We start from the raw sequence: 72,089 nt of genomic DNA on the forward strand, positions 1-72,089 counted from the left end.
TAATTTAATGTTCAGAAATATTCCTCTGATACAGAATTCTAAAATGGTGCCAATTAACGCGAATCAATTCATTCAGTGTATTGTTAGAAGAATGCAAATGAGACTTTGCTCTAATGCCGATAGCCCGACACTGACAATGGTCAGCTACTGCTTGATAACTTGCAACCTGAAAAAATGATTGAAGGAAATTTGCGTCATGGAGAAGCAGAGGTGAGAAGAATTCGTAAACGCTTTGACATTGATGAAATACAGTCAATCCAAGGATTAAGAAACTTTATTGAAAAAGTTGAAATTGTACCCAATAATTTGAAGTCTTTCTTGACAGCTATTTCAACTTTACCTTGTTTGACAGCAGAATGTGAAAGTGGGTTTAGCTTAATGAACAATATTATCACAGATTTAAGAGTATCTTTGCTCATTGATAATGTGAGCTGTTTGATGTTTATTAATAGCAATGGAGCCCCTGTAGCTCAATTTACCGCTAAAAATATGTAAGATCGTGGCTGCTAAAGATACTAGATCTCAAATTTGTAACGAGGATAAAGATGTAGATTCCTCTCGGCAGGCTGTTTGGAATGTATTCATAGAAAAATTAACAATTTGGTACCTCTCGTCCAATTTTGATGTTGATAATTCATGTTTTATGGTAGAATAAAGATTAGTATTTTGCAAGTTGTGTATTATTTATCATTTTGACAAATTTGACAGTATACTCTGCGTTTTTTTACGAATACAGCACTGTGCAAGGGGCTTGAGGAGCAATCGCCCCCCCACAAATGTTATCTTGTCTCCATAAGAAAATATGTTTTCAATGCTATTGCAACGTTTTAGTGACATTGCAGAACATGTTGAATGACGTTTCATTAATGTTTGGCTGCATTCAGTAGCTAGATTTTTAAGAAAAGTTTTTATTTTAAACATTACCATATTTGCCACCTCCCAATAGCTTCTTGTCCCCTTTAAAATTGTTTGTTTAGTTACGTCACTGTATAGAAATTGTCATTGTTTCCCAGCACTGGAAACTCTAGCCATTCCACTGATCTCAAGTGGTCAGAAAAGTAACATCTATCCGACAGTAGGCCTATTTTCCCCATAAATGTTTCACTCAGAGGCTATAAATAGCTACGAACTCACCCCAGACAACAAAATATGTCATTTTTACATTGATTCAACATCTTCAGACGTTGAATTCATGTAAAAACGATGAATTTTCTTGTCTACAAATCTTGTCAAAACTTGACAGAAAAGTTGACCTTGATTCAAGATCTTTAGACGTTGAATCAACTTCACAACGTCACCTTTGCTCAGATGGGAATGCAAAGTTTCTCATTTGGACTATTCCCAAAAATATGCGCTAAAATTACTTCGTGCATTTGCATTAAACCAACGTAAGCCGCCACTATTGCTGCACAAATCTGAAGTGGTAATTTGCCTATACTTACTCACTAATGACCTTCCAGCAGTGGTCATAGGCTGCGATTGCATCTTCAGGGTCATTTTAGTGCCATCGTAGAGAAAATATTTATCTTGAAGTCACAAGCAATGCTAGTTGTTGCTTCGTCCAGACTAAAGAACGCATTTTTCAAGATATTTTTGTGTATTTGTTGTAACGGGAGACAAGAAACATCTGGCTCATTAAACTCCAAACGTTGGACAATTAACTATTTTGGCCGCAAGCGTAATGAGGCCTTACGATGGTGACTCTTTTGTCGCTTCACTCGGACAAACATCCTAAAAATAACACTGACACATCCCACTGGTTTATTCTTCGAGAAAGCCACAAAGTCACATTTTAAATCCCAAGAAAATCTAAACAGACTTTTGATGAAGTAATCGTGTAATTTAGTCATGTAAGCTTTTGTGGGCGGAATATTTTGAAGTTGTTGCGACGTGTTCTACGTCTTTGTTCACTCTTTATATCAGAGAAAATTTGAAGTTTATAACCAAATAGGTCCACTCATATCACGAAATTATAAAAACAAAAAACCAAAGGAAAAAAATACTTGCTGTAGTTCCTGTTTCTTTCTCATCTTAGTGTAACGAAAGCGTTTCTTTTTTGTCGGGTCATTGACGTTTGTAAAACAAATTTTAAGCTGCTGCTTTAGTTGAGAAGAAAAGCATTTAAACTTGAATTTTTGTTTAATCAGAAGACATATGCAACCACCATTTTTAGCAAATTATTCCACCTCTTGAGTCTACCCTATATACGCCACTAGGTGTAAACTTTTTCCACATTTAAAGTGAGAGTTAGAGTTTCCTCCTTACGTCCTCTGATTTCAAAACGGATTATGATTGTTCTAACTCTGATTTTTTTTTCTTAAATTTTATTTAAAAACTACTTTTGGAATAGTGCTTTGTCATAGGCGGCAAAATTTGTTATGAAGTTTCAGCTTTTTGTGCATTGCGATTGTTGTTTTTCTTGTGTTTTTCTTATGCAATCCGTTCTTATGCAAACAGTTCAGTTGTTTCTCAAAAGCTAAAGCTAAAATTTTCTCTAAAATGCGAATAGTAGTTCAAGTGATTATCGTTAGTTCAAAAAGTCAACCACTCTAACTTCAAACTTACTGTTTTTCACAAATGCAGTTGTATTGAAATAGAAACAGAACATTCTGATTTGATGTGAATTAAATAACTTTTGAAAAGGAAGATATTCAGCAGATTGCCAAAAACGTTTTTTGCAGTTACCGTATAATACTTCTATAACGTTTTTCAAAAACTGCAATTGACTAATTACTTTTGAGTGCAATGGATTTGGGAAAAAAGTATTGATGCGAAAATCTTTCGAAAAAAACATCGCTGGCTAAATTTTGATCGATGTTGATAAATCAGTTTTCATTTTTTCAAAGATCCCAAATGTAGCCTACTTTTCAGAATATTTTTGCAATTTGTGTTGTAAAATCTTGATTATCAGATTCTTACCACTAGAAGGAAAAGCCCAGACAACAAAATCAACGTTTGCAGACGTTGAATCAATTAAAACAATTACGGGTTTTGCTGTCTGGGGGTCGTTTGAGATTATGGAAGCTCAGCTGATACTGACACTCACTGGTGAGGTGCCAGCTTTCAAACGTAGTATTCTGACTGAACATCGGAGACAAGAATGTTGCGGTTAATGGGGTATTGTTACAGTATGTTACGTTTTCTTCAATGAAACTATTTCCATACTGCATTTTAAGTGTTTGTCTGGACGCTTAGAGATTTCATTTCACATAAAACCAATCAAAACTATACTTTAATTCTAGTAAAGACTTAATTGAGGCTTTGAAGTGTTTGCTTTTGTAAGCTGGAGAAAGTAGAGACTAAATGAAGAAGGGCAATGCAAAAGGAGAAAAACTCTATTCTTTTCTTTGATTCACTGAGTAGTCTGTGCCCTAATTTACAGGCAATCTGGTGGCATTGACACTGGTATGCGTTAAATGAGAGAGCTTGTAAAATATGACTGAGTGAAAGCAATAAAATCTTAATAGAGAGATCTAATTTTATGAGCTACAATTTGTGTCCAATTAGCTTGTTTATATCGTCCGTTTTGCCCTGTTCTGATTCGTTTAACTACGTCAGAAAATTAACAATAGGTCTATTGCGTGGTATCAACAACTGTTTACGTTGCGGTTGCGAAAGAGTGTAAAACAGTTTTATATAAATACCCTGCATGGTAGAGAAGGTCATTTTGTTTCGTTAAATGTAAGAATCTATTGTCGTTTTCCGTTGGTTTAAATGCGTTTTTGTTTTAGAATTGACGATTCGGCAATTTTCCTGCCAACCTGGAGATGCTTGACAATCTTTTTTTTACCCCGTTTGACAATCAAAACTTTGGGTTTGGTAAATTTTTAGCATATTTTTAGAAATTTGACTCGCAAAATTTCTGGGTAAAGCGATATTTTTGGGCATTGCGTGTTCTATGAAAAATCCGCTTCTTTTGTTCCCAAAATGGTTTAGAAACATTAATTGAAAAGAAACTATGTTTGTATCTGGCAACTTTGTTTTAGTTAAGGTAGCGTTCGCATCTGTTGAAACGTTGAGTCAGTTCGTAATAGATTTATTGTCCCTTGCGGATCACCAGGAAAGAAGTTATTAAATTGTGGGAAGTTATGGCTCGCAATCCAACTAATAAATCGGTACATTTTTACATTAATTTAACGTCTGCAGACGTTAAATCAATGTAAAAAAGCCCTGATTTCCTGGCTGGGAGATGTTTATTTTTGTTAGCTCTTTTCCGTTTTAATTTTTATTTTCTATCTGATTTATGTCAAATCATATCTATTTGCTACAGAATCATAATTGCTAAAACGATCTTATGTTGTTGCCATGCTAACAATATCCATTGCATGTGAAGGTGGTATTCTTCACTGAGTTGACGCATGGCCACGGTTGACGTTTTAAACCCATTACGTGGGTCGTCACCTAACTGTTAGCAATTGATGGTCTGACCTATTGACTTCACTTAACAAGCAAAATACGTCTTTTTACATTGATCACATCGTCTAAAGACGTTGAAATAAAAGAAATACATTTTGCCAGTTGAGAAACTAAAAGAAAGCCACAAACAATGCCATAAAACAATTGAAAGCAAGCAAGATTTCACAAACAGTTTTGTTTGAAATAAAGACCAGGCAAGTTCTATCTGTAAAAACAAGACTGTTTTCAGTAAAGCAGTTTTAGTTGCATTTACAATAATGTCCACTTTTATTTTGTCAGTGAAGTGTTAGAGCAAGATTGCAATGTAACAATAGTAGAATGAAGCAAAAGTTTAGATTTTCTTCTTTAGCAGACAGAAACACTTGCAAAAACCGCACTGCTGCATCGCTTTTTTTCTTCAATTGTTGACGTCTCTATAAAAGATGACACTCAACATTGAACGGTCAGAGAGCAGAGTTCAGACTTGGGAGTCAGTGCTCGTAGATATTACGCTTTGACTTGATAGATATCGTCAGTGGCGAAGTAGCACCTTCAGGTCTTGTTTTGATTCAAACAAAATGCACTGTTTTTAAAAGCATGGTACTGTAATTTGTTTCTGCAATTTACTTGATGGGTGGTATCAGATAGAGTTGGTGAGACGTTATACCTGAGGTCTACTGTAAAATCGTGGAAGCAAACGCACTACATTTCAAAGCATTTTTTTCTATCTAGCGTTTTCTGATACAACAGATAGGCTACTAGTCTTTATTGTTCTGATCTGATATTTTGAAACGAAATGTAACAGTACCACAAAATACTTGGTACCCGGTCAGTTGGTCGACAGGACAATTGGTCGACAGACATTTGGTCGACAGGACGTTTGGTCGACAGGACGTTAGGTCGACAGAACGATTCATTTTAGGGTTAGGGTTAGTTAACTAACCTAAACCCTAACTCTAACCCTAAAATGAATCGTTCTGTCGACCTAACGTCCTGTCGACCAAATGTCTTGTCGACCAACTGTCTGTCGACCAATCGACCGTACACCAAATACTTCACTTCGAAAGACAATCTTGACGGCACTAATGCATACCCCTTTACATTCACCTGTTGCTAGTAGAGGTGTTTGTAAGATGGTGGTAGTTTTAACATATGTATGTTTTTTGAGCTTTGGTCGTGGCAGTGTATCTTCTTAAACAAACTCATGCTTTAACTATTATAAACATAAGCATTACTAAAACAGGACCAGCCACTGATGCGTAATGCAATAGCTGCATTGAAATCTCGAATGGCCGCCATACTACACGCTCCGTCGACGATATTCAAATAGAATGTGTTCTCGGCAGGCGAGTGTAGCAAGAATTGACAGCGATAACCATGTGTTTTGGGTGCACGGTCGATTGATCGACAGACATTTGGTCGACAGGACAATTGGTCGACAAGACAGTTGGTCGACAGGACGTTAGGTCGACGACGATTAATTTTAGGGTTAGGGTTAGGGTTAGAGTTAGAGTTAGGTTAGGGTTAAGGTTAGTTAACTAACCCTAACCCTAAAATGAATCGTTCTGTCGACGTAACGTCCTGTCGACCAACTGTCTTGTCGACCAATTGTCTGTCGACCAATTGTCCTGTCGACCAACTGACCGGGTACCGTGTTTTGCCTATGAGGCTGGGCTTATCAGTATCGCACCCCTAATTCATGTCACATAGTTCTCAACTGCTGCTTTTGTCAGTCCATTGAATCCTTACGTTTGTGAAAAGAAAACAACTAAATTAACAATGCTCGCTTTTCAATAGTGAGTAGTTAGGTAGTGCTGACGCCAGGAAGATCGCTCCTTCTCAATAGAATGTTTTCGTCGCTTGAATTTCATGAGTAAATGCAAATGTGATTTTCTGCCAAATTTCTGCCAAAAATCTAACGGAGTGGTGGTTTCTGTGAATGCAGTTTCAATCTGAATATTTTAATTTATTAAAGCAAATTAAATTTTGTAGCCTACAGTATATGCTACACATGCAGAACATTGAAAAGGTGAAAATTATTATTCTAATTCAGTTTTACACCAAAGGCGTTCTAACATTGCATCATGCGTCAAACACATGATAGAAAAGATATCAACAAAACTCCCAGTTTGATCGCTGCGTCATCTATACTTAAAATAAACATTCTACAAAAACTTCGTTGATGTGCAAAGGGATTATCTCATCGTTGTTATACTGTTGTGTGATGTTAGTTTTACTTCCAAGGAATTGGTGGTTAAAGCAAACTAATTAAAGAGACCCAAAAGCAAATCGACGTCTGCACACGTTAAAGTAATGTAAAAAGCGGTTGATTTGCTATCTTGGGACGCAGTTTTTGGTCTATGAAGGCGTCAACTAATCCTATATCAAAAGTACGACTTCATATGAACTGTGTTTCGTGTTAAACCGATTTCCTCTTCTATTCAGCTTATACCCCGCCTATTCAATAAGCAGGGTCGATTGAATCGTCTGTTTTGACTTTAATAGTTTTGAGGCTGTCAATCGATTTCCTTTTATATCTTTGACTTTTAACAACTGACGATCAACTCTATAAACCTGCTTTCAGTAAGATTTAAATAGAAATCGAAGCAAGCAAATAATTTTTATTGAGTAGCATGCACTGTTTAGCTTGTGGTCTTGGCTGGTGCTGGCTAGTTAAATTGATTTGTCAGAGGAGGCTTTAAAACACAGAAAAAATACTTCAAAAAAGGAAAATCCTCCAGAAAAGAGATAGCCTAGTTTTTCTCCAAGGAGCAGTGGTTGTTTCCAAAAAGCATGAATTGGATGCAAATGGCTATAGCAAAGAAATACATGGTGTTTTCATAGAGTTGACGAACTCCTAAATAACTTTTTGCCGATAAATTCATCTCGTTTCTAAGTCCAACGAACCCCTTGAGTCTGGACCCCTGTCAATGCTACTAAAATAACTTTTTTTCTTAACCTGGGTTCCATAAACTCCTTAAAGGTTTTAAGAGGGTACTTGAATGCATTAATTTTAAACAGTACTGATACTTAAGCATTAAAGTTTATAAATCAATATATTTTTTTGAAAAAATCTTACTCAGGTTTAGGCTATTCCTCCGGTTCGTAGCCTAAGCATGATAATTCTTAGAATGAGGTCTTTAAATGCATAAAACTTCGGAAACCATTTGCCCAAGTAGTAGCCTACACACTCTAATATAGTGACGAACTTTGTATACACGGTTGCTAATTGGTGTTTCGTAGAATAAATATCAAAAATAGATCCATCCATTTCTAAACAATTTTAAGATAAAGGTAGCCTATATTTTCAACTGATCAGTATCCTTGTTTCACAGGTTTTGATTTGGTAAATGATTTCTTTTCAATCAAGATACTTTGATTAGACAATTATAGGCAACATTTGATGAAAATATAGGCTATAGAAATCAAGTTGGCATCACTGGCTCTGGAAGCATGACACAGTAAGTTACAAATAATTGCAACATTTTCTATTTTGACTGGGGTAAGGTCGTAACTCGTAAGGATGCTCAGTCCAAAGCGCACTGCTAGGAAAGTAGCCTACAATCTTTCTACATTGGTTCAACGTCTGTAAACAGAACCATTTTTTTAGTTAGGGTATAAAAATCAGGCTAACTTAAGTGTGGACTACAACACTACATTTTTGTTATCATACAAATAAAGCGCGTGTTTAGACTGTGTTGCACAAATATGTGTTCATAATTTGCAGTGTTAGTGTATCAAATTGAAATGCTGGTCCGAATGGATACAAAAGCAGGTTACTGAATTGTGAGGGCTTCTTAGCATATTAGAGAGATAGAGAGAGAGAACGTTTATTTTGTTAAATTTCATCGCCAAAGGTTTTTATAATGTTTCCAGACTCACCTAGTCACATAAAAAATACACGCAAATTGGCGCACATTAAAAATTGTTTCAGCTGAGGCAATTTTCACTCTTGTGCGCAAACAATACTCATTATTACATTTTTTGTACTGAATCGGGTTTTCTTCTGTGTCGGGTCTTAGAATTAGTGGGGTTTTGTGAAAATATGTTTGTCTTGTGGAAACGGCTGATAAGGTTTTGTGTTCATTTGTTTTATACAAAAAGGGCAGCAAAATAAGTGTTAGTTTCTGTTCTATGATGCAGTGGTTTTATTGGTAGTTTAGGATTTACTGTGAAAGTTTGTTAGTGTCCTATGAAGCCACTACTGGCACAATTGATACCAGAAGCTTGTGAAGTAAGTATGAGTTTTCCTAGCAGTCAGGACTAAAAATGAAGTTTGGAAGACAAGAAATTGTTTAAAGCCTTACAATGGTAACCCCTATAATCACACTGTTGCTTCTTGTAGTCGTTAAAACAGGATATTGTTTTAACCTAGTCCAGTTACAAGTAGCTTATCTACAGCAATTTTCGATTCTAGACTGGCCAGGAAGGATTGAATGATAAAAATTACTGTTAAGTTTTCAGTGGTGTTTTCATGAATATTTTGTCAACACTAAGCGAAAAAATGTCTAATTCTATGAAAAGCGATTCAAAATTAAACTGAATTTCTCACAGAAATATCGCAACAAAATTAGGGCAAAAAGCCAAAAACTTCTGTATCGAAATGTGTTTCAGCACTCGTTACAAGTCAATTTTCTAATGTCTTTATGTCTTCAAAGAACATTTTTCCACAATTTTTTTTATTGTAAAAATGGATCGGCTTCCAACAGTCTGGTCATTTTTTTGTAACTCAAATAAATGTGAATTTTTCTTTCAGTTTAACGTATGAGGATGAATCGTTCTACCCGCTCCAGTCTTCCCGCATCTTATCAAGCAAAGGTCGTGAATTTTGCGAGATTGACTGCAGTTCTGTTCACGTAAACAACAACAATTCTCGACGTCAGAGCTGGTTTTCTCTACTGAATGAAAAGAAGAAGCAACTTTGGAAGAAATCCGACATTGAACGTGAATACAGTATGAACAGCACAGCTGAAATAATGTGAGTCATTAATATTGCTTTTGTCATTACGATTTTGTCTGCTTATCAGCCAGAACGAAGCCAGCAAAATGCCTTCATGTTTTGTGTGTTGGACCTTAATTTTTATCGTTGCATCTGGTTAACATTGGAATTCTCGAGCGAAGAGTTCAATCCCTTACATAGCACAACCCAAAAGAATTCCGACAGTTGGCTGAAAATCGCTAATTATGGAAACTTTATATTGACGCTCTTTTGCACCCAACGGGTGTGAAATAAATTATTATTAACATTGGAAAGTGTTTTGTTGTTCAGGCAACGAGATGCGTGCGATCAAACCTGCTCTGACTGGTCGTCTGGCGACCCACAAAAGAGAGGCACCTGCGGTCCACTGTCATGGTCAGTTCTGCCCATTGTCTTGAGCATCACTTCCGTTGCAGGCTTTATGACAACGTAAGGACTAATTCATCCAGCAAGTCAGTCTGTTTATTGAAAATTGAATGAGGCTGTTCACCAGGCATTAAATTAAATGATATAAGATGTTCTACTGGTGCAAATTAAGCTAAACTATCACACTATGTATACAGTGACAATCTGCTTTTATTCCGACGTTTCGTCAATCAGACACGACTGACTTCTTCAGGGGGCTAGACCAGGTAGTGACTACCAGTCTAGCATGGCAAAACACAGGACATATTGCTGAAAACAACTAAACATGCAAAATGAAAATTGCAACGTCGGAATAAAAGCAGATTGTCACTGTATACATCTTGTGATAGTTTAGCTTAATTTGCACCAGTAGAACATCTCATATCAGTCTGTTTATGTTGAATCAACGTGAAACAGACTGAATTGCAGGAGGCTGATGTGAATAATTGAAACTTGTATTAAATTTTTAAAATTTGTGGTGTATTTTTAAAAGTTTTTTTAGCGGAGAAAAGTGTTTTCAATGAAATTATAGGCCTATGAGTATGAAAGACATCTGCACACGTTTTTGACTAGGAAGGATCACAGGGAAGGATAGAGGAGATGATTTTAATGCCTAAAATTTAACGTTTGCCTACAAGTGTGGCAATCTTCTCAAAGATAAAAAGCGTGTATATTGTATACAGTAGTATTTGAAATGCTTTCGCAATGTGTATCTCATTTTAAAAAGTTTATAGGTTACATTTGTGGGTGTTTAAATTCTAATTACACGATTTTCCAACCAGGTTGTTTGTACTTCCTGGCGAGTAGTTATGATTGGTTATTGATTGAAAATGTAAAAATGAGTTCTCTCAATCAGCTTCACTTCATGAATTGCTTTTAATTGAAGTCAATCTATTTTTCAGTTATCTATTTGCCAAAAGTAACTGCCATATTGAGAAATGGATTTTACCATACCTCAGGTAAGTTTGTCTGAGCTCTCAAAAGATTGATTACTTTTAAATTTGCAGCAACTCAAGCTAAATTGTTGCTTGATGAATCCACACAGCTAATAACATTAGTATTCGAGACTGCATTTGTATTCAAGGCGGGTTATTTTGTAACAACAATGCATATGTAACAATGCTTATTGCTTAGAAAAAAAATTTAATCCTAGTGTTAGCAAAAGTTGCCGTTTTTGCATCTTTTCAACGTTTGACGACGTTGCTACGATGTCAAAAATAAACGCCAGCTTTTGCTGGTTAAAGCTGGGTAAGATCCAGTAGTTCTTGTCTAAAAGAACAGTTCTATCCTGGTTTTTTTTTTCAGTCATTTATCGGTCATTGAGCAATTTTTTAGCAAAATGTCCGAAAAAAAATAGTCAATTCGGTCAAAAAGGAAATACTTTCGTCAGAAAAAATGACCGAAATAAATAAAAAATGACCGAATTTTTTCAAGTCATTTCGGACAAATGACCGAAAAGTCTCAGCGAAAAAAAAACCCAGGTTCTATCTACACAAAGCTCGTTTACATGTAAAAGAATTTAATCTGACTTTGTTTCTGAACTTTGATTAATTTGTGTCTAACAGCTACACCGGAACGGAATACCCTGAATCTATGGTCTTTGGAATGATTTTGAATACGGAGGGCTTTCTTGGTAAGAGAGTGTTTAATTAACAAGAAAAATCATAACATTTTAGGAATTTTGATTAATTGTATTCAAACTTGTGTTTAAATTTACACACGTACTAAGTCTGTTTTTTTTTTGTTAAAAATCGTAATTTTTTAATTGAAGAAAAAAAAACATAGTTTTCATAGCTTCACCTGTGTGAGTCATTTCAGTAAAACTTTTCTCCATGACTTTTTGACCCAGTTTGAATCTCAGTTGTCACTGGCGATCATCCATCAAGCAAGCTGTACTTTTCTAGAAAATGTTTTTTCAGTCACCATAATCAATCTCGGTTTATTTCCCACAAGTCCAATTTTTTTCCATGCATGAACCATCTTTGGCTTTATAGTAGAGCAGTTTACGCCAAATGCAATAATTATAACAAAAAATAGTTGGGCAGATGTTTTTGCTGTATACTATTGCTGATAGTTATACCTTGACCCGGGGCTTAAATTGTGCATGCATCACTTATGGAGTGCTAATCAGCTGTCAATCCAATGTTTTTATATAAGTTTTATCTCCTGGTTTTACCTAGGGAATCATAGTTTTACTGAAATGATTCATAGAATCTTCGAATCCCTGGTTATACCAACTGAATGCAATTTTTTGTAAGTTAAAAATAGAATAAGTTGAGAATCAGCCGTTCGCTCAAAAGTTTTGTTCCTTTGCGACACCGCGTTGCAAAATCAAAAGGATGTAATAACTATCATAACTTTTAAATTCAAAACATCAGTTCCGAAATGCGAATTTGAAAACACCAGACCCTTGCCGCAATTAATATTGTTGCTTTATTAGACACAAATTCTTTTATTTATTTGCGAACTTTTGGTTCTAATACCTTATTAATGTAGAAATCATTTTACAGCCATATAAAACTGGTTCAAAGTGAATTTCTGTTTTGTCTTTCATAGTTTTCCTTTATTTTTTAGGTCTAACGGTTGTATTCCTGGCCTGGAGATACTACCAACACATGGGGCAACGTGGGTGTCTTAACCACTTCACTCTGCTACTAGGAGGGTTAAGCTGCTTCGGTGTAATTATGGTTGGCAATTTTCAGGTTTGTTTAGTTTTGTTTATATTAAGGAAACACAATTTTAAAAATGTGAGTTGAGTTATCAATTAATTGCTAAAGTACCGATTTGTAGGTCCGCAAAGGTTTCCTTTATTAAGCAAAACATTGCCTTACTTTAGCGCAAATAATTGCTTAACACTTTGAAAAGCCGATATTTCACGCTGACTATATTTTGCCATGAGTGAGGAATTCCATCCCGTACTTCAAATCTAACAAAAAGTTTTCTTTTAGGTTACAAAGGCGAGAGTTCCCCACTACATCGGGGCAGGACTAGCGTTCATTATCGGAACAAGTTATTCAATCTGCACAAGTTTACTGAGCAGGCGAGCTTACAGAGTTGCCAATCCTCCTTTGCGCTTTGGAACCTGCATGTCTGTCACCAGGACTGTCATAGCTTTGATCATGGCAGTGGCGCTTACTTGCTGTAAGTTTCATTCTTTTTCTTTGGTGGTTGAACAGCTTAGATGGCAAGGTCCTTAGAACTCAGTTTGCTATTATGGACAGTCATAGCTGTTGTAATATAACTTAATAAACGTAATCTCGAAATTATCTGTTCATCTTTTCAAAGCTGTAGGCTATCAGCACCGCTTTTCGAATAATAGTCTAAAACTTTATTTTGTGAAGAAGGGGCGTTCTTCGGGGCTATCAGCACAAGGTTAAGCACTCACTAGTAGCCTACAGGGAGCAGTTGCGATTTGCTAACCATAATGGTGTAGCTTCCGCATTAGCCATTTAAACCAGGGATATCTAGAGAAGGGGATATGAAGGCTCGCAGCCATAGCCGTACGAGCCAGGGGGGCAGCTTCCCCCCTGTGGTTTCAAAACGTCGCGAATTCGGGCAAAATCTTGCAATTATTAGGGCAATAATTGCTATATGAAAAGCTACAAAATTGCATGAATTAATAAAAACTATAAATTAATATCTTTTACCTATCAAGCTAAGTAGGCTGCAGCCTCTTATTTGCACAAGATATGTGCCGCAAAATTTTCATTTGGAACAACTCGTATTGATGTATTGTATTGCATGGTGATCAAACTGTAGTACGAAATGCATTTAACCAACTAGGCCTACATCATGCTAATTTGGGCAGTCACCAAAATATGTCTCTAATATTTTTGTGAAACTGCCCAAATAAAAACGCAAAATTTGCTATATAGCTGATTTTATTAATTTTCACAAATGCATCGTGTTGATTTGGGCAGCTGACAGCATGAAATTATCTGATGAAACTGATTAGTCTGTTTATGCTACTGCCCAAATTAGCGTGAGCCAGTTTCCCCAAAATGAACAAATTCATTAATTTTTCCCATTTACATCACTGCATCGTTTAGATTTGGGCAACAAGAAAATATGAAATTATCTGATCATAGTCTATTGATAAAACTGCCCAAATTGGCATGATGCAGTTGCCTCGGCATCAGAATTTACAAAGTCTTTAATTTTTTTCATAATATCCATAAATGCATCATCTTGATTTGGGCAACTACAAAATATGAATTTATATAAATCTGGTGAATACTTTTATAAAACAATTACAGTACTTTTTAAACAATAAACGAACATAGCTAAGCAACACCACAACATTTAACAAAAAATGATATACGTGTTAAATGTAATGTTAATGTTGTGGTGTTGCTTAGCTTTGTTTGGTTACTTTTATAAAACTACCCAAATTAAAATGATGCAGTTGCGCCCCAAAATGAAAAAATATATTTAGTTTGTTTATGCAACTGTGTCATGTTAATTTCACCAACATTTAAAATGCTACTGCTGAAATATATAATCTCAAACCAATCATAATACGGTATATTATTTTATTTCAAAGCTTTCTAAACTCAAAACCTGCCATGCAAGCTGGCAAAATATTTGCTTTGCATGATCTTGTGTGAAACATGGCAGCTCCACTTTTTTTCATTAATATCTTGACTTCTGTTCTGCGGAGACAGATTCAGTTGTTTGCATTAACTCGACCTGCTTTTTCTGCTTGCAAAAAAAATGTTGGCAAGCTGCATGCATAGAAAGTGTTTCTTGTTTTCTTACTATGTAATATATTTCCTGTTGCTGATAATCATATAACTGCAGACAGGCTCCATTGTTTCAACTTCAAGGTCAATTAATCAGTGCACTTGGTCTATATAGGTGTAATTTTAACCAGTACCTTATACTTTTTGTACAGAATATTTAAGTGGGGTTGTTTTTAATTGTGGTGTGTAAAACAATATTTGGTACTCCTACCTACCATGCCAAAGTGCAGAAGCATCGAGCAATGCACAAGCAAGGTATCTTCAAAGATGAATTGTTGTTTCTAGCTAGCTGGTGATCGTGTTATGTTAGTTTTTCACTGTTATCATGCACCGCATACATTATATTTGGGCAATTTCTATAAAAGCGTGCAGATTTGGGCAAATTTACGTTTTGTCCCCCCCAAAATGGTTTGGTCTCGTACGGCTATGCTCGCAGCGATTGCCTTATTCTCATGACACTACCAGGGCGGTAGTTTGTAGCACGTTAAAAATGCGGTTCTTTTTGGAATTGCTGAAAGTTTTGTAGTGCAGCTGGTACAATGAGCTACAGAAGACAGTTAGCAAATGTTACGTAGAGCATATTTAAAGAATACTTGTTTACAAGACAGTTGAAAAGTTACCAGTAAGCTGTTTTTTATAACAAAGCCTTTGCAGGAGGTTAGATGTAAAGCAAGTATATGGGTAGTTGAATTAACAAGCAACCATGAGCATGCTGTGAATATCCAGGCCTGATTCTAATAGCGCAATGCAAGTTATCATAACAAAATTTATTAAACAACTATCGGTGCCAATTGTCCTTTTACGATAAACAGAGATTATTTACGAAAAACAAAAGCCCTTCTATTGTCAGACGTAATAAAAGCCTTCGTATCCCCTTCTTTAGATATCCCTGATCTAAACCAAGCACTATTATGTTTCTCGGCAGCAGATTGCAGCAAGAATTGACAGCGATAGACACCGTGTTTCCCCCGTTACTCATGTGTACGAAACACGGTGTCTATCGCTGTCAAATCTTCTACAATCAGCTGCCGAGAAACTTTATTTTGTTAACTTATCTTCAAATCAACAATGTAAATTTCATAATAACTAACATAACTAACTAAATTTCATAGCGGATTTCATAATAACGTTAAACTTAACCCTAACTTTTTGCAAAACTGACAATCAAATGAAGTTTAAGCAATCGTAAAAAGGATCAACTGCAACTCTCAAGATTGATTTGTTTTTGCTACGAATCATGTTTCGTAACAAAAACAAATCATTTAAGATACGTTTATTTATTAAATATTTATTATTAATATTAATATTTTTTATTAAATATTTATTTATTAATTATTTATTATACATTTATCATTTAAAATACGAATCATTTTTGTTGAAGTTCAACGAGGCTAATCATGCGCTTCTTATTTTGAGCAGTGTCTGGAGTTGGAGTATACAAGAAGAACAGTGGCCGCAACAAGTCCCAGGTAACTCGTCTTAACATCTTGAACATGTGCTATGTTTAGCAGAACGATCTATGAAACTAATTGCATGGCTGCGGAAGCTCAATCTCACACAACACATGAAAAAATGCAAAAAACAAAAATTCATATTTTGTGTGGTGCATTTGAGGAACGCTTGCTATTCAACTAACTGATATTCAAACCACTGATAACGTGTTACATAACATTGTCATAAAGCCAAAGAGATTCTTTCCCACTAGAAAATATTTTTTTTTACATTAATGCAACCTTTGCAAACGTTAAATCAATGCAAAAAAGGGCTCATTTGATTGATAGGTCGTAGCCCAAGGCTGTTAAGTTTAAATGTCGTAGTTTGCAAGTCTTCTATGCAATCATTTCCTGATCAATTTACCTTATCTGTCCCACTCATTCACTGTAGGACAAAGTTCTGCAACGTTGGCACCAAACTGACGTGTTGTTATCTCAGTTTGTCTCAGTCGTGTGAGCATTTGATTTTGAACAAAATTCCTTCGGTTCGACTCTCACTGAGATCACTTCTTGGCATAGCCTTAGCCTATATCGAGATCCACATTCGTTTAATTCACAACCTTGTCACCAGGCATAAAAGCAACAGCAACATTTTACAGTCATTGCGACAACATAGGTACCGTGCTATTGCATACAACGCATTGTAACCAGGGCTTTGGAGTCGGAGGGATGTTGGCGTGTCCGGAGTCTGTCCGTAATAAACCTAGAGGTCGGAGTCGCATACTTTTCGCCCGACTCCACAGCCCTGATTGTAAGTTTAGATGTTCTACTGGAGTCAGCGAAAGACAATATAGTTTTGCAGTGAGCTGCTCCGCTGGTGTGTCATTGAGTGTCCCGCTTGCTCTTGAGTGGGGTTGAACTGACGCCCTTTCGAGTGTCTTGCAAGCGCTCTCACATTTTCGGCCTGTTTGTCGTATCCAGGCTTACACCCGGTAGTTGAAGATTTAGGTTAAGTGGAGGGGAAGGCAAGGAAGACAATCTTCGTGACCACCTTCAGGCATACCTTTAAGCGTCTTACCAAAGACACAGCCGCATGCTCTTGAGCGGTGTCAAACCGGCACTATGTGAAAACGAGTTCTGTTTTTCAGGAAATAATGCCTAATGCGATGCTCATGTTTCCGAATGGGTCTTGTCCGGATGTGTTAAGCAAGGTTCCTCCATATGTACGTTACATCGATTTGCTTGGCTCAGTTACGGAGTGGATTCTTACCGCTTGTCTTCTTGTATGCCTCAGCCTGTTTGCCTACGAATTCAAGGTACGGTAACTATTTTTGTCTCATTACTATTTAGAAATCTCATCACAAAATGACGGTTTTTGCTGTCTGGGCATCTTGACATTGTTAATTCACTGCAAAAGTAGTAAAATTCAGTTTACTTCTAAGGGTAGCCTAAGTTAACGTACATCCAGAAGGACAATGAAAGGTTTGTGATAGAAAGCAAGTAAGTTACTGCATGATTAAAACAGCTCCACCAAACACATGTTTGCAAATGACATATTTTGACTCAAAATATGAGCAAAGACGGTTCAAATATCGTATGACGTCATTATCTTTTCACCGCACATTGCATCCCGAATATGACGTTTGTTGCCGACCTGTGTGACGCATATGAAAGCTTTGACAACCCCTTCCCGAGAATACCTGGTGTTTGAACTTGCACAAACAGGAAGGCCGGCTCAGGCTTTGCTTGCAAGGAGAAGCGATTTTGACGCCTCTTTCACATAAGTTGCCCTTTCTAGATGACTTTGATTGAATGTCAAAGTCAGTTGTTGACTTGGTAATTGGTAAATACCTAGATAATTTTGCCATTTTACTGCTGTTTGTTTGGAAGTTATTATTTACACACGGCACATAAAAACGTAGGATCCCTTTATCACTTAGAGAACTAAAAATGGTCTTTGTTGCCCAGTTGTTTACCGTGTGATTATCTGTCTGTCACTTGCTGCCAAACATTTATGAAACTTTTTTCAACATGTAATACAATGTCATTAAAACGTTGCACAATAGTATTAAAAAACATGTATTATTTTATATATTTGGGGATGGGCTTGCCCCTTCTAAAACATGGAAAAGTAACTGTATTTGTGGTGTATTTTCAAGGTGGAATGAATGTAGACTTACACATTATTGTTTTTGTTAAAATCGCCCCCTCTCTCTTAAGGATATTTGCAGGGTCCGTCTCAGACTTAGCCTATCAGTATGAATCTGGTGAGCAGCTGACGTGATGACCTAATCAGCTTTTGCTGTTCCTGGCTAATCAGATTAAAATATTCGTTACTATGTCGATTATATAGCGTCCCATGACTAATGGATTGTATGTAACATTGTAAACAAATCTCTTTATTGTGCTATTTGGTTGATAAACGTAGAGTTGTGACCTTTTTCTCTCAACCTCAACTCAGAACTTGTCAACGGCTGCCTGAAAACATACAAATATATTTTGTGCATTGCAGACCTTTCATAAAGTAAAAGTTGTCCTGCTGAGACATGATGGTCCACTGAACTGCAATAACAACTGCAACTACAGGCCGAGCCGGCCAAACTACAACAATTTCTTTGCTACTGCTGAGCCTACGAAGACCGAAGCGCCATCTACCGAGAAGTTTATTTATACTAGAGCTGGTCACGAGTTGGCAGAAAAGTGCCAGGTGCTAGACTCTCGACTCGATGTAGGGCAGCTCCAAGTAAAGATGCACTTATCCAGCTTTTCATCGCTCTCTCCTCCATGTGTCCCTCGGAGCAATATCCCTGCAGACAGCGGAATAGAGGATGGCGGACCACATGCAGACGAGAGCAGCAGCAGCAGCTCATCGAATTCTGTGGTGGAAAGAAACTCTTTCAGTTTTTTTCCGATTACGAAACGGTCTCATTCTCGTTCGTTGCCCAACATTGCTGCGATAGAAGCTGTATGAGATGCCAATTTGCGGGCAACGTAATCAAGTTTACTACCATTGAACGAAATTTAAAGTCTTAATGAAATTCACTTGCTGTGAACAAATTACGAGATTTCAAGTTGGCAACACTGCTTTCTCATGGCCTGATGACCTTGGCAGCTGCATATCAAGGACGAACAGAAATTCTATTTCACCTTCAGAATCAATGCACTGATCTTTCTCATGTTTTAACCTATCAGGGCTATTCCAAACAGTAGACCACATTCCAAATTAACACTTTATTTCAAAGTTCAAGAAATTTCGGAGTGATGTGGAATGTCTGATCTGAGATTACTGTAAAATTCCTGTAGGCCTACTTAGTCTTTGATCACGTTCATTGGCGATTCAGTAATCAGTAGCCTAATTATTATCATTTTAACTTATAGATTCTATTTTGGTTAACGCGTGACTTCGTGAAACAAAGAAGCTTCAATATTAAGCGGCGCTGGTTTGACTCTTGAGCAAAGCGTTTCAGGACTGCTCTCCATTCAGCGGCACCTAATGAATGGAATAATTCCCCGCCAACAAGACTTCAACAATCGGAAACTTCACTCTTTCAATCTCGGTAACCGGCCGTGGGTTAAAAGCCTCTCCAAGTATGCGAAACTACCAGGAATAACCTATCAAGGCTTTGTCAGTCCGAGAATAAAGATTCAAACCAAAACGTTTATCACTGATTTCTTTTGGATCTGCCTCAATCAACAAGTGTGTAGCCTAAATTTGTCGTTTATGTTCTGATGAAGCCAACCGCAGCAATGGAGTATTTTGCTAGAAGGTTGGTAACAATCATAAGTTTACAAACCGAGTTGCCATCGAAATAATGTCCGCACTGCCTCAACCTTCTTCCCAAGACACTTGGGAAAACTGAACCAGCTATTTCAATGCAACTTTTTTGTGTTATATTTAAGTTCAGCGCAAACTTTTTTGGCTTGAATCGTGGGATACTTTCGTCCTCTACCTCCACAATGTGTTTGAAAACTTCGAGATCTGACCGTCTAATACTGAGTGTTTGAATAGCGTGTTAAGAGAATCCCGGCTCCACATTCATTTGAAGCAGGCACACGCGGTCGTGTCTTAGCAAGGCACTCACAATATGCTTCAGCGTAGACACAGATCAGCTTTTTTGACTTGCCTTGTCTAGGCCTAACTGAAGCAGTTTCTTCGATGGGTGTCGAACTACTGTAACTCTTTTTTCAAACGTCGTACCATCGAACACTTCTCGGCCTCGCAACTGATAGCTTTCTTATCAACCGTTTAGCTTTGTATCTTAAATCGCAAGGCATAGCCGATAGAAAAAGCCTTTTTTCGTTAAACTTGTGTATTTCAAGGTTTCGTTTTTGTTTGCTTCCTACGTACCTCGCTGTGTGGGTTACAGATACTGATCATACTGTACCGTATTTTTGTTTGCACTTTTGAAAATGAAATATAACTTATTGCTGAAACACAGCACCAGACTCTTTGCATTGCAACTGTTAAAGTGTTTTACCAATAGCCCATTCGTACTGGACTTAAGGGTTGCGAAGTCATAATTTAAGCATTACGGTTAGCCTACCCAAAGAATAGTACGTCATTTCACATGAACAAGCATACAGATTGTTATTCGCAACGGGGCTGTTTAAATACCCTAACCTATCTCTTACATGTCGCCTTCACAAGGGGTGGGTTCAAACCCAAACGCTTCGTTCTGCGTACCCCTTCAGTTCAGCACAATACTGGTATGAATGCAATCAGAACAGCTCGTTGGAAAACAACTCATGAGATATAACCAGAGTTACAGATTGCAGTGAACGTTTAGAAAACATCACCAAATTTTAAAGGCATTGATAACCCGACCAACATTGTTAAGTTTTTACTTTCAAGGCAGCATATCGTAGAGAGCAGCAATTACGGTACATGACTGGTGGCAGATTTTCATTTAGGCAGGAACTATGCTACAAATAACTACGGAATCCAACAAGTCAAGGTTTGGTAGAAATACTAATTACTCATAACAAGAGATAAAAATGCCATAAAAGCGATTGAAAGTAAAATGAAAATGTGCATGCATTCATGGCTTACTACGCCATAATTTATATACACTAAAAATCCTGTCTACCAATGTAAACAATCATTTGAAGTATAGGATCATGAAAATAAAACTATAGTATAAAGTCGATTACCGTAATACTTTAGTTTTAGATTATTAGATATTTTCAAGCAGTGGTCTGCTACAATAGCAGAGAATATCCTTGTGAGGAAAGGGGAAAACATTAAACTATTCTACTGCAAACAGCAATATATCACCAAACAAACCACTGTCTAGTAACTTGACAGATTTTTCAAAATAGTGTATTTTATAAAATAGGATGGACTTTGCCGACCAGACAATTCTGAATTCCTTGATAATAATGAGTTGAATTTGACATTCGGCGTAGAAATCACAAAACTGTTACTTGCGGCGTAGACTTTTCGGCGTAGACTTTTAGACTTTTCGTTACTTTCGGCGTAGAAATCACAAAAAGTCTACTTGCGGCGTAGACTTTTTGTTTACGCTAACGCTTACGGCCACATTTTTTTGGATAGTTGTCGTTTGAGGCTACGCCGTATTCGCGGTTTTTTAGCGCATAGCGTCAACGCATGCTTTTTAATGTCTTAGCTGTTGTTTGCATTTTTTTTTTATCAAACTTTCCAAATTTTGAGTAAGTTGAAAGAATGTTTTCAATGGGCAAAGACATATTGAAACCAAAACGCAGCAAAATGTCAGATCAACACTTTCAGATGCTTGTGTTTCTTCGTGGAAATTCAAAATAAAACTTATTTGTTTCGAGGGGTTTATACCGTGTGAATGTTTGGCACCTAGCATACACAATGAGTTTACGCTAGTGTATGCGCTGACGCTGACAACTTTTTTTACAAGTTACGTTGACGCATACGTCGTATGGTTTTTCAAACGTTTGCGTTTACGCTGAGCGCGTCAATATTTTTTGTATGCGCGTACATCACTGGTAGCACAGTGAAAAATAAATCACCAATAAATAAAATTCAACCACTGAAATCCAGTATGCCTTTTAGTTTGTTGCTTCTCTGATAGGTTGGACAGTGGAAGCAAATGAATTTCTGTTTAGCTTTCTCTTTTTTTTCGATTGAAGAGTCTTTTCATCACCAAGTTTCTTTATTTCCTTGAGAGGACGTTTCAATTTAATAACGTGCTTGCCTGTTGTGTTGACAGTAGAAGCTACACCCTTAGAAGATTTATCATTGTTTTTAATGAAGATATTAGACACACCGTTGTCAAGAAGGTTTTTATGAAGTGAACTTGTTACTGAGCTACTGGACTTTGTGCAAGGATTTACCGATTGATTTTGTGTACCAGAAACAGTTTTTAAGATTGCACCTTCTTTGGAAACGTCAGATATCTTGGCAATTTTCTTTAATGGTAAAGTAGTGGAAGGAATTTCAGGTTTTCGCTTTGCCGTAGCAGCTGCTTTAGATCTTGCCAAAAGCCTGTCCATCTCAGGTGTGGACTCCTGCTGTACAACAGAGGGATGAGAAAAAAGTGACTTTGCACTTTTTTCAGACTTTTTGAGCACAGATAATGATTTAGCAGAGAACTTCGTTACACTTATTGCAGCTTTTAGTTGCCGGCTTTTATCTTCTGCCTCATGACATTTCTTCATCAATTTCCCCCTTCGGTTGCAACGGGGAAGCCTACGGGGTAACGAAGCCAGATTTTTGTGAAAACATAGAATTACATCTTGAATGCTGTCCTCAATTTTTTGAAGTGTTTCCTCTTCAAGTCCATGCTACAACATAACATGAAGTTTAATTACTGGTGTATTTATAAAGTAACACAGTAATGGAGAAAGCATGCAAATTTACACGCGCGGAGTAAATAAAAATTGAAGCAATCTTTTGTCATAGTGTCATATCTGCTTGAAATAACTTGTAAAAATGAAGTTTTATAAGCAAAAACACAAGCGGACCAACTACCAAAATCTAGCCTGTACCAAGAGACAAGAGTTGCACCTCCCCACAAAAAAATTGGAATATATACTAGCTTACTAACATTGTAATCCACATGGAAGATTGTTTTTTTTTTGTATCACAAACAGGCTGTAATATAAAACTCTTTTGCATTTTTTGTGAGGAATTTTAGTGGGGGGATATTTACCAGGGAAGATTTTTACTGGAGGCATTTATCATATTGGATTTTTACTGATTAATTTGCTAAAAACTCACATGCCCAAGGTTGTCGGTTGGTTAGGTTATTTAAATGAGATTGACTAAATAAAGCAAGAAAGAAACGTTTGCAAGAACAGAAAAAATACATTTGTTTTCTTAATTTTTGGAGGAGCATATTATCAAGTCCCCTTGAACTCTTACTAGTCATTGCTATCGTTTTTCATCAAACCGGAGTGGGCCGTTTTTTTAACGACTCCGACTCCAGACATGCCAAAATCCCACTGACTTCGACTCTACAGCCCTGACTAGAACCACTCTTGCGTACAACAAAAAATTTCAAACATACTTCTTGCAACTTTTTCAGCAAAACTCCTTTAGAAAACTGTTCGGGAAATACATGCAGCAATTGTTCATGATTGTTATCAGCACTTGACATTGTTTTCCACTTCCAAGGAAACAATGTCCACTGACCTTTCTTCTTAATAACAACAACTTTTCTTAACTTGAAAAAATAACCATTTTGCAACACTTTTAACAAAAATCTGTAAAGCAAAAATTCAACTAAGATAAAAACTAATCCAGACAAAAAAATTGTTATCAAAATAAAAATTGAATTCTTTGAGCCAGGGGTTCTTAAACTTTTTGGGCTACACTCCCCTTGGCGTCACTTGCAAACCTTTGTGCCCCTTTTTTCTCATTTAAATTATAAACCTAAGTCCAACTACATAACATTTTACATATTTTGGATTTAAAACAAACTTATTTTCTGTTTTCCATCATACATAAATCAAAAGATTAAGTGGAGCACAATCTACTTTTCATCGCATTAACGAAATGGAGATGTAGCAGCTTTTTATAAGCCAGGAGTTTAATTTATGGTTTTGTTAAAAAGCACCACAGTATACACATAGCATAGCAAGTCATATTCACAGTCAAGTTTGTTTCAAGCTTGTGTCTTCACACAAATTTGTGGTTAAGTGCAGAAAAAACACTTACACACAAAAAATGCTACAACTATTGTTACTGAACAATGGACTAAACAACAAACACAAGAATAAGCGTTGAAAAATAAACCAAAAACAAGGTCACATTTCTAGACAATAATTGTGACACAAGCTCCGGAATGTTACCGACATTTCTGTTTATCCTTTGTATAATTCCATACTCGTGTAACAGCCTACCACCTTCAGTCCACCCAGTTAAGAACCACTGGTTTAGGCATTTTGATTTAATCTTTTTGTTTGCTTTCACTGTAACTAAAGATGATCTGAATGAAATAGATTATTTTATAAATAGAACTGGCATACAACTTTAACACAAGTGGGCTGCTTTCAATGCTTGACAGGTACCATCCCTTAAGAAAGTCTTAATAGAAGAATTGTGGATCCAAATGCCTTTCTTAACTAATACCTATTGATGTTAAAACTTGATGCTGTTTTCTCAAAATGTTAAGGATAGGCAATTGAATTACTTGCTGGGGTGTAGTGTCATGGCTTACGCTAATGTATGAGGGTCATTTAAAAAGTAGTAAGCCTATGTCTCATGTACCTTTGTTTATTGCTGTAAAAAAAAATATACATTTCAGAAGAAAGCCTCGAAACTTAAGAATGCAATGCTACTTTTTAAACTAATCTCTAGGGTAAGTTTTACTGACTTAAAAATCTAAAAAAATTACTTTATTGACGTAACAGAACTTGACTAAATGACCAATGTTGTTTCTTACATTTTATATTTAAAATAAGACTGCTTAAGGGGGCAGTTCTACTTAGAAAAAAAATTTCAAATTTATTTTATTGATATATATTGGAAATTTATCGTAGATTCCTAATATGCAGTCAATTTTTACTTATTTGCCCTCATTAGGCTTCAAACGGAAGGTTTTCTGACCACACCTCAGTTTAAAGGTGCACTGCAACGAAAATATATTTATAACTTTTGTATTCATAGATCTTGATGAAAAAAAGTGATTTGTAACAATAGAATTTTTTTGGGGTTTGTCATTAGCTCAAAAATCTAATAAAAGGGATATTGATTTAAAGGATTCTTATTGGTCAAAATCTTTGATGACGTAGTTGGTTGTTCAGGCAGAATTCAGAACCACTAGTTTGCATACAAATAAACTATAAACATTAAACAAGTGGGCTACATACAAACAACAATTTTATACTTGAGTTTTACGCGTTGAGATGTTTTTTTGTATGGCTCCCGGTTGTAGTAACGGAAGAAACGTGAAAGGGGTAGGTACACTTTCATTGTTTACCTCTGAATAATCAAGACAAGCTTAAGAAATGGATCTCTGCGATGAAACTCAAAAACTCACCAGTCAACAAGCACTGCCGTGTGTGCAGCGACCATTTTCTGGCCGGCAGTGGCTATATGTTTACGGCGCCGTAGATATAGCCGTTTCATGCCTTCTTTTTAATCTTTATGTCGCTTTTACTGCGCATGCGCGCTGTTGCTGCGCATTTTTCTTCCACCTTCTCTTCAAAGTAAAAGACTGAACAAATAAAAAAAAGACATATAACTTCTAAATTCAACTGTTTTTGCTAAGTGAATGAGTGGCGCGTTCGATCTTTGTCTGGCCCGTACTAGCAAGGATATGAGTTTGATAACACCAGAAGGTGTTTTTCTTTTAAAGTAAATTCTAACCCGAAGTGACTCAATCGTTAGACTGCGCATTTTTGTGGCCGTGTTTAGTTTGCTTTTATTTCTGACCATCACAACGAAAAAACAGTATATGACAAACATAGCAGAGGTCTAGAAAAGGTAGAAGTGACAAAACGCGGACGTTATAGCCAGTGGCGTAGGAGCATAGCCTATGCTGCCACTCCTGGCTTTCGTGGAAAATGCCGCCCTAAGTAAACTGCAGCAAATTTTGAAATAGTTTCATGTCCAAGCAATCTTTTCAATAAAAATAATTACAAATAATGTTCCGCGTCTCAGAAGTTCTATATTGCTTGAGAAAGAAGCCTCACTGTCTCAGCGTTAAGGCCAAAAATAAAAGACAAAAAATAGGGGGGGGTTCGCCCCTCGAAGCCGTCACTGTCTTGAGGGGTATAAAAAGGCAGTGGCTATTTGACCGGCTCCGGTCTTTGAATCTGAAACACTATTTGACCGGTCATGACGCCACTACATAAGCACTTTTTTCTTTCAAAGCAAAAGACGATAAGCGCGTTAAGTTTTAAATTCAACACATTTTCTTCAACTGAGTCCGTGGCGCATACGTAACGTCTCGGGCTGCCATTTTAGAGGGAATGAGTTCGATACTATCCGGAAGCGTTCTTTTTTTTTTTTTTTTTTTTAACTACAAAAGGATACAAACTGATATGAATGAATCAACAAGTGATTAATAGGCTGTAAGATTACGTTTCGCTGAAGTCCGAAGTTAAAAATTAAATCCAGTCTCATTGTCGCACAACAATCAGTCAAGTTTCAAATCATCATCTCAACCAACCCTTCAAGACAACTTTCCACTTTTAAAAATTTAGTTAAAAAAAAAAAAACGCTTCCGAATAGAATCGAACTCATTCCCTTTAGAATGACACCCCGAGACGTTACGTATGCGCCACGGATTCAGTTAAAAAAACGTGTTGAATTTAAAACTTAAGGCGCTTATCGTCTTTTGCTTTGAAAGAGAAAAAGAAAAAAGTGCTTATGAAGTGACGTCATGACCGGTCAAATAGTGTTTCAGATTCAAAGACCGGGGCCGGTCAAATAGCCACTGCCGTATAAAAATGCACACCTTTTATAAAAGCTATAGTATTTACAGCTTAAAATATGTGGTTCTTATCCCACTGGTTATATAAGTGAAACATAGTTGAGCGAGCGTAACAAGCAAAAAAGTGTTTTTTAAAAACTAAGAAAAACACGTATTTTTCATTTTTTTGGGGTGCACCTGGACGTGACCATTGACCAAGTGTGGATGCAACCTAATTCGTACCCTGAACAATTTGTACCCTCATTTCACACCCTGAAAAGATCGAGAGAAAAAATAGCACAAAGCCGAAGTTGCTGATTGCAACAAAATCGAAGTCGCTAATCGGAGTTTCCGCAAAAATTTTAAAGTTAGAGTTAGGGTTAAGCGAGTAGGTTGCATTATTGGAAAGCCAACCCCTTGTCTGCTACGCACCCCCTTCCAGGGGCGCCGGAAGCGGGGGGGCGGCCGCCCCCCCTGCCCTCAATTTTTTTGCAGATGGAGGGGCAGGGGGGGCAAAGGTGCCCTTTTAAATTTATGTAAGCTACTGCACATTTTGCAATATAACAATTTCTGCTATTCGCTTTTAGCCTAATTATAACACTGGTCTACACAAAATTTCAGGTTTGGGTTTTGACAACTCATTTTAGCTAATTTTGGGGCACTGAATCCGAAAATCAACTCAGATTTTCTCTATCACATCACGTTTTTGAGATATGAAATATGCCTAATTTTTGAAAAAAATCAATTTTTGCCCCCCCTCTGTTGTCAAAACAAGGAATTCTGATGCAATAAACACTGTTTTACCTGCAATAATGTAGCTTTAATTAGCAAACAAGTATTCTATATTATATTCACACAAATTTGCGTTGTCTTTATTAAAATTTCATGCCTTGGAATAAAAAATAGGCATGCAAAAGAGCAACCATAATAACACCAAACACTACATTATGCTGACGAACATGTCGATAGGACAGTGACAACTTGACAAGGTATTATCTGAATTATAGCCTACAGTTCACACAATATGCACATAGATATTCCAATGGAGTGCAGAAATTCTGAAGACACACACAGAAATAGCAAAGTGCCAAAATAAAGATTGACTCAAAAGGACTTGGGCAGGACGAGTTCAGAAACAGTCAAAAAAAGAGCTTTCATAAAATATGAACTCTTCACTTATAAGCTTAAAAATGCTCTTTTGAGGGACTTTCTTTTATGAGCAGCATCTGGAATTTCTCTTTTAAAACTCCAGCAATAGTCGGCCATCATATGACAATCCCACCGACCTTGATAACGTTCCTCCATAATTTTAATATCCTGGTGGAAACGTTCACCCTGTTCTTCACTAACTTTCCCAAGGTTTTCTGGAAACTCATCCGCATGGCTCTTCAAATAGTGAACTTTGATGCTCATCCTGCATCCCAAATCTTCAAAACTAAGCAGTAGCTCCCTTAAGAGATCTTTATAATTTTCCGCTTTTCTGTTTCCCAAAAAATTTCTCACAACAGCACCGAAAGCATTCCGAGCTCTAGCCTCGAATGGCAACATTGATTTTACAAAATTTTCATCCTTTAACAATTGCCTGATTTGTGGTCCATTGAAAATCCCAGCTCTTTTTTTCTCTTCACTGATACCAGGAAAAGCATAACATATATACTTAAAACACTCTCCTTCATGATCCAAAGCTTTTACATATTGTTTCATGAGACCAAGTTTGATGTGAAGAGGAGGCAAGAGGATCTTTTTGATATCAACTAACTGATCACGTATGATATTTTTGTCTCCAGGTGTCAAGGTGAGCCTTGGAGGCCACTCTTCTTTATTCCAGTGCTGATCTTTGGCCCTGCTGTCCTAGTAGCATAGGAAACATGGGTATTTGGTGTAGCCACTTTGTTGCCCCAGCAAAAAGTTCACCATTTTTAAATCTACACAGATGAGCCAACCGTGCTCATGGTACTTTAACTTTTCAAGAACGGTTTTGATGTTCTGATACTCTTCTTTCATTGTCACCGAATGTCCTATCGAAATAGAACCGTACACTAGGGTGTTTCATGATTGTATGCAAAAAAAATAATTTTGGATTTTGATGATGCATACCCCCTCATTTTGTGAGGTTGAGGGAGAAAATAAGAACTGTAAAGGTTTTAGCCTGATTGGAGGTCATTTACTGACCTCTCAAGGACTTGATAATTTTAGCATTATGGGGACAGTGGCTAGGGTGGAGTAAAAAAAACTTTTTTTTATAATTCAAAAAAAAGGTGGTCTTGATCCTTGACAAATTGGAAAAAAAACAATAGCAAAACTGGTTTCGAGGAGTTGCACCCCCTATTGGCCGTGCTACCCCCCATTTTATGGGGAAATACCCCCAAAATTCTCAAATCGGCTGTAAATTTGGAACTGCTGGTGCTAGAAGCACGAGTTTGGTATCAAATGATGCAGAATCAAAATGTTTCTATCTGCTAAAAGAAGACTTTTTGCCTTAATTTCACTAGAAAAAAAATTATGACAAAAACGTATATTTGACCACGTTTTGGTCAAAAACGGTAGCGCAAGCACAAGATAATAGGAAAATGCACATGCTGTACTACATATGCAGGTTACAGATGACTTGGATACTTTCGCTTATTGTATTTGCAATTAATATACAGCATAGTATGCATAATATACGGTATGCATGACGTAGAGAACACAAGGATTAATCGAGAGTATGTTGGCAGTGGCAACCATGGTCATTTGTCAAACAATACAGTAGTGTGACTGGTAATACAATATAGTGCTCATGTCATGTACACACACAGTAGCAAGTAACAAGTTTACTGCACTGCTGCACAATATTATGTAGGTTACTACTGGGCACCTGTTCAAAGTGAAGGTGCATAATAACATGACATATACTGTAATTGGTGATGGGTAGGCTGTGATCTGTCGTGAAATCATTGTCAAGGAAATACCAGCACACAGATTGATATGATTCATACTGCTGCATGTGCTCGGGCTAACCTACCGGGACTACATTGAGACTTCAGCTACCAGCACAAAAAGGTGAACATGTCAATCTAGTGGGAATTGCTTCTTGCTGTTAAATTCTTTCATAAATTTACGAGATTGCACCTTCTGACGAATCAGCCCATCCCTTCTTTCAAAACCTACAGCATAAGCTTGCTTCAGTCACAAGGTTGACATGACGCTCCACCTCTTGAATGTGGCAAGGATAATCCAGCTGCAGAGGTTAGTCGATGACATTGTCAAGTTGTTGATCTGGTTAGCGATCTCATGATTGATAGGTGGCTTAGACTTATGAACTGTGTCAATCTTCACAAGTTGGTGACCATAATTTTGCTATTAAGCTGTGGCACAAGAAATCTGTGTATTGCAGGTGGCACAGCTGGTGAAATTTCCTTTCTCAGCTTTTGATTTCCATCTTCAGCTTGTTGTGAGGAACCAACATAATTCTTGCTTTGCTTTTCCTGTGCTTATGAACGTAAGGAACGGATTTGTTGGACTGCTGCTCTCTGCTCTAAGTCTTCATCAACATGCCCAAGCATAACAGCCCAACACATTCTGTAGCCATAATACTGGTCAGAACTAAGGTTATCGATCACACTGTTGGGCAACGCAGGAAATTTGGAATTGGGGATTGATTTGAATTGAACAACTTTACATTCACAATCGCTGCCTCCCAATTCCTTTCCAATGGTTCCAGAAAAAGATGAATGGCTGTTTGCTGTCCCACCTGAGTTTGTAAATATATCTCGTAGAGGGAGCTCATTGCAGTGCAGTACGCATATAACCCACTGCACTGGTCTTTTGAGTTGCCCTTCTTCATTTTGGTTTTGGTTATGGTCATATTTGTATGCAATAATAGGCGTGGGACAAACGCCAATGCATCAGCATAGGGTTATTCCATGCAATATCAATGTCCTTTGAGAGGTCTGTTAATGATATCCAATCAAGCTAAAAGTTTGGGAAACTTATTTTCTCACCAAGCCTCACGAAATGAGAGGGTATGCATACCCGAAATCCAAAATAATTTTTTTTGAAACACCCTACCGTACACGTTACCATTGTGAAGTAGAACACACTTCAAACTTCGTTTGGAGCTATCAATGAAAAGTCTCCATTTGTCGGCATCATACTGTGGTAATCCCATTTCTAGAAGAAGCCCTTCTATATTGTTGCAATAAACGAAATCATTGTGGGAAGCAAAATACGGAAGCAGTTCTTCTTCTCGTTTGCGATAAAATGTCACGCTTGTACCAGCTTTGAGAAGTTTCCTTTCCTGTAGCCTTGATGCCAATAACTCCGCAGATTGCTTAGGCAAATACAAATCTCTCACTAAATCATTTAATTCCATCTGATTAAACTGGGAAGGCTTGTCTGACAGATCCTCGGGTGCTGGTTGAAAAATTTCACTTTCTCCTTCACTAAACGATGCTTCTGAAGACGAAATAGCCGCTTCGTGTAGTTCTGGAAGTGATGTAAATTCTGGCAGTGGCTTTTCATCACTGTGAGGAACTAGCCGCAATGCCGAATCCAGATTTGGATATTTCAAACGATGTTTACTCTTTTTGTTATACCCTTTCACACTAACAAGACAAAAATAACAATCGTCAACATGATTTCGTTGCTCTCGCCAAATCATGGGTATTTCAAATTTCATTTGTGAACCTTTTCCTTGCGACCAACTTCTCGGACATTCAACACAGGTCTTGCACACTTTATGAGGAGCCCAGCTTTTGTCCTGGTCTCCCAACTTGACTTTAAAGTAAGCAAGATATGCCCTTTTTACAAACGTGGTAATATTGCATTGTTGAGACTTCAACATGAAGCATCCACAAATGTAACAAAATATATCCGGATCATTACAACATTTTCTTTTTTTGCTGGAAGCAGACATAGCTTGAGATCAAATAAAACCTTTCTTTGTTAGTAGTTTTCTAAGAGCAAGTCTTTCCACAGAAACACCACTATACCAAAAACTCTAACCGACTTGAACTCAAACTTACAAAGTATGAAAATACCTTTTCCTTCTACAAACCACTTTTCAGCTTGAACTCTGATGTTGGTCTGTACAATGTACATGTGCTTTATGAGACTTCTAAATAAATTTTCCTTACTAAGCAAGAATTTATTACTAAGTCAAATCTACTCCCACCAGCTGTCTTCCTACGATATTCCATCTGCACAGAGATAGCAGCTGACCCACAGATAACGCCTGAGAAGCCGAGACAGGGAGTTCAAGCCAGCATGGAAAAACTCAACGCTACCAATTTCCATTATGTCCTATTACGATTATCATAACAGAAATTTTTTTTATTTTAGAGCAAATCTGAACCAATTTATGAATTTAGTGTAAAAATATCTGTATGTTTGAAAGTTTATAGCTGTCAGAAAATAATTATATTTGACATTTTACTGCACTAAAAAGGGTAAAATTGGTCAATTTCGTAAAATAATGGCAACGATAGAAAGAAAACTTGATGTGATAGAGAAAATCTGAGTTCATTTTCGGATTCAGCGCCCCAAAATTAGCCAAAATCAGTTGTGAAAACCCAAACCTGAAAAAAAAAGTTGAAATTTGTAGACCAGTGTAATCATTCATTTTTGCCTCAAAATAATATATACGGCACAAAATTTTGCAACACAGTACAGGCCTTAAAACTCGTTTTTTTTTCGGCAGCCATCGTGGTCTACCAGGAGCTCCTTCTCGGCGGCCAAATCTGCGTGCTTGCAGGCCAAAATACAAAATAAAAATAACGATAGCACAAGTAGGCTAGCCTAAATAGAATTAAACTTGAAACAATGCAAAAATGATCACTTAGCCTTGTTGAAGTCTGGGCCTGGGCGACGTCCTACAATAGAATTGTTGCACCACGCAATAAGTGCTTTATCGGGATTGTAATCCAATACAGCGGGACCATCTAACGACACTCGCATGAGTGTCTCCAATGTGGCTAACTTTAAAGAAGTTCGCCACTCCCCTAGAATTCTCTTTAGCAACGAAAAATAACGTTCGACATGTGTTGACGATGACGGCAAGGTAATAAAATAAGTATTTCAATGATGTGAAGGACATTACTAAAAGAAGCAAAAGTTTTGCAAAATATGATCAAAACATGTTTTCTATGCGGATGTCAACTAACCTAGTTCTCCTTTCTAACTAACCTAGTTCTCTATTTTAATGTCCGACAACATCGAATCGACATAAAAACGACAATATTGCCAGCCGATGCAAATTAGCACTTTGGATTAAGACTTTGTTAAAGTAAACGTCGGGAATTACAAACAAGACTTACAGCGCTGGTGATCGCAGATGGATATATTCCATCAATAACAAATATTCCTGCACAATGCAACAGTGGCGATTATGACGCGCTGACCTAATTTTGCGTCACTCTTTGATACTACATATTCTCGACAGTTAATCCACGATCATTCTATTGCGAAATTAAAGAATTGGCTAGAAGAGACGGCGGCCAAACTTGGCCAATTGAGGAGGTAGCACCGGCGGTCATTCAAGTACTACTTAGCGGCCATGGCCGCAGGCTGCTTTAAGGCTCAACAGTAGGTGACATCATTATAACATAACATGATGCCCTTCTTTGTATACTGGACACTTGTAGGCTATCATTACTCAATACCGTACATAGTGAGCTGATAGATTAGCGTTGTCGCTATATCTTATCTTACAACTTGAAAAAAAATTGGCCTTTTAGTAAACAAAAGTGCCCTTTTTTCGTAATCTTGCCCCCCCAGTCAAAAATCGTTCCGGCGCCCCTGCCCCCTTCACTCAAAAAAAACTTAAGGCTCTTCTAGTACTCTACCTTGTTGCTGCAAAGGCTGATAAGTGATGACCTAGTCCTACATGATTCAAATCAAATGATCAAAACCAATGTTGCCACTCTCTTGTCATGGAAAAGTACTAGATTTGCCTAAAAAAAAACACTAAATTCACAAAAAAAACACTGATCATATATACACGATCATTTACATGCATCCTAATGTACAAAAATGACAGCCAATGGCGTTAGTGAGTGTTAAAAGTCCTTAAAATTTCCAACTAGAACTGAATTTCCTTGAAAGTGAGAGCCCTGAAGTCATACGGTAGCCGTAGGAGAGTAAAAAATTTAGAGGCGAACAAAATTTTCCCAAATTTATCCTTTGTAAATATATTGTCAAAAACGCAATATTACTCACAATCATCTCTGAGGTAGTGTAGTGACTGTAGTCTAAGAACTCCACACTCATCAAATGTAAGCGACAAAATGTAAGCCTCCGGTACCATATGGTAGGCTACGCTACCTACTTTAGTCTACTTTGACCACTTTTCACAGTCATTTGTGTGTATTTTTTAAAGTATTTATGCTAAAAAATATCTCAAATTTGGTCATCAATGGGTGTAACTAGACAAAAAACTCGAGTCCACTTTAAAAAGTACTACAAACACATTGATGCAGCCAAACAAAAATAGGTGGGCTACTTTGAACACTGTCCAAACTTATGCACACCAACATAGCGGTAAATCGCTAGACAAACACTAGATAGCAAAAAAAACACTACGAGTGGCACCACTGATCAAAACAAAGTCACTACAAAATTATATGGCTACCTGAGATAAAAAGCGCCACCGTCTACCGTCATAAAAGGTAACGACTAGAACATCACACAACTCAGGCGAAAGAGAAAATTGAAAAAAGAAAACTAATCGGAAAATAGTTAAAACATCGCACTCTCAAGTTTTTTACTTTCAATTCTTTCATTTCTGCAAACCATCATTTTCCCGATTAGTTTTCTTTTTTTAATTTTCTCTTTCGCCTTAGTTGTGTGATGTTCTAGTTGTTACTCTTATAAAAAGCCACTGATTAGAGTTTCCGCATAATTTTTTTAAATTTGTCAGGAAGAATTAACTGAACGGAGTCGAAATTTGTCAGAAATCAAAGATTGAATTGTTATGAGCAAAAGTGGGCATCCACTACTTTAAACGTAGCGTGCTGCCGCATCGCATCTGCTACTCGGGCAAAAGTAGCGCGCGTCATTGCTATTTTTGTCTTAACTGAAACTGACGCAGAAAACACTTTGTGACGTCAAATAACCTTGAAAACGAATGATATCATTCGTTTACATTGTCATTTCTTTTCGACGTCGTTAAAGGAAACACGTTCTAGATGAAATTTATTGTTACGCATCAGTCAAAAATACGAGTATTTCAAGATGCAAGTCGTTCAGTCGTGCCCGCTTTGGCTTCAGCACTTCTTTTCCAAGAAAGAAAAATCTCTCCAATGCAGCACTGGAAGGAATGGGGTGTTGTGTAAAGAGACCATACAAATCGGCACTAGGAAGCTCAAGGACTTACTTTTGTCTGAAAAAAGGAGTCCACAATTGACCTTTCTTTCTGTATCAACGTTTTATGCCAGTATTTTTTAACATTTTCTCAGACACGTGTCCCTTTAGCAATGATCACTTGTTTTGCGCTCACCTCCCATTTTTGAACAAATGTAGGCTAACATTATTTAAGAACAATTATTTTATTTGCAATCAGACTCAAAGTCCATAGAATTCAAATTTTTTAACAGTCATCACACAAAATATCAGACTAACACAACATCAAGCAGGCTACATCAAACAACGTAGGCTACAAAATACTGTTGTAGTGAATATAAAATGTAGAATTAAAGTAGTAATCAGAAGACATAACATTGCGCAAAAGTGAATTAATTGATCTTTTGCAACGTTCTACAAATGCATAGCAATTTTTCTTAATAGAGCATCAAATGTTAACACGTCGTTCTGTAGCCTACCTGATACACTCTAGCACTGTCGCATCTCGACAAATTGTGGATAATTCTGTACGAGTCGTTGTAAGCAACTCGTATGCGATTTAAAGTAGAAGTTTTATAGTTACACTATAGTTGCGAACCATACATTGGCATACAATATGATTGGTACATTACATTTTTAACTTCGGTAGAGCAATTTCCAAACTTGGACCTAAGCTGATTGGCAGCGACATAAAGAGATCGCACTTGCCTTTTAATATCTGCGTCATTACTGATGGTATCATCAATCAGTATACCTACATATTTCACTTGTCCAACAAATTTAATTTGTGTATTGTACAGCCGCATGCATGGAGAAGTCAAAACTTTAAATTTGCGACATTGATGGACCAATCCAACAGTTTTGTTACAGTTGAAAATAATGTCATGTCTAGACGCATAGGATTCACACACATCAATGAGTTTTTGGGTACCTTTAGCACTTGGACTAAATACACACAAGTCATCTGCAAACATTAGGTGATTCAAGTGAGATGAACCAGTATTACATCCGACATCTAGGGAATTCAATTCAGTCGATAAGTCATCTATATACAAAGAAAACAGGTAAGGACTTAAAACTCCTCCCTGCCTTACTCCGTTGGTGACATGGAAGGGGTCAGAAATTTGATTCCCCCACTTTATTCTCATTATTTGTTCTTTATACCAATGTTTCAATAATCGTACAAAGCACATAGGAACATTCCGTGAAACTAACTTGTTAAATAAGATATTGTGATTAACTCTATCAAATGCTTTGGATGCATCCAGAAATACACTAAACACAGGACTATTGCTGTGTATGTAATGAGATACTGTTTGTTTATAAAGATAAACACATAAATCTGTGCCATGTTTTGGCTTAAATCCAAACTGATTGTCAGATGTATTTAAAAACGGTGAAATATGCTCAAGGATATAATGTTCAAATAATTTGGACACTACAGTTGCCACTGCAATGGGTCTGTAATTTCCAGCATCCTGAATATTGCCTTTGTTGTTCTTACAAACAGGGATAATTATGGTATACAAGGTGAAGGCAGCAGTGGCGGCTGGTGGCCTCCTGAATTGGGGGGGCTGCAAGGCAGCATATCCAGTAATTGTTGGAGGGCGATATCAGGCGAACCTAGCGTGCGTGTCGCCGAAGGTGACACCCACGGCGGGGGGTCTGGGGGGCCTCCCCCAGAAAATTTTTTACAATTACATTTAATTTGGTGCATTTTGAGAGCATTTTCAAAAGAAATTTGGGAGTGGAATAAAAGTCAAAAATGCTGCTGTAGAGCTTGAAAAATACTAATATTTCAAATTTTTATATTCAAAATCAGTGCTAAATACAAATGAAACTATGTTCTATGCACTTCGTCGTTTTCTCAATAGTTCACTCAGTTTGTTGTCTGCAAATATTTATTGTCGATTGCCGGCATCGGACACGAATGTCCATACACAATCCACACAAAAAAAAATACACAGAAACAAAAGACAAACAGAAGTACATTCACAGCAATGACGCTGAAGTAAGCAATAAATTAATTAATCAATCGTCCATTTCAGATCATGCGATCCATATCACACAAATTAAACATGCGAAACAAAAATCAATATTCAAACTGAAATATCATACTTAATCTGTTCAAACACCCAACTATAAAAAGAAATTTAAACTTTATTAATCGATGAATGTTGATATCACTGCTGTGCCATAGCAGCCATCAAGGCTAGGTAACGGCATAGCCTACATAGTGGTATTATAATGAAGGAGGTAGTTTGAGTTACGATAGCAGTCATACCTTATCAGGGAATCAACAATAGAGTTTGACGATGATTCACATTACCCAACAAAAGAAAAGGCCCTTTTCCGTTGTAATGCATCAAATGTTATATAACATACAATGTTACACAAGACTTGATGTTCACGTAGCCTACGCTATAATGTTTGGGCAAATTGTGAATAATTCTAAATGCATTATTGAATGCAACACGCAAGCGATTAATTCACGTTGGTGATAATTTTCCCATGGTGACATGCATACATTGGGGTACAATATGAACGGAAGAGAACATTTTTAACTTCACTGGAGCTCTTGTAAAATTTTAATTTATTGGTAAAACAGTATAATGATCGTACTTGTCGGTTTATATCCTTGTCATCACACATTGCCGTGTCAAGAAATACACCCAAGTATCTGACGCTATCTACAAATTTGATTTGACTTCCGTTGAGCCGTGAAATTGGATTTAAATTTAACTTTAAGTGATTAGTTAGAAAATACATAGCAAACGACTTTTTGCAGTTAAAAACGATCTCATTACAAAGTACATAATCTTCGCACACACACAGTATATTGCAGTATACATGTAGTATAACCGTAGCTACATCTTTTTTGGAGCACCCTGCATGTATGCACCCACTGCTCCAAAACTAAAAATGCTTGGAAGTTAAAATTTTTTATTCTTTCCTACAAAATTATCTTTTGCCAGCTGAAGCCAGCTAGCAACCCTGCATGTATCACAAAACAGAAGGACAAAGACAAAATCTCCATTCTTTCACAAGTATAAATGCCCACTGGATGGCAAGTATAATTCAGTTCAATTCAAATTATTTTTCTTTGTCAGAATGCAAAAGAAATGATATTGTGAAAAAGAAATACAGTAACAAAACCAACAAAAGGAAAAGGTGGCAAAACCTTAATGGTTTAAAACGTGCATGAAAAGATCTAATATTGCGGTATATGCATCGATAAATATAGTTAAGCACGGCCACCAAACCTGATACTATAAAACAAGTAGATGAATTAGTTAAGAATCAGTCGCCTCCTCATTCCTGAAACAATTGGAGCGCCAATTCTTAAAGCAATGAGAACACGACTGAACCTAACATTACAAAAACAAACAAATACACACACACACATTGTAATTATAACCATTGATCTCGCTCAAGCCATAGGTGCCACATTTAATCTTTGCTACACATTACTGAGCATCACATATAAAGGACAGCGGACCTTTATTTATAGATGAATTCCATTCGGCGAGTTTTTGCAATGGCAAAATGGTCAATTACCCTCTCATTGAAATCTTTGGTTTCAGTTATTAAGCGATTTTCTATTGACACCATGGCTAATGCAGAAAGTCTTTCAGTACACATGGTGCTGCGGGAAAAGGTTTTAATCCTTTTCAGTGACGAAAAGCAACGTTCTGGTTCTGCTGTTGACATTGGAGTGGTAAGTAGAATTTTAGCTAGCTTTATTACTTCAGAAAAAGTTGATTGCATTCCTTCCAGGTTTAGCAACGAAAGCAGCTGCACAAGTCCACTCACTGAATGCATGTCATTTCTAGAATAGAGAACAGACAGCTCCGGTTTGAGCTTGTCTTTGATTAACATAGGGTATGCTTCACAACATTTTTCTAAAGCTTTTTCTGGAAACTCTCTTGCATATTGTGAAGCATTTTTCAAATTAAATAAATTGCTTGCTTCAAGATGATTGGTGAACTTGAACCTTTCTTGACACTGCATTAAGACAACATCACATACTTCTTTAGCATCAATGATTTGGGATTCAGGCATTCTCCGTGTGGGTGAAGGTGACTCATTGTCTGCAGCAATGCCTTCCCTTATTCTTTGTATTGCTGACAGAAAATTATCCAGAAAGCACTGCACTTTGAATGACTCAAGCTCCACAGACTGCAGCTGAGCAAACAGTATGTCAACATGAGGCATGATTTTCGAAAAGAAATCTAACCAAAACACAAATTTTGGATCTATGAGCATTCGTTTTATACCAGCAGCAGCAAAGCCAGTCACCGAAGAGTTGCTTTGTTCCAAAGTTGAGCAGCATTCTATAAGTGCGTCTTTTACCTCCGATACAGCATTCACCGTCCTGCTTTTAAAATTCCATCGTGTTGCTGATGGGCGAGGAATACGCCTTTGAGCAACTTGGTCCAAAGCAGCCATTCTATGAGGAGATTTGGAGAAAAAACTTGGGATTCCCGAAAGACTGTTAAAAAAGACTCTGACACTGGTATTCTGCGAAGTGGCTTTTTGTATAACCAAGTTTAGCTGGTGTGCATAACAATGGACAAAGTGTGCATTGCTATATACTTGCTTGATTCTTGATTGCACACCATTTCTTGCACCACTCATAGCAGCAGCACCATCATAAGTTTGTGCTACAAGTTTGGATGTATTGCTCCCAAGCAAAACTTTAAGTTCCTGAAATAGGATTGAAGACAGAGCTTCTGCTGTCTGGTTAGCAGGATTAAAAAAACCCCAAAATCTTTCAACAGGCTTTCCATGACTTTCGTACCGTAGTACAATCACCATCTGTGTCTTCTCTGAGATGTCAGTAGTTTCATCACACATGATTGCTACAAATTCAGACTGTGATATTTCTTCTTTGATTTTGCTTTTGCAAAGCTCAAGAATCGTTTCTAAAAGCTCATTTTGAATAGTTTTGGATGTACCTTTGAATACCTTTGCAGAATTAAAATGATTTTGGAAGCGTGAGTCAAGATTGGAAGCAAAATCAATTAACCCCATGAACACACCAGGATTTTTTGAGCCTTGACTTTCATCATGTCCCCTTAATGGCAATTCAAATCTGCCACAAAATTTTATACAATCTATAATCTTTGACAATACTGTTCTGTTCTTCGTTACTTCTTCATTATGTTTAGTAATGGAGAGTTGATATCCAGAATCTATAAGTGTAGCAATATTAACTCTGCCAAGCACTGAAAGACTCAAAGTATTGTTCATGTGGAAAGTTGATCTACTATGCTTCTCTGTCTTTCTACTGAGATGTTTCAGGTCTTTCACACCTACTTTGGTCCAGGAATGTTCTTGATCTCCACAAAACAGTAAACAGGGAAAGCAAAAGAAAGCATTTTCACTGTTGCAGCCACACAGCCAGTCATGATCATCATACACATTTCTGTTAAACTTCCTTGCATAAGGGTTACCTCTACTGGTGGATGATTGGGAAATGTCAAGGTTTGGAGTGGGTCTTCCTTGTGCTTTGATGCTAAGTTTTTCTTGCAGAGACAACTGGGAAAACCTAATTTTTTTCAATGACATTACAGAATTATCCATTGTATATAAATTGCAAAAGGTTCCAATTAAAGTGTAAATTATTATAGCATAATCCTGTTAAAACAAATGAAATCATTGTCAATTTTTTTAAATGAAGGTAGATTCAGAGTCAAAATAAGAGTATCCATATATATATGATATTTATATTATTTTCTTGCATCAGACTCAAGATGAAAGTAGAAACAAAGCAGATACTCAACTCCGAAGAGCTGAGTCGTAATGTACCAAATACAAAGATTGAGAGTAACAGTCTGTTCGCATTAGTTCATATATCCATTGGTTGGAAGACAAGTTACAGCGGGTTACAAACTGATATAATTTTTTGGCTGTGGCTATACTTACACTATATAGTGTAATAATAGCCTGAATAGTGTTGCCAGATAAGGAATTCTGCCCTAATTTGAGAAAAGTTTAAAGCTGATGAAAACAAAAACATGTATTTTGGAAATTTTTTTTAGTCCTGGGAAGATCAAAACCCTAATCTTATTCCTAACTCTAACCCTTACCTTAACCCTTCCTAACTTTAATCCTAACTCTGGCAACACTTGATTGTGGAAAAATAGCCACTTCCTAATTTTTTACGAATGAAAGCTTGAAAAATGGTGATATTGTTATCAACGAATGCAGAGGTGATGCTGCATCGTCTCTGCAGATTAAATAACATTCTGTAACAATTATTGTATCCAACACGTAAGCGATTACTACTGGATAGAAGATAGTTATGATACACCATAGTTGATAGGCATATAAAGGCATACAACAGGAACGAAACAACACATTTTTAACAGCAATCAAACGTTTGGAAAACCTTGCTTTTACCATGTTTTCAGAACAATACAATGACCGTAATTGTCGTTTCATGTCTTTATCATCAGGTAGAAGCGTTAATTATTACTCCAATATATTTCAAGGGTCTCAAAGCAGATACAATTTTTATTTAAATACCGTATTATATATGATCGGATTATAGCCAAATTTCAACATCTAGGCTTTATATAAAATACCAACAGTTTTGTTGCAATTAAATATAATGTCGTGAGAAATTACATACATTTGACAAACATTGATGAGTTTCTGGAGTCCCTTGACACTTGATGCAAAACAACACAAGCCATCAGCATACATTAAATGATTGAAGACAGGAGTTGCCAATGCAGCAGCCAACAGAAAGACCGTTTAATTCAGAAGATAAATCATTCATGTACATGCACTTCTGCAGCATACTAGACCTAGAGGCCAGACACTAGAGAAGCACCTAACTTAACTATCTATCACTCCTGACGGATCACTGAGTGGAAACAATTATCGTTCCTTGCCCTAGAAAATACTGTACCAACCATCAATATCATACTGTAGGCCTACCAAAGTTGTCCCTCAGCAGCATGGAGTCACATGCAAAGATCAAAACCCTAACCTCATTCCTAACTCTAACCCTTACCTTAATTAACCCTACCTAACTTTAATCCTAACTCTGGCAACACCTGATTGTAAATCTGGCAACAAGTGTGTAAAAATAGCCACTTTGTAATAACAATAATAGGATGGATAAAGAAAACCGGACTTAAAAGAAACCCATCCTCAGGCAAAAGCAGGTTTCGATGTGGCCCAGGAGAGCAGGTGTTGAGCTCTTTTTATGGTCAGACTGCACATCACAGTCACACAGTAGCCTAAGGCGATTGAGGTTCGAGATCCAGTGTAAATTATTGTTTCTTGTCCTAGCACTATTGTTTCTTGTCCTAGCACTGTTGTTTTCTTGCCCTAGTACCGGTACATCCTATAACCTGTTGAATACCCTAATCCTACAGCTATCACTTTTACAGTCATGGCTCATCGCTACTCTGCGAAACAAAACTTAACTTTAAAAAGTCTGTAGAATTATTCGGTTAGGGGGGGGGGCTGTTTTCCATGCAGCCCCAACAGATTCAAAAATTGCTGTTATGTGTTTTGTGTTCTGTGAAATACCAAAAGAGGTGGAGCTTCAAGGATATTTTTTAGCCAATCAGAGCACTTGAAATCCAAAATCTGGGGCTGCAAAGAATGTTGTCCCAAAGCCATGTTTCCAAACAAATTTTTAAATATTTTAATTTTCGATCCGCAATCCATAAGTGAAAAAAGTAATCGGGTCGGACAAACACAGAGGAAAACATATCTTCCCTCTTTTCTCTTTCTTTCAGGGGGGGCTGCAGCCCTGCAGCCCCATGGCACGAGCCGCCACTGGAAGGCAGCATACCATGAGAAAGGCATAGGCCTACATTAAACAATAAATTATAAACACGTTTTTTATATTTTTTTATATTTATTGATCATACATATATTAGTGAGATACCTTAGGCTGCTTAAAATTACTTCTACCAGCAACTAAGCAATGAGAAGTCTAATTCGAGAAATTACGCAACGTTAGGGCTACCATAGGCTATGTCCTCTTTTAAGAGGATTTGTTTTCTTTTTTGAAGAAAAGTAAATTGTCCTCCGAGGACACCCAAAAATGCTCAAATGTCCTCTTTTTTACATTTTCAGTTTTCTTGCTCATATTTTCTACAGGATTTCATTGTTATGTGACTTTTTTGCAATGTCCAACCATTTCTGTAGGCTACGAATGCAACATGTTGATTTATAGATTTTCGAAAAAACATTGGGATACTAAGTTATTTGATCTGTTGTTCTAAACAATCTTGGACGTTCATTGAAACAAACTACATTGCTTTGCGATTGTCGTAGGTAGCCAAATGGCGGTCAGTGATGAGTGCGAGCGAACTGCAAATCCACATGTGAGGGAATTGCTTCATTTGAGGATATCTGATTAACAAATTTATGAAAAAGAAAAATTGGGACAAACTAAAAAAAAATCAAAAAATTAAAAAAAAAGAGTAGCCTACGGAAAATCACAAAGAAATAAAAAATTGAAAAACGCAAAAACTTGTAAAAGAGTTTGATATGTTTACATTTTAAGGTTCTCACACTTTTACAATAAATTATTGTTTTATCCAGATCTATTTTACAGTAAGTTTATATTGATTTAGCGCTTGTAGACGTTGCTGATTACCAACTTAATAGTTTGGCTAATTTGTCAAGTGAAGCAAATCGAAAAAATAATCCAATCTGCACTATGCATATTGCATAACAAGCCCCGATAGCTCAATTGGTTCGCGCGTCACTTCTGGAAAAGAAGCTTCAACATCAAGCGGCGCTGGTTCTTCACTCTGTCAATCTCGGTGACCGAGCCTGCGTCAGTGATTCAAGGCCTCTACAAGTATGCGAAACTGCCAGGATTAAGCTCTGCAAGAAGCTTTCCCAATCCGAGGATAAAGATTCAATCAATCAATATAACCTATTTCAAAATAAATCGTGGCATGGATAGTTGGATACTTAGGCTACAACTTATGTGGGTGCAAATGTAGAATAAATTTTATCTGTGATGCAGCCACAATGGTGCAAGGAATGAACTAGCCATTTAGTTGAGTCTGTCCTTAGCACCTCATTAACAGCTGTATACAACTTCAATTACATTTAGTGCAAGTAATTTTATGATTTCGTTAAAGCTGACCCCTTTTTTCTGAAAAAAGTTAAGGCATGGCTACCTACAGATACTGCCTGTCTCACATTTTTATTCCTTTATCACATCACATTTTTATTTTGTTACACAAATCTAACAAATCGGCTTATGAAAAACAAATTTGTCTGTTTTTTTTGCTGTAGCTTAACTTTTGCTGCATACGTCTATAATTATCCAAAAGATGTAAAAAGTTCTTCATACGTAACATTCTACTTGTATTTTACTCGCTGGCGAAACGTGTCCTCTTTTTAGGCGATGAAAATATGGTAGGCCTACGCAACGTAGGCTATAGCTGAAGTTTTCAACTCTCACCCTCAGGGCCGGTTTAGTTGATAGAGGCCCGGGGCACTTTTAGATCGGGGGGCTCCCGTGCAAAAATTTTTTTCGCGCCTACGGCGTGAAAATCCACCTCTACGTCTACAGTAGCATTAATCCAGCACTGCACAGCATTTTGCAGAAATTTTAAAGGCTGAAAGAAAAAAAATAACACAAAATCATATTTTTTCCACGTAGGGTGCCCTTCAAAGGTCGGGGGGCCCGGAGCACCTGCACCCTCTGTCCCCCCCTAAATCCGGGCCTGCTCACCCTGCAGTAAAAAATTAAACTTCACAAAGATATTTAGATCAGAGCACTGTGTGTATTTAAATATCCTGAGTTAAAAGTGAGACAAGTGAGTAAATAGAAAACAATCCCGAGTTCCAGTTCTTCGAAGTCTTAGCCTACTTGACAGTGGGGTTAAAATTGAAGACAAGTTTTATTTCCAGGTTTCCTCTAAGCTCAGGCTGTCAGGCTGTAGCTTACCTATCTGGAAACTATTTCATGATTCTGGCTTTCATTCAAACTTAGCATCTGCGACTGCAGCATCCACGTTACTGAAACTCACTGAATTTTCTTGTCCAATTTCACTCTTCTAGAGGTAGACCTTGAATAATGAATATTAAAGTTGTAATCAGAATGCTTGTTTGGACTACTACAAAAAATTCGTGTGAAAAAGCCAGGTATAGGCTCTATTAGGCTAGTCATCAGAACAAAGTAGGCTAGACAGTATCACACTTCCAGTGATTTCTATAGTTCTAAAAAATATAGGCTAAACTGCAAAAAATAATAGGTCAGTAGCCTACGTTGAAACTACACACTGTAAAAACACTAAATATTGTTGTAGAGCTCGCTCCCCTCCATGAGAAGTGGTTGGCCCCCTTCTAGGGGTGCGTGCTTCCTCCCGGTTAAAAACCACTAACTTATTTTATGCGATGGCAACAACTCACCAAAAAATTCATCCTCAGAGTCTAGACTGGTGTTGATGTCACTCTTTCGGTATCAACGTGGCTTATCGTGGCCAAGGCCTATGAGAAGGGGGTACGGAGAGTACGGCGTATCTTTGAGGGCCCAGGCCTGTGTTTGTTGGGGGCCCGAAATTGTGATTTTAGGCCTATAGATTACGTGCAAAAATGTTTGGTTAAAACCATCCTAAACGACTGATTTCAAGCATAAAAGTTGTTATTCTTTAGTCCTGGAAGGCCTGTAATCTAGCAAAAAGGCTCAGAAAGGTAATCGAGTGCTTTGCGAGCAAATTAGGGGCCCAAAGTGGTAATTTAATGCTTTATGTGCAAAAACGCTCTGCTAAAAGCACCCTAAATTAAATCATAAAAGTTAGCTATTCTCCTGTCCGGGGGGGGGGGGGAAATGCATAGTGTAGCAAAAGCAGGTTTGAGAAAAACCCGGGCAAAAAGCCCGGGTGTTTTTTTGTGTGTTTTTTTAAAAACTATTTGACAAAGGTAGTTTCACGCTTATTTCACTTCAAAATGAATTTCAGAGTTAGAGCAGGAGCCGGAGAATACTTTCGGAGCAGGACCGGAGTAAAAAAAAGTGACTTCTGTCGTTCACCTCTGGTAGTGCTGGGCATGTGGTGAATGCAAAAGTGAATGAAGAAAGGTTAGCATTGGTCAGATGATTAACTTGATTATGTTTTAACAAGATGCTATGTTTGAGCCTTGGTAGAGAGCTTGGCTTGTACCACATACATAGCCTATAACACTCAGTAACGTTAATGAATTTACCATTAAACACACCAAAAAAAAAAAATACTAAATCCAACGTTTTCGACACCACATAGTGTCCTCTTCAGAAATAATTATAAGCTACATCTAAGAGAAATAAAAAAATGAATTTAAAAATTATACATCAAAGATGTACAAGCGACACCTCTCAACAGCACCATCAACAACTGACACACGAATTCAATGCAGGATACACAAATTGGCGAGGGACAGATCACATGATATGCACAACGCAAAATAATAGTTTTATTGCAGCCTGATACTATTATTGCGCACAGATATCCAATTCTGCAGTAAAATGTTGTGTGGTGTGCAATACGCCTAAGCAAACATAACACTTTTGCCCAAGACAAAGGAGGCCGGAGTGAGAGGGGGCCGGAATGACTCTTCGTACCTCTAGTGGAATTTCTCTCAGAGGCCCTGATCGTGGCTATAGGCTACTAGGATAGCCTACTTCCTACCTTATCAAATGCCTGGTGAACAGTTTCACTCTCTCTTAACGTGGCTTATGCTTCCTATGTTATGACTATTGGACGTCCACTACACATCTTTTACACTTTAATTTGGAAAGTAGCGGGTAGAGGGCGACTGAAAGAAATGTAGCGCCTCTCCGCTACAGCTACACTGCAAAAAAGTAGCACCGCTACTCCAACAAAAATATAGCGGTGCTACAGTTACCAAAAAGTAGCGGCGCTAGTAGCGGTGCTACAAAAGTAGCGCGCTACTGCCCACCTCTGGTTAGGATAAACATTGAAAAAGCAAAACTAATTTAATCAACTGATAGCTAGTTAAAAACATCGAAGGATATTGACAATTTTAACGATTTCTTCACGGAAATGGGGCTTTTTTGGAAGGATTGTGTTGGTGTGTGTAGGCTACTGAGGGAGGTGGTGCATTGACAGGAAATGCAGATTGGTTTCATGCAAATGTGCGATATGCGAGTGATTTACATGTTACTTTTACACGTTGTTGGCTATCATTTATGGAGAGACCTTAATAGCTAAAGAAATTATCTCCTCATCTAAATGATGTTGTTCAAGATGCTGTAAAATTATTAACTTTATTCCGGGCCTGATCTGGATAAAAAGAGGCGCTAGGCTATTCCCCTTTTGAGGCTCCCAATTTCCATCTCAACAGCCATATTGACGAGTAGTCTACTTTAAACAATCACTGATATCATAGTGAATTAGTGTTAGTAAATAAGAAATGTTAGTGAAACAAAATTATTATGCTTTCTTGTCAATATCATCTTAGTTTGTTGTTATTGTCATCTCCTTTAAAAATATATTGAACTTGTACCTTTTATATTGCGTGTATGAGAAATGCTAATGGTTGGTTGGTTTTGAATCTTTATTCTCGGACTGACAAAGTCTTTGATAGGTTATTCCATGTAGTTTAGTTTTGCCAGTAGGCCTAAAGGCTTTGAACTACTGACGCAGGGCCGGTTACCGAGATTGGCAGAGTAAAGTTTCCGATTGTTGAAGTGTTTTGTTGCCAAGGAATTATTTAATCCACTAGGCGCCGTTGAATGGAGAGCAGCAGCCCTGAAATGCGTTGCTCAAGTGCACACCCCGAGAGCCGAACCAGCCCCGCTTGATCTTGAGTCGTGCGCTTAACCACTGAGGTAACGTGGCGGACAAATAACAAGTTATTTAGCTTACTTCATAGGCTATACTTGTGATTAACAACCATAGTAATCACACAAGATAATATGCAAAGAGAACTAGAGAAAGGCCGAAAAGGTGGCCGGATGACATTGAAGAAAATATAATGTCATCAGCTGGATAAGAACAACGAAAGACAGAATAGTGTGGAAACGTAGCCTATAGGATATGAAGGCCATTTGGCCAGCAGTGGCATGATTAGCTGGTGGAGATGATCAATGCATAGATCCTATCCTACCCTACAGTAACTTATATGTTCTCACTAAATAGTCTGATTTTAAACACATAAAAAGTATTCTGAATCTTTCCATTCATCCAACATTGTAGAGATGTGTAGCCTATAGACATTAATTTTAACATTGCAATTTCATCGTATTCTGCAATTTTACACTTTGCATGCATACAAATAAATAAGTCACACATGATTGTAGCAATATCGTTATTCTAACAACTTGGATACAAGAAGCAATTACCGTACATCTCGAATCACTATATCTCAAAAGATATGTTGGTACAAAGCCAACCTTTCTTGAACGGGCACCCTTTTTTCGACCACACATCAAAATATTTTCTGCCACGAAAATTGTTGCGGTCGGTTGTGAATGTATACATTGTGACGTCACTGGGTTATTCACGACCAAGGTTGCCAGGTAGCCAAAAAATTTGGACAAAAAAAACACACGATAAATTGGCCTAATTCCATACGCTGTGTCCGACTGGTAGAAAATCATTCGAACGTTTATTTGTGGCTATGTTGAAGTCTCTGTGATAGCAACGAAGCTCTGGACCACAAAAAAAACAATTTTTTTTATCAACTGTCCTGAAATGTCTGAATTTCAAACTCATACTGTCGAAAATCTTCCAGGATTACATGGCAAACCTGTTCTCGAGGCATCTAATAAATACATTACCCACAACAAAAAATATGAAAACAAAACTGGGTGTTTTGTGTCACAAATAAATAATTTTATTTGCATTTTTGGCAACACGGAGGTCTTTTACTATAAATCGTTAACAATACAGTAGTAATATTGGTAATATTACCATTGATAATGATAAGCTTAATCTGAATATATTTCACAGATGTGCGGTTTTACTGTACAAGAAGTTTTAATACACCATGTGGTTTATTTCTTTGGGATACTGTAAAAATGCAGAGAATGTTTTTTCATATTCAAGAAGCATAGCCTAGAGCAAAAGGAGTTAAAAAGATTTGATTTATCAAAGTTTTTACAAATTCACTTCATTCATTATTTGTCACAAATTTCTACGTATCGAATGCAATCCACATGTTTGTCCTCACCCCAATCAGTAGGCCTATTCTTCTAAAAGCGTAAGTCACAGTGATAAAAAATAATCTAACTACTGCTGTTGGGTCACAAAAGTGATGCGTTGCATTCGGTGAGTCCAGGGGCGGATTTAGCTGATGGGGGCCCTGGGCATTTTTAGATCGGCGGGCCCCCGTGCAAAAACCATCTCTACGTCTACAGTAGCATTAATCCTGCACTGCACAGCATTCTGCAGAAACTTCAACGGCTGAAAGAAAAAATATAATAGCCTAACACAAAATCACAATTTTTATACGTCGGGAGGCCCTTCAAAAGGGGGGGGGGGGTCCTGCACCCTCTACCTCCCGTACATCCGGGCCTGGGTGAGTCAGCTTACAATATTTTAATCGGCTAACACTCATTTCAAATTACATAATATATTTGCCTACTTCATTGAACCAGACTCTTCAATAACAATGGACAACTATAGCCTATCCTTTGCCAGATGTTAAACCTGTGTTTCTGGTTAACATTTAGCATAAAAAATTAGGCCTATGGGGTCTATTTAAGTTCACTTGTTACTGGAATTTACGTCCAGTTACATTACTGCCCATTAAACAAGTCAACATGAGCTGAATGAAAAAAAGAGCAGTTTGGTATACATGCATGCAACGCTTCAAAGAAATTTGACAAACAAAAGTGGCAAGAGGAATATAATAAACCAAATATGGCTTTATAAAAAATCAGTTTCTTAAACGTGCAACAAAGCACTTATTGAAATAGCTTGTTTTAAACTATAGGCTAGTTCTTTCCCGCTAAGGTGGGCTTGTGGTGCACTCAAACAATTTTCTCTTCAAGCGTTCCGTTTTGTGAAAGCAATTTCTGTATGTTTTTCTGTGTTTCGATACCGGTGAGCAACGGAAAAGCTGCTGTATGAAGTCATAAAAAACGATAACATTGACTTTGGACATATTAGCAAGCTCCAAAGAGTCTGTACGATCTTCTGCTGCCTCCCCTGCCAACTGTAAAGCAAAAGCAGTAAATGTTTTTCTGCATAAGAATAATAATTGATCAGGCGCGCCTACATCAATTTAGTTTTCTTTATTAACGTGTCTTTGACACATTACCAAAACATCTTTTGTTGCAAAATAAAGATACAAAGGCAAAGGCTTCAAAGATAGCTCTGGTAGCCACATTGACATTAACGAATTCTGCCACAGCCACTGAAACCTTAAATCAATCAGAAGCTATTCGTTTACCGTGACGTCTTCTTTATCGTGTGTCACAAGGCTGTAGCCCAGAGCATCACGCAAGCTCTTACTCTGTCGTTGAACCCGGCTAAATCTTGATGTGCAGTGAAAGTAGTTACCGTAAGCGTATGTGAACCTTTTAGCACTCAGCCAGTGAGTTGATCCTTGCTTTAAACTTTGGTATTCACAAAAAAAGGAGTTGTGGCAGTGGTTTTAAACGACTCCAAGTCATCGAAGCGACTCAATCTCAAACCCTAACCCAGGGCTACTCAACTGGCGGACTGCGGTCCGAATCCGGACCTTCTGGGTGTTCATGGTGGACCTTGAGCTTTTGGAAAAATAGCCTCATTGCCACGTTTCAGGGCTTCTTTAAACAGATTTCTAGTGATAAGAAGCAATTTGTACTGTGATTATCCTAGTTGCTGGGAGGCTTCGACTCCCGGACTCCCCAACACTTTCTCAAAAATCCAATCCGAGCTACATTTTACGTAAAAAAGTGGTTTGTGACAGATAGTTTAACTTTTGTGGTTGCGTGTGAAATAACTTATTCACCGAACCGCTAAAAATATTCAACTTGTCAAACTGGACCTTTGTTAAGATTAGCTGAGTAACCCTGCTCAAACCCATCACGCCACGTTTAGCTACTTTCCATCATCTGCTTTTCGCGCTTTTTCACTTCACAGAAAACGTAGCTTACGATTGATTGATTGGAGGGGTTTCAGCTGCTGTGGCAAATTTTTTTTATGTTAAAGTGGCTACCGATAGCTCTCCACCTAATGGATGGAATACTTGACAGCCAATGACATTTCAACAATCAGAAATACACACAGTCAATTTTGGAAACCGAGTGTATTCCATTGGTTCAAAACCTTTGTAAGAATAATCTGCAAACTTCACTCTTCCAATCTCTGTAACCGGCCTTGCGTCAAGAGCCTCTACAAGTATGCGAAACTACCAGGAATAACCAATCAAGGCTTTGTCAATCCGAGGATAAAGATTCAAAACCAACCAATCTAAAACCAACACGAAACTGTTTTCAAAAGATACTTTTTTCAGTCAGGAATAAAAAACTTTCACTACGACAGCTTTGACAAACGTTTCGACTTACTTTTTTGTATCTCTGTCGATATTCACGTAGACGTGACAAAAATGCATCAAACTCTATCCGTTTAGCTTCATTTTGAGGTTGTATATCAGAATAATTTTCCTCAAATACAGTTAATCCTAAATTTAAACACAATAAATAATCTCGAATTGATTCACTTTGAGATAACGAATGTCGTTTAGGGATCTGTAAAAAACAGAATAACTATTAGACAAAATTTAAAAATACTAAGTTATGTAACCTATTTCTAGGATATTTCCCACTTGCGGAACATGTTACCTATAAATTCATACCGAAACTAACCATAATTTAGTTTCAGGTCAGTAGCGTAGCGTGGCCATTTTTGAGTGTTCACTTTATTCAGCCAACTTTTAGAAAAGAAACTTAACTTTGTTGCGATTTAGACAATGTATAGATAACGTATAATGTATACACAACCACTTAAACTATCGGAAACTTTATCAAGCTCGGTGACCGGGTAAGTGGTTCAAAGCCTCCACATATAGGCTATGCAACACTGACAGGATTAAGCTCTCAAAAAAGCTTCGTCAATTCGAAGATAAAGATTCCCTTGATCAATCAATAAACGAGAAGGCGAGAAACTGAAATCTTTGGTTCAACACCGCTCCAGAGCACATAACACTTAGGGAGCAGCTGATTCCTTGTCGCTTTGTTGTTTCCGCTGTCTGCGTTTACATCGGTATTTCGCACTAAGCTTATAGACCTACTACGTTAACGCAATACACACAAAATAAAAATTCATCAATATTTTTATTACTTTTATTATTCGGTTTTGAAACAATTTTTAAACTTACTTGTAGTTCAGGCGATCTTAATCTGCAAAGGGTATGATCTTCGCTGAAAAAAAATTAGACATTTTGTCAAAATATAAAACCGTTGACAGTTATCTGTGGATACGAAGAAGCCTGCATCTTAAGTCTGGTTTTTTGGCAATTAAAATTTATTGCAAAGGCGTTTTCTTTTCAACAAATTTGATCATTCTTAAATACTTCTGTAAAGTAATTTTCCTCAGTTTTGAAGCTCTAAACATGTGTAGGTTATCACAGTCTAATACAACAGGATACTGTACAGCAAACACAATCAAAGTTATGCTATTTGTTTTACAAAACAAAAGCAACTATACAACATTACAATAGTGTATCCCAGGGGAGAGGGGCGATAGGGAAAATCGTTTTTCCTAAACACAGAAAAGTAACTTTATGCACGGTGTATTTCCAAGGTCTGTTTGGTATTATTGTAAACTTACAAATTATTCTGTTTTGTTGAAATTGTCTTTCCCTCACCTTAAGGCAACTTGCTGGACCCCCCTGCCGCATTATGAATAAAATTACGATTACAGCTACTGTTATTTTAATATTTTCCAATTGTTTTACCTCCATACCGTGATATTCAAATCTTCTTGAATAGTCCTGAATTGTCTCCCGAGCTTTTGTCGGATGTTGTCTGTACTGTCTTTGTCTTCACTTCTTTTTGAACGTCGAAGATGACCTAATCGAACAGCAATAGTCCTACCACATATAAACATTCTACAGCTCAAACTTATCCCTAAGCATATGAGCAGTGCTGTATGCAGCTTTGTCATGCTGAAAAGCAAAGGACATCTATTCTAATAAACTTGAGTATTTTGGTTAAAAAACACTACACTTTCAACAAACTGAGCTCAGAGTCGCCGCCAAATGCTTGCCAATTGATGACGTATGGTGATCCACTTTCGGTACAGTCGCCATGGAGACCGACTAGGCCGCCTAAACAATTGGCCAGGTCTGCCATGTCCAATAAATGTTACCCCGTCTGTTACCAAAAAACACCATATTTTTGCAATAAAGGAACATAGGTTCTTGTTTAAGTTTAATTTATTTTGTTCTGTTGGCGAATAAAGAAAAATATAAAAAACACAATAAACACAAATAATAATTTGCACAATAAGGATGGCAGCGAAAGACCAAAAGGTCACCAAAGTTATCTGCCACCATTGCGTCTACTCTAATATAGTATTTAATTAATACAGTATTTAATTTGAGTAGCTTAGAGAATGAAATATGGAGAATGAATAAAAGAGAATAAAACGAAATGAAATTTGATGTATACAGAGAATGATCAGAATTAACTGGATGGATAAGATCACTAACAAAGAGGTGTGGAGACGCTCTGGGTGCACCCCTGGAGTTCTCATCACGACTATTAAAATAAGGCAAATAAAATTTATCGAGCATGTCTACCGAAAACGCGGAATTGAACATTCGGTAATGATGGGGCGACTTCTTGGTCAGAGGCACCGGGGGCGTCCACGTTTGGAAATCTTCAAAATCCTTTCAACATAGACAGACCAAGATTTTGTGAACTTAACAAAAACTATGGACAATATTATTGATCGTTGCGGAAACTCGCGGTAGCCGACGCCTTATTCAGGCATGACCGATGATGATGATGAGAGAATGGAGTTATCGCTTAGGGTCCTCGCTTTTAAGGTCCCTTGTGAGTTAGTACACTTTAACGCATTTTAGGTGAAGATCGTGTTATATTACCACAAAAACTAACAAAAAAACTAAGATGGAATTGTCTAACCCCTCCCCATAAGTTCTTAAATTAGTATCCGTCGCCTCCTTACCCCGAATCCCCAGCACCGCAATTGTTTTAAAATCTTAAGACGTCATTATATATTTGGAACATTTACAGTAAATGATGTATAAGTAGCTTAAATTATTTGGCAAACTTAATAAACATGTGGAGTGAAAGTGAGTCCCATACTTGAATCCAAGCATCGGGGGCATAAGATAAGGTTCTCATTATAGTACGCCTTGGGCCCTAACGAAAGTAGGACGGCCAGTTCCCTTCACTCGGCCGCCTTTACTTCAGCAACTACCCCCACCCAATTCATTACACCCTGGGTAGAGGTGAGCAGTGTTCTTCAACAACTAGCATAAGCCGGGAGTCGAACCAAGATTGCATGATTGGAAAGCGAGCGCCTTACCCGCTGCGCTATCCCATCGCCAATAAACACGTAGGCCTACGAAATTCTTGACAGCCCTGACTAGGCCCACTTGGCCTTTGCACCGCACCCCAGTTTTTTTGAAAACTATCGTAAATACGGCGAAGGAATCGTGAACAAAATAAAAGAAGTTGACGGTAGTGCAAGGCTCCGAAATCATTAAGTATATTTACAAACTAACCCTGCTTCACCGGCAACTTATTTCAAATTAACTTTACAGGTCAAACGGGGGATGTTTTGTCTAAAGTTCGTTAGCAATTCTGATATGCTGTCAGTTCATTAGCAGCTACCAGGCACGCGTAGGTACAGCCTACGCGTAACAACAACGGATTAAACTTAGTCACAACAAAAAACAGCATTTAATACACAGATTTAAGTTCGTTTCAACTTACTTGTGGAAGCTCATTGATTTAAATTATGCTTTCAGGCGTGGCTAACAGAAATCGAATACTTTGATGTTTCGGTTAAGATTTTCTAATTAAGCACATTGGCACAGAAACTGGTTGGGTTGGAAGATTAGCGCTTGAAAGCCACTTGAATATAAACAAAACCTTTCTGGGTTTATGTCGATTGTTTTCTACAGGTATTATGCAAACAAACGTAGTCGGTGGAAACGCCCATGTCTTAAAGAATATTGTGTGGAGATTTTGCTTTTATTTAAAACAATGAAATATTTGCTTTCAGGTGTAACTTTTTAAATTTTTACGGAGGATTGTTTAATAGAATATTATGCTGCTTTGTTGCTGTACGCCTTTTCAAATTAAAATTGTTACCAATACTATAAAAAATAAAGAATTATTGTCCCTCATATCTTAAATATTTGACAAGAGTTTTTTTCTTTATCAGACTAAAAGCTTTCCAAAGTGTATTTACTGAAGAGCATGTTTTTTTCTTGAGCACGAATTTGGATCCATGTTTTTTGTTGTTTTCCTCTGCTCAATGCTTTACCACAGAGAAGCCCACTATCTGCTAAAAAAAATCTCGAAATAACCTGCATCTTATTGCTACTCTTCCTTACCTTTCCTGACAAGGCCGCTGTAACCAGGGAGTTAGACGTGAATTGTGGATGCAGGCCCCTCAGCAGGCTTGTTAAAATAATTTAGGTCTAATAGGCTATAAATGAGACCACCAGACATTATTCAAAGAAGTAAAATCTAAGGAAGGAAAAAATGCAAATATAATCATCAAGGGTAGACGTGTTTCTCCACAAAAAACAAACTGTCTCGAAAATGAAAATTTTTGGATGCAAATGTGTGGCTAAGGAATACGCGGTAGTTTTTCTTTAAATCTTTCGAAGCTCGCAACCTTTTCACTCGTTACCGAATGTTGGCATGGCTTTCAAGATCCCTTCGAAAACGTGCTTTAGCCAACTGATTTTTATGTTACAATTGATTGTTTGTTGAAGAGATATTAAGCTTCCTTTGAAAAATCGCTTTTGAATCTAAGTCAAGTAATCACTCTGGTTGTACGTTGTAAAAATTAATTTCCATTTGTGTATATTGTGTTTGCACCTTTTTTGTCGTCAACAAAACCAACTAATCTGAATTGGTTTTGCAAACTTCAGACATTTCACACCAACGTTGTAGCTCAGCCGCCAAAAATGACACTTTAAAGATTCTTTACATGCTTCCATTTCCGCCTGTAAACTACTCCATTCACTAGATGTCGCTAAACGTAGAACACGTGAAGTACACAAATCAATTGCACTCCAGAAGTTGATAAGATCTTTTTGTTGTTTTATTGCTTGCAGAGCAATGCAGCTTATGTAAAGGAGATGATGTTTGATAGGCTACTAAATAATTAAGTAACAAATAGCGTTAAACCAGTGTCAATTGTATTTGACATCACGACTTCCAACTAAAACTGAAAACGAACCTGAAATATTCGTAAGTTGTTGAGAACTGTCTTTCATTCTTAAAACGCCAAACTCCTACCAACAACTCCACCTCGACTCAACAGATCTTATGTTTCATCATTCAGACGATCATTAAAATCACATAAAATTCTAGGAGATATATTTCACCAACTTCTCTGAATTCTGCTCCTGGTATCATCTGAAGCAGCTATATGCCATTGGGTGGAGTATATGAAGGAAAGACGAAATACAAGTCAAGAATCTTATTCTTATTCCTTCTCTCAGCTACAGGCTTAAGTGGACGGGAAGACAAGGAAGCCAATTTTCGCTTCCGCAATGTTATTAGTTGCTGCTTTTGTATCATTGGAAAAGTTTTTTTTTTTCTATGACTGAGTCTTGGTCTATCTTGGTCTAGCTACTATCTTTATCTTGGTCTAGTTACAGTATAATCGAGTTTTGTAGTGCCAGGACAAGGTAATGATTCTGCAAATATGATGAAATTTAACCTTTACTTTCTCAGATGAACTTGCTTTCTAAAGTAAAATTTTAACTTCTAAATTAGTCACAAAACTTTGAAACTAACAGAAGGTTTTACAGCTTCTGTAAGCCATTTTACAACGTCTGACCTGTTTTGAAAAAAAAAGATGTCTTCTTTTTATTCTTGCAACATCTGGTAATGTTGATAAAACCCAAATTTGTAAAAGCACAATGATTGCATTAGCAATAAGGAGCTTCAGCCTTTTATTAACTCCAATGACTTGCAATACGCTTGGCTGTTCAAACGCAGCTTACATCCTGTAAGTTCATATATTTCTCTAAGTTCAACCTCAACCAAGTGCCTTCAATGCATTATCATAATCAAAAAACAACATACGATTTATTTATGCATGTTATGTTCAAATTTTCCTTTTATCACACTCCACCTTATTTGGAAGTTTGAAAGTCTTTTCACAGCTAAAGAGATCATATATCTTGCATTGGGGTAAATTTGGAGTTGAGTTCAAGACTGCAATAGCCTACCCTACCAATCCTTGGCACACGTTGTAGCCACTTTGTTCAGTAAGGCAGAGTTTTTAAGGCGTTAGGTTTAATTGTTATAAGCGCAATTCGTAGAGTAATACCCCTTCAATATATCAAGTGTTGTATTTACAAAAATATATAGCCTAAGCAGTTGGTTCCTATCTATAATTCATTTACCATTTTAGCTTTTTTAGCGGAATTTTTTAGTAGAAAATTTTTTAAGTTAAACTCTTTAACATCATCAATTGCTTCTGGCTGTCGTAGAAAATCGTGAAACTGTAAAAAATGATCAAGTCTTGTCTTTAAATCTCATCCATCTTTTAAAATGCCTCATACTCCTACTTCTGTAAAATTGAAATGAATTAAGTCAAATTTTTTGCCACGGACTACATGTGCTACCAAACCTTTGACATCTACTCTAGTGTTCATGGTCAATAGAATGATTACCTAGTTACCTGTTTAATTAAATAAAACCAATTTATAACAGTTACGTCTTCAACATGTTGCATTTAACACGTTTTAGGGGTTTTTGAATACTGCTTTGCAAGTACCGGTACAGTTACTGCCTGAAACAATTAATTTCTATAGCCCGGGGCTTGCAATTAAAACTTAGTTCTTTCCATTCAAGTGTGAAATATTGCATCCAGTGTTTCAAAGTTTAATATCAAAAATGATTAGTCATCGTCGTGGGGCTGGTGACGGCTGACCTTGTAAAAAAGTGATTAATTTCTGAATAATCTTTTTCAAAAAGCTGCTTCAAAATAGCTGTAACTTTAGAAAAGCTGTCTTCATCAAACGTTTTTTGAAGCTAAAAGTCCCCGTTTAGTTTTAATAAATTGAAATAAGATCTGCTGGTAAAGCTAGTAAGATTCTATCAAAATATCTAGGCCTATAACTTTGATTTAGAGCAGGAAAAAATTGGGGACATTCCAACATGCTCAGATATGTATGACACTCAAGTAGTCTCACTTTAACATTTTCAATGATAACCGGTTTCAATCGTTACATGGAACATCCAGTTAGCAAACTTACCGCTCTCAAATATCTTAAAGTCGCAGAGTTAGTTGTTGGTTTTTCGGGTAAACTTCCAGAAGATGACTAGTTTGCTAGGGTTAGGGTTTCGAGAGCTCCCACTCTCATAAGTAAGGCAATATCGATCAACGGGTGTGAGGACTAGTCACCCTCCCCCGCACTGGCCACAATCCAAAATAATCGCTGGTTAAAAACGCACAAATTTGCAATCTCTGGTCTGTTGGAAATCCAACAATGGAGTTGTTTCTGATAAAATCACGTTCTAAATATATTTGGAACTTGTAACAAGAGTAGTTGTTGCTTAACATGCAAGCGCTAAAACGCCTCGGTTAAAAGATAAATTATTTTCTATAAAACAAAAACTTCACAAAACTTTTAGAGTGTGTAGCACAGTGATCAAGGTGTCTGACTAACACTTTATAGCTTACAGGTTCGATACTCACCTCGAGAGGCTGCTGTTTCTTTGCAAGATACTGAATACTTCTCGGTAATTAAGTGTAACAAGAACTGACAGCGACAGACACGTGTTTCCATCGCTGAAACCTCATGGTAGAGACACGTGGCTGTCGCTGTCAATGCCGAGAATCATGAATAGCATTGACACTGACATAAAACACTGAATAATGTTGCAGTTGACTGTATGGTCTTTTCTCACTTTCAGCTGCCTATTTTGCATAGCCATTGTAATGATGACATTGTACTTTGTCAAAACGGAGGCAAAATAAAAGAATTATAAAAAACAAAATCGATTTCAACCCTCAAATTGTCTATCTATCAAATACAATTCTTTTAATATTTAAAAAATCATCTTAGAAAGAAAAGATTTTCTCCAACATACATCCTCTAACCTCATGTAGGTTACTGGTTCATTCGCTATTTTCATTTTGCTGCGTATATTAAATTCCAATCTTATTTTCTAACAAACTTGTGTCAAAATTGTGCTGTGATATTTCAAAGTAGCTGAAATCAAGATTACAAGAATTTTTTTTTATAAATTGACCTGGTCTAATTTTTTGCACATCATTCTTTTGTGCAAGCTATGTAGGCTAAATTTGTTTTTGACTTATGACTGTAGTTTTACCACGAGAAGCAAATACAATTTTTTTGCACTGGTCCACTCTTATAAAAACGAAAACATTTTAATGCTTTTTTCTAAACGTTTTATGAACAGAAATCCAGCTTTTTATATTTATGCAGACAAGGTAGTGAGTTTTCTTTCGTTTCTACTGCTTCAAGGTTAGTCAGATAAATATTAAATTAAAAATCGCTGAAGTGATGAATTCAAACAATGAAAGCTCAACGCTGATGACATGTGGTTGAGCTGTACATTATGTCAATGAAACCTCTCTTAGAAATTTAAATCATCTTTCATTAACACGACACAAAAACACAAATTGAAATTTGTAAGTAATTTTATGTTCAATTTTTTTTCCACCGATTAATCTACAACAATCAACATGCAATGTATTGAGAATCACAAGGGCCATGCAACACAATAGACAGCTGGAAGCAGCGAAAGGACATCTGGTCATTGTGTCAGCTTCTCCAAAATGTTTTGACATAATTTTAAGTGTCCTGCTGAGACACACTCGCGTGCCATAGAGCGGTATCGAACCGGCGTCCTTTGGCCGTAGCGCATATGCTCTTCTCTCCACTTGGCCAATAAATTAAAACTGTTAACTTTAGTAAGCCTGTATAGATTTCCAGTACCGGTGACAGAAGTTTCCATGGAATACTTTTGGACCCCAGGCCGAGAGGATTTTAAGGGCCGTAAACTTTCTAACAGAGACGAAAACTCGCAGAAGCCATAACGTATTATTTTGATGTAGTGGATTTTGTCAGAAGTGATTTAGGGCTCTAAGATCTTATTGGTTCCATTGCTCCTTCCCCAAAAGTTATGCTCTCAACGGTCTGTAGATTTTTTCCCTCGTGGATATTTACTTTTGAGGTGAGCTTTATACTTTACCCGATTCATAATACTTTTCCTTTTCAAGTTGAATCATTGCTAGATGTAAAGATGAAAACAAGTCACTATGGTGGACCAAACTTCCCATGCAATGGTGAGGTTGTCTGCTGTAATGCTGCCTTGACATTTGCTCATAGTAGGCTATAACAACAACACACTTTTACTAATGCGATTAGCTTTTACGTCACAAAAGGAATCTATCGAGTCTACGAACTTGTTTGCGTGATAGAGCAAATTTATTTTAAGAATTGCATTGGTCATCGACATATCCAATCCGAATCTCGCCGGTTGAAACTGGTCCAGTCAGTTGAAGTTTGGCATGCAATAGCTCAACTGTAAACAAATTGGGGACACCAGAGCCTAGTTTTCCAAATAAACATTTGAAGAAATGATCAATGAGATACAATGTTACCTTGAAATTAATGAACTTAATCTTAGCTTTGGGATGTAAAATTGTGTCCCTCAGATAAGTGCGACAGCTTTGCCTCAATTATTCGGGAAGTATTCACGATTTTTTCAGGGTGGAAACATAAAAAACCTGAAACGAAAGAAAGTTTGTTCTTTGCTATGTTCGCAACAAAACTATATGATAAAAAGTATTGGGTGTTTGTGCATTGAAGTTTTATTTTGAGACTTTTTGTTTCAAGACCTCTTATTGGATTGCTCTTTATTGCAGTGGCGTATCCTGGTTGATTTTCGTAGGCATGCAATGGAAGGAGGGTCATAGCCAGTGTAGGGGGGTCTGGGGGCATGCCCTCCCAGAAAAATTTTGCAAATTTGCCTTAGGTTTTATAGCTTTTCTTGCAATTTGAGCCTTACTTAGCTGATAATTGTTTGAGCTGTTTTGCAAAAAATGAAGTTTGGAACGCACCATGAATCTAGTGTCTTAATTTTATATCTTTCTCCTGCACTGCAAGAAAGCGGACTTACGCGTTATGCAGCGGTGTAGGCCTATGGCCTTCAGCCAGGGATAGCCTTCAGCATACACCCGACCCGTTTTCTTGATGATCTTTTAAACTACTGTGCTTAGGTCTCAAGTAAGTTTATATGATACTATCTACAGTAGGAAACAACAAGGATTTAAACTATGAGGACCAAAGAAAAAAGGCCAAACAAATGCCAATCGGAAAACTAAAAGAGACCAAGCGTCCAAACAAAAATAGTCCGGCCAAACACTTTTTAAAAACTCCGAATTTCTGAGATTTAGCCTTAAAAAGACCAATCTGGCAATCTTGTCTCGAGATCGTGATTTTTGGTTTGCATGCAATTTCAAATCTGCATGCCTTGGTTCCATTTGCGCCACGCTGTTGTAAATAAAAGAGCGGCGAATAGGCAAATTGTATTATCAACGCATGCTGAGCTCGTCTTAGCATGCAGAGTTGCCAGGGTTAGCAAAGTTTCCAAATTTTGAAAACGAACAGTTGTTTCGAATATTGAAATTAAGAGAGCGAGGTGGTTCCGCTATTAACATTTTCAATTTCTACGCATAAATTCGTTGCTTCTGAAAGATTTCTGATTTCATCAGAATTGTAAGGCATGCAGTGCATGCCTTGCATGCATGGAGAATACGCCACTGAGTTTATTGTGTGTGAATGCTTCGACATTTTGTGGGCGTGTACTTGTTTTGAACAATGAACTTTTTGGCTGTTCACTCTGCTGAAGTTTACATGTTTGTAAATCAACATCCAGATTTATCTGGTTTGATCTTGTTGGTTACAAATTCATGACAATGCAAACTGTTTTGAAGTACAGATATTGTAAAAAAATATAAAAGGGAGTTGTTGCTAGTGTGGGCAACTGAGCATGTCTGCTTGGTAGCAAATTATTTTGAGTCACAATAAAAAACGCTGATGCAAGTAATTAAAATACAATCACTTATTAAATGATTCAGATTAGCAGAAGCTTGCTTTCACTCGGTAAAGATGTCATTGCCACCAGAAAATGACACAACACCAGATAAGATAAACAAGCATTATTTCACTTGGCAGATTGGAAATCGCATAATAGAAATCTTTACGGCCAAGCCCTATACACCATCACCTAATTTCCAACGCTTCACAAAATGCAGTCGTTTCGTTCATTTTCCAGTAAACCTAAGTTTTCCCAAACAACAAAGTTAAACACTAAGTTGCAGCTATAGGGTTATGGTTTCAATGATAAAGGCCTACCTGCTAACTTCAAGGGGGCATTCACTGTTAATCTGCCTGTCCCCTCAACTTTTAGGTTCCCAACACCCACATTCTTGTCATAATTATCTTGATTATGAAAAGAAATTAAATTTTAGTGAACTTCACTAATAAAACTATTAATTGCATTTTGTTCAACAACGAGTGTGTCTTGATTTATCATGCACTGCATGTCTCTGCATTATCTTTAGTGACAAAATTGACAGTGACAACAAAGACACCAACAAAGAAAATCACTAAATAAGGCGATGTCATCTGAACGTTTGGTTATAATAAATTAGTTTTAATCAGCATTGTAGGTCAAAGTTTTTTCACGATGTTTGGAGTTAAAATTGTAGTTTTAAATTATTATCGAATCGTGTTCAGCGTTAGTTTGAACTAGTGGGTAAACAATAGATAAAAAAGCCACCAAACGATCCCCAATGGACCATATTTGTAATATAGCGTACGTTTCATCGATGGGAAGAGCAATAAGTTATTAGAAATAAATTTTTATTTTTTTGTTTTTTCTTCTTTCTTCGCCTCACTTGACATTTTATGCGATGACCAACGCTTTTTGATTATTTTCTATACTATTAGTCCCACAGTAAATCCGCCGAGAGGAAATTTTGGACCCGGAAATAGAACAAATATAGGAGTTTTTTTCGAAAAAAGTAAACCAAATGAAATTTTCATTACGTCCCTGTTCCGTAAAAAATCCCGTCTAAAGACATAAAAATACCCTCTAGACCCAGTTATCGCCGCTATAATGTCTCACAGACGTGTTATATGAGTGAACGGCAAAGAAAAATTTAACAGCAGTGTCAAACGTATAATCGGATACTGGAAAAAATATCTTCAAAGTTTGATGGATATGTAGTTGTTTGTTAATAGGATCAGAGAAACGTAGTGTCTGCATAATCTACTTTGCTTTCTGTTTGACAACAATGCAATGGAAGTTAAACTGCTTTAAAGAATTAACTATTATTATTATAGTATGTGTCTGCGACAACACAAGTGCCTCGAGGCAGTGATTTACCATGTCTCCAAAACTAAGAACTAACTACAGTAAGCTGCTGATAAATAAACGGAAAAAAATTTTTTCCGCTCTAGAAACTTTAGAATTTTGGAAAGTTTCAAGCCTTGTGCATAATCTTTCTGATATTATAGCCTAACGACTGACTTTCAACTCCCCGCGCTCATGGCATACCAAAGCCCAGATGCATAACATTTCAAACTTATGAAACAGACACCGTTGAAAACATTGTAGCGGTGAACCAATGAAGTTAAAAACCTTTTTTCAATTAACCGGACAACCAGGGGCAGATCCAGTTACCTCAGGGTGAAAGGGGGCGATTTCAACAAAACAAAATGATATTGATTGATTGAATCTTTATCCTCGGACTGGAAAAGCTTCTTGCAGAGCTTAATTCTGGCAGTTTCGCATACTTGTAGAAGCTTTGAATCACTGACGCAGGCCCGGTCACCGAGATTGACAGGGTGAAGTTTCCGATTGTTGAAGTCTTGTTGCCGGGAAATTATTCCATCCATTAGATGTCGCTGAATGGAGAGCAGTCCTTAACGTGCTTTGCTCAAGCGCACACCCCGAGAGTCGAACCAGCGCCGCTATTGATGTTGAAGTTTCTTCGTTCCAGAAGTGACGCGCCAACCAATTGAGCTATCAGGGCGGACTAGGATAAGTCTTCATTAATCTGAACGTGCAAATACATCGTAAATAAAGTTACTTTTCTGTGCTTTAGGGAAAGTTATGTTTCTAGTTGTCCTCCTTAGACCCTCTTTTCCACTTCGTTGAAAAGAGTGTTGAAGACGAGGGAAATACACTTCATTATTTTCTTTTCTAATAGCGTTCTTGGCACACAGAAATCATGGGAGATTTCAATCCGTTGACTTCCGAACTTTTAAATAAGGTATTTTCTGAAAACTGTTGATAAACGTTTAAAATCACTGCGTACGGTTGAACTCTTCTCGATTGAACCTATTGTAATAATAATTATTCTTCTGTAATTCCGAAACAAGTCTTTGCGCGATTTAGTTTCTTATGGTTAGCAATAGTGCAAAAATATTTAAAGAAAATTTCTAAAAAATTCCAACTTTACGGTCCTTTCCGTGCAGAATTAAATGCAAGTAAAAGCTTTGAACACGATTCTTAGTTTAAATATAATCCTTGTCGACAATTGTTGAATCTCGAACATGACTAAGCAAAAATAAAACAAAAATCTGACGAGACGAACGTCACACAGCTTGAAACTTTTGCAAAGTCATGCTCGATAAATTCCTTTTATTTTTATCTAAAAGTTATTTGTCTTATTCTTTATGAGTTCGCTTGAATAACAATTACTAAAGATAAAAAAAACACTCTTTCCTGATTGATTAATTTCCTACTACTGCACGAAGTCATAATTTGTTTGAAGAAAATAATCCGATCTAAAACCACAAGCAAGGCAAAGCGACTCGTGGCAACACTTATAAACTCACAGCATCTTATCGAATACTCTACAACTAAAAAGTGTTCTATTCTGCCAGGGATGTGTGTTCACCATCTTGCCTCCTTCCCCCCAAAATCCAACAGGTGGCCACTATGTTCATTGACGGTTTTTAAAAATAAGACAAGAAAGCGTTGGGTTGCAGCAGCAAATTCTTTCAGTGTGCACATAGAGAAAAAATTCACATTCAATATTTCAGCAAAAAGTAAACAGCTCTAAAATTTAAAAAATACTAAACAGCCTAAGCCGACAATTGATTGATTGATTGATTGAATCTTTATCCTCGGACTGGGAAAGCTTCTTGCAGAGCTTAATCCTGGCAGTTTCGCATACTTGCAGAGGCTTTGAATCACTGACGCAGGCCCGGTCACCGAGATTGACAGAGTGAAGTTTCCGATTGTTGAAGTCTTGTTGTCGGGGAACTATTCCATCCATTAGATGCCGTTGAATGGAAAGCAGTCCTTAACGTGCGTTGCTCAAGCGCACACCCCGAGAGTCGAACCAGCGCCGCTTGATCCCGAAGCTTCCTCGTTGCTGGAGAAGAACCAGACTTTTAATACTGTAAAGCAAAATTATAAGACAAATCTACAATGCAAAACTTAATGTTCGAAAAAGCAAAATTGGATACGAGGCGTTGGGGCTCGCTCCAAGGAAAACTTTGACAAACACAATCTTGTTTTGGTCACTTTGTAGGCATTTTCGACGAAATAATGTTTTTGTTTTTATCAAGATGCACACTTTGTATGTGATCATAGGTCTTTTTGTACGTAAGTAAATTCATCAAATTAGTAGAAGGTTTGGTTTAAATTTAAGTTACCTTACCATTTAAAAAAGAAAAAAAATATTTACGATCACAAAAAGATCTTTTTTTGTGATCGTAAATAAGGCCATTTGAGTGAGCAGTGTTTTCTTCGGAATATTATATCATTTTGTTAGTTTTTTATCAAGCTCAAAAGCTTTTTACTCCCATAATCCACATTTAAAAGAATGCATGCCAAAGCTTGTTGGTTGATGATGATAATTATCATCATGCTAAAGGTCGCTGGTTAGGTGAATTAAATGTGGTTGAGCGAGCAAAGTGAGCAGGAATATTTTAAAAAAATGGAAAAAAAACTACATATTAAATGTTAACCGTGCATGTAAAATGCAAACCGAAAAACGCTGCTCAAACTAAATATGTGTGGCCTTCTAAGCAGAGGTGAAGGATCAGCTGCTCATCGAGTTAGCAGCCACCTCGTGTTAAATAACGAAAATAATATAAACATTAAATACGATGTATAAACACACACAAAAAAATCAAACATTTGCTTATACAGATACATGTTTCAATTGTAAACTAACTTTTAACACACAAAAATAAGAAAATTGCTTCGCTAAGCAAACACTTTACTTGCCAGATCAAGGATTGCTCTTCATTCAGCGGTACCTACTCAAAAAATTTAGCGCCGCTATTGCTACCAAAACAGTAATAGCGCACAAGTATCGCGCTACTGCCTACCTCTGATGGACATTAGTATACTGACTACCTCTGATGGGCACTAGTATGTGATTCTTTAGACCAAATACTGCAAAATGGGTTATTGAAGTGCAGCGCTATTGCATTCCACTACAGTGGAAGAAATTCCTCCACCTAACGTTGACCTGTCCGCCCCCAGCAGCTCAGTTGCCTCAATGGCTCAGTCGGGGAGCCCAAGTTTATGACCCTAGAAATGCAAAGATCAAGCTGCTGTGTTTTTCAAATTGCTTCTCGACCTTATACTTGTTCGCCTCATCCGCGCAGTTGGTTAAAACCCAGACTTAGTGAGCTATGGTGAAGTAACGCGAATTCTACTCTAGATGTGCATTTAAAGCAGCTTTTCATTTAGCAACAGTTAGTGGATGGATAATTCAACAGCAAAACACTCTAGCAAGCAGAAACACCACTCTGTCTTCTTCGTTTGAACGTTCTTCGGCACTCCAGGGGTCGAGGGGCTCTGCCCCCTTGGGCAGTGGCGGTGATGCGGTCTAGATGTTTGGGCAAGTGTTGAGCAGCCAAACCGCTTTGTCAATCTCGGTAACTGAGCCTACGTCAGTGATTTAAAGCCTCTACAAGTATGAGAAACTGTCAGGATTAAGTTTGCAAAGATGGTTTCCACTGCGAGAATAAATTTTCCCACATCAATCACTTGCAAAGCTGAGTAATTATTACAACTGAGGTGACAATACTGTATTGTTTTTTTCATACAAATATGAAGCCTGACCATTTGACAATGAAGTTGGCTTGTCTTTGACACCTGACAATATATTGTGTCAAGGTCACAAATCAACACAAATGCTCAGCATAAAATATCTGCTTCCATTGTAACCCCGAATCAGATTCGCCCGTGAAAAATTTAGTCCGTTCCGTTAGCTCAGTGTTCATGCCCAACTCAAGATCACGCGGCGCTGGTTCGGCTCTCGGAGTGTGCGCTTGAGCAACGCATTTCAGGACTGCTCTTCATTCAGAGGCACCTAGTGAATGGAATAATTCCACGGCAACAAGACTTCAACAATCGGAAAACTTCACTCTGCAAATCTCGGTAACCGGCCCTGTGTCAAGAGCTTCTATAAGTATGTGAAACTACAAGGAATAACCTATCACGGCTTTGTCAGTCCGAGGATAAAAGTTCAAACCAAACCAATCTTAAACTGTAGAAACCAGCAGTTGACCATCAGCTTGACTTTGCTATGGAGACAAGTCTAAAACTGCCTTCTAGCAAAGTTTAGAAATAATAATTTTTATAAGAAAAATACACTAGCCAGATATGATAGCCTACGTGGGTCTCTTCAAAGTATTAAATGTATTCTATTTGTCTTACATTTTATAGGCACACACACACTTTCATAAAGGATTATCACAAAAGACATTCAAAGCTTAGTTAGAACGATCATCAATGTCTTTGTAAAGTCAAGTATTTGTTTTCATATATTTTAAAAAAAAAATTTGGACTCATTCTCCTTGAATGAAGAAAAAATCAGCCCAGCTTGAAATGACAAAGAATTCATTCATTGATGGATGAATTCAAATATCCGTCATGGATTGTCTTTGTTCTGCTGGCGCTAGGTGGTGCTGTGGCTACAAATGTTTCGCATGCTTCGTTAACATCTGGAATGAAATTTTAATGATCCAATAATGTATTTTACAAAACTAATTCATATCAGGTAAAAACGAATTTTTATAGAACCTCTAACGTATAAAAATAAAATAATACTTCAAAAGGTTTAAGGATCAAATAACATGATGCGTTCTACTGGTGCAAATTCATTTCCAACGTCGGAATAAAAGCAGATTGCCACTTTATACATCTTGTGATAGTTCAGCTTAATTAGCACCACCAGAACGCATCGTGTCATTGTAAATGCCTGATGAAGAGCCTCATTGAATTTTCAGATTTAAGGGTCAATAGATTTTTTCTGAAGAATTTAAGACTTCTTCCCAAAACCAAAATTAAAAACTCTGCATTAGACCCACATTGTAAACGTTTTTAATTTATTTTGCATCAAATAAATAGCTCTTTATATTCTTTGTCGTCGGTAGCACAGTGTAGGTATGTCATAAGTAACTTATAAAGCGTTTGATGAACGACCTGCAGTTTTTCTTCCATCAATTGTGTCTTTATAATATCCTTCTTCTCCATCGAGAACGTTTTCTGATTTCCCAACTTGATATTTGCGAAAAAAAAAACGGTTGAAAATATTTGTAACTTGCAATAATGCACCAAAAAATAATTTGTTTAGTTTAATTAATAAAATTCCCCTAAAACAGGAACGAGATTTTTCACATTCTGTGCGTTAATAACCATTAATTTTACGGCCTGGCCATTGAAATGGTGTAAGTTGATAATGCGAAACAGATAACAAACAGTCTCGCACAAGTTTGTTCAAAACGTTTATAAAAGGCTCATTTTTGACTGTTTATGTCAGTAAATGAAATTAGGTAGTGTTCAAGCAAACATAAAAGTCAAGTCACCGACAAAACTCTCACGCGGAAGAAACAGAGATGGCAGTTTATATTTTAGCATAGTAATTGGACTTACTTTTTCCTGTTTCTAAGCCTTTTATGACGTCAGTGAAAGCGGAGGAATACTTTTTCGCTTCTGACGACGGAGCATAGAAAAGAAAAGCAGGCTGTCCGCTTGGCACAGTGAGATGAGCTGATGAAGTATGTCCGTTATCTGTCGCTGGAGGGTCGTGTTGAGTGCCCTGCCAAGCGCAAACAAACTGTTTTGAGTACCGCGCTAAGTTTGAAGTCAATTATTGTAAATACACACATTCAAAGCAAAGTCAAAAACGACCACATAAAATGTGTGGATACTGCAACGGATGGCTGCGAATTTTTTCAATGGGCCTTTCACTACTGATACCTTTTGTGTAGAAAATACAACACTTACACTCAGTCATTTAAGATACTGTATGTTTCCCTAGAATACATTCTTCAACAACCGCAATTCGGCAATCGGAAACTCCACTTTGGCAATCTCGGTAACTGAGCCTGCATCAGCGGTTCAAAGCCTCTCCAAGTATACAAAACTACCTGGAGTTACCAACCAGAGGCTCTCTCAGTCCAAGAACAAAAATTTAAATTAATCAAGCAACCTACCAATCTTCTAACCTTTAAGTACGTCACTAAATATTGAAAGTTAAATATTTAAAAAGATGAAAACATTATCGTAGAAAAAATTGGAAGCTGATGTAAAAACTTGACGTTTGGATTTTTTACTTTAAAAGCTATTCAATTTGTTTGGTTGTTGCTTTTTAATTAGTGTCAAATGTCACGGCCTTATAAGAACGTTATTTCTCAATAAACGAAATGACAAACTAATAATTTTTATTCAATTATCATTAGTGTACATTATACAGACTCTATTGTTCTCCTTGTAATGGCCACGAGCCATACAAAGTCCGACTTAAAAAGCAAAAATTAAAAATAACAAGCAATTCAAAGAATTAGTTAGTAGGCTATGGCTATGACGCTTCAGATTATGTGTTTTTACGTTTTGGGAAAGATGTTAATTACTATTGAAGTCATTCAGACATCACATTGGCTTGTTAAGTGTATTTCATTGAGTCATAACATGCACAATTTTTGTTCGTCTACAGAAAAATTTCCCATGAACCCTTCTAAGTCTGGACAGTTGTGACGTAATGCTGTATGTCAAGGACTCATAGATATTTAAAAAAAATCCTGAGTAGATGCGCAGTAAAGATCTGCGCATTGGTGTCTGAAGCGTTTGTTTGTTGAACAAAACAGTTGTTTCATGCGAGAGCAGACAAACTTACTCTATCTGTGAACCATCGATCGTCGTGTGACGTCAGAGCTAGGTAACAGAGGAGAGCTGATGCTGACGTCACAAAAAGTAAGACAACAACCATAAGACATAATATGGTTGCCACCGCGACGCCGGATGATCCCCCGTCTTCTCTTTGGAATGCCATCTAGAAACAAAGTAGGTTTTGTGGATGAAATAACTGTAACCCATGCCGAAACCTTTCTCAGCACTTTAAGTATTTTATTACGGTCGTACAACTAAACTACTAAAGATTTCGATATAATGTAATCGTAAATAGGACTTTATAAAAAAGAAGTTAGTTTTTTCTTTGTGTTGTTGGGTATTGAACGCATTGATGTAAAATAAACTTTTCAACTAATATTGGCTGTGCTGGGGTAATAGCATTGCTGACATTTACCACTGCAGTTAACCGTAAATATAGTTTACATTTAGCCTAGGTATCAATTTTACAATAAAAACAAAATCTGTAATCTCACAGCTTTGCAAATACACAGGCCTGGAAATGGAAGAGTGTAGTTTAAAAAGTGCCACAATCACATTTTGCTGAATTGGAGTTTGCGTTGGAAAAAGTGCCTTTGGCAGTCCCCAAAACGTTGTTGCAACATTGCAGTACGAAAAAAGCCCCAAAGTCCACTTTGGAATGTTACAGATTTTACAGCACGCAAAAATTTTCGTTCTAAAAGTAATCAAGTCCCGTCTCAAATTTGTCCACGCCATGGTTCACTCAATTTGGAAATTTTGGACTTTTAAAATTGCACGTCACATACAACTTGCCTCTTCAGACAAAGCCATTGTAAGGATAGACAGCATAGCCACAACGATGAATGTGGTCGTTACAGAAGTCCCAAACGCAATTGCGGTCTGAAATTCATCAATGATTTTGTGATGTGGTGAAATGCAAGTCACTGATTGAAAGTAACGGGATGTTGAACTGACGTTTGTCGACTATAAGGAGTTTATTGAATGGAAAACGTCTAAAGTCTATTGAATAGTTTCTATTTTAAAATGCTTCTAAGGGTCTAATTGTACTCCATAAAAGATACAAAATCATTGAAAAGCATAATGTTTAAAGTTAAACTTAACATTTTTATCGAAACGTTTTCCTTTTGCATTATAGTCTATTCTTGTTCTATAGGTGATGAACTGATAATACACTGCAGTAACAAGCAATTTTTACCGAAAATCTTGTTTTTCTCTTGAAGGCGGATATTTTTGTACACGCGTCTGCAATAATCTACAAAGACAAAAATTAGATAAATTAAATTGGATCTCGTGGCTTTTTCGCGTCAAAATCTGCAACATTTATGAAAGCATAACTAACGTTTCACTATTTTATACTACGAGGTTATTTGAGAATGAAAGAATTTTTTATATGTTTGTAGACAGTGGTGTACGAAGGGGGGTATCGCCCCATGACCTCCCATTTTTATATGTTTGTAGATAACAAAATGACAAAAACACGCTTTATAGAAGTGAATGTTTTGAAGTGAGTTTAACTAAAATTCAATTCAACCCTTTCTGAAATAAATATTCAATTCCTAAAAAAGAATAACTGATGCTTGCTATGATTGAGAGCCAAATAGGGATTCCTGGGCTTCCTAGGAAAGAAGGAGGTGGTGACGT

The 72,089-nt window shown here is 37.2% G+C and overlaps 3 protein-coding genes across 5 annotated transcripts in view; 1 reads left to right on the forward strand and 2 right to left on the reverse strand.

The window, feature by feature from the left end:
* Positions 1-7,737: 7,737 nt before the first annotated feature.
* LOC145766238 (uncharacterized) lies at positions 7,738-20,399 on the forward strand. Of its 3 annotated transcripts, none has more exons than XM_082577907.1 (10): positions 7,738-7,856; positions 9,152-9,373; positions 9,665-9,802; positions 10,681-10,737; positions 11,344-11,411; positions 12,353-12,480; positions 12,727-12,919; positions 15,940-15,989; positions 17,102-17,269; positions 18,466-20,399. In XM_082577907.1, the coding sequence occupies exons 1-10, from the start codon at positions 7,849-7,851 to the stop codon at positions 18,922-18,924; spliced, it is 1,491 nt and encodes a 496-aa protein (XP_082434033.1). In that variant the 5' UTR covers positions 7,738-7,848; the 3' UTR covers positions 18,925-20,399. The 3 variants fall into 3 exon arrangements, with proteins under 3 accessions (XP_082434033.1, XP_082434035.1, XP_082434034.1); XM_082577909.1 differs by lacking the exon at positions 7,738-7,856 and adding an exon at positions 8,434-8,706; XM_082577908.1 differs by lacking the exon at positions 7,738-7,856 and adding an exon at positions 8,434-8,629.
* On the reverse strand, positions 19,722-23,643 carry LOC145766239 (uncharacterized). The gene is made up of 2 exons (XM_082577910.1): positions 23,453-23,643; positions 19,722-22,727 (listed from the first exon to the last, which is right to left on the reverse strand). The coding sequence occupies exons 1-2, from the start codon at positions 23,540-23,542 to the stop codon at positions 21,993-21,995; spliced, it is 825 nt and encodes a 274-aa protein (XP_082434036.1). The 5' UTR covers positions 23,543-23,643; the 3' UTR covers positions 19,722-21,992.
* A 44,534-nt stretch (positions 23,644-68,177) lies between these two features.
* The window catches only part of LOC145766816 (uncharacterized), a 4,419-nt gene continuing 507 nt past the window's right edge, over positions 68,178-72,089 (reverse strand). Inside the window, exons 2-8 of the mRNA XM_082578521.1 lie at positions 72,030-72,089; positions 71,644-71,700; positions 71,241-71,327; positions 70,456-70,611; positions 69,213-69,378; positions 68,763-68,837; positions 68,178-68,281 (exon numbers count right to left, since the gene is read on the reverse strand). The exon at positions 72,030-72,089 is cut by the window's right edge and continues 56 nt beyond it. Of these exons, the coding sequence (XP_082434647.1) occupies positions 68,178-68,281; positions 68,763-68,837; positions 69,213-69,378; positions 70,456-70,611; positions 71,241-71,327; positions 71,644-71,700; positions 72,030-72,089 (705 nt within the window). The remainder of the gene's footprint in view (positions 68,282-68,762; positions 68,838-69,212; positions 69,379-70,455; positions 70,612-71,240; positions 71,328-71,643; positions 71,701-72,029) is intronic.

The sequence above is a fragment of the Aplidium turbinatum genome, chromosome 3 (genome assembly GCF_918807975.1).
Source record: "Aplidium turbinatum chromosome 3, kaAplTurb1.1, whole genome shotgun sequence".
In the NCBI taxonomy this organism is placed as follows: domain Eukaryota; kingdom Metazoa; phylum Chordata; class Ascidiacea; order Aplousobranchia; family Polyclinidae; genus Aplidium; species Aplidium turbinatum.

What these genes read in the sequence shown, in the direction of transcription:
- LOC145766238 (XM_082577907.1), top strand. An exon ending in GAATACGGAGGGCTTTCTTG is followed by an intron (nt 11,412 to 12,352) that starts GTAAGAGAGTGT and finishes TTTATTTTTTAG; the next exon opens with GTCTAACGGTTGTATTCCTG. An exon ending in TGTTTGCCTACGAATTCAAG is followed by an intron (nt 17,270 to 18,465) that starts GTACGGTAACTA and finishes TGTGCATTGCAG; the next exon opens with ACCTTTCATAAAGTAAAAGT.
- LOC145766239 (XM_082577910.1), bottom strand. Translation starts at nt 23,542, where the DNA reads ATGTCAAGTGCTGATAACAATCATGAACAATTGCTGCATGTATTTCCC. An exon ending in TGCTGAAAAAGTTGCAAGAA is followed by an intron (nt 22,728 to 23,452) that starts GTATGTTTGAAA and finishes GTTATGTTGTAG; the next exon opens with CATGGACTTGAAGAGGAAAC.